Source organism: Mus musculus, chromosome 2, assembly GCF_000001635.26.
Source record: "Mus musculus strain C57BL/6J chromosome 2, GRCm38.p6 C57BL/6J".
Classification (NCBI taxonomy): Eukaryota; Metazoa; Chordata; class Mammalia; order Rodentia; family Muridae; genus Mus; species Mus musculus.
Genome location: NC_000068.7, coordinates 51418243 through 51490331, shown reverse-complemented (window position 1 = coordinate 51490331; position 72089 = coordinate 51418243). Strand labels below are relative to the sequence as shown.

Below are 72089 nucleotides of genomic sequence, written 5' to 3'. Positions count from 1 at the left end.
GAGATCGAGGTAAAATATGTTCCTGGGTATTAGTAGTTTATAATTAGCAATTGGAATGGGCTGCAGGGGTGGCTGAGGGCTTTCAAGGAAAGGAGGAAAACAGGGTTTTCTGCCAAGATCTGCTTAGTTAGTCCCCTGGGAAAGGAGACAAGTCACTTCTGTCTCTGACCAGCAGAAAAGAGCGACGACACTACGTTCTTCTCAAAGCAGTTTATTCAGGAACCTTTCTTTTTTTTTTTTTCTTTCCATTTTTTATTAGGTATTTAGCTCATTTACATTTCCAATGCTATACCAAAAGTCCCCCATACCCACCCACCCCCACTCCCCTACCCGCCCACTCCCCCTTTTTGGCCCTGGCGTTCCCCTGTTCTGGGGCATATAAAGTTTGTGTGTCCAATGGGCCTCTCTTTCCAGTGATGGCCGACTAGGCCATCTTTTGATACATATGCAGCTAGAGTCAAGAGCTCCGGGGTACTGGTTAGTTCATAATGTTGATCCACCTATAGGGTTGCAGATCCCTTTAGCTCCTTGGGTACTTTCTCTAGCTCCTCCATTGGGAGCCCTGTGATCCATCCATTAGCTGACTGTGGGCATCCACTTCTGTGTTTGCTAGGCCCCGGCATAGTCTCACAAGAGACAGCTACATCTGGGTCCTTTCGATAAAATCTTGCTAGTGTATGCAATGGTGTCAGCGTTTGGATGCTGATTATGGGGTGGATCCCTGGATAAGGCAGTCTCTACATGGTCCACCCTTTAATCTCAGCTCCAAACTTTGTCTCTGTAACTCCTTCCAAGGGTGTTTTGTTCCCACTTCTAAGGAGGGGCATAGTGTCCACACTTCAGTCTTCATTTTTCTTGAGTTTCATGTGTTTAGGAAATTGTATCTTATATCTTGGGTATCCTAGGTTTTGGGCTAATATCCACTTATCAGTGAGTACATATTGTGTGAGTTCCTTTGTGAATGTGTTACCTCACTCAGGATGATGCCCTCCAGGTCCATCCATTTGGCTAGGAATTTCATAAATTCATTCTTTTTAATAGCTGAGTAGTACTCCATTGTGTAGATGTACCACATTTTCTGTATCCATTCCTCTGTTGAGGGGCATCTGGGTTCTTTCCAGCTTCTGGCTATTATAAATAATGCTGCTATGAACATAGTGGAGCATGTGTCCTTCTTACCAGTTGGGGCATCTTCTGGATATATGCCCAGGAGAGGTATTGCTGGATCCTCCGGTAGTACTATGTCCAATTTTCTGAGGAACCGCCAGACGGATTTCCAGAGTGGTTGTACAAGCCTGCAATCCCACCAACAATGGAGGAGTGTTCCTCTTTCTCCACATCCTCGCCAGCATCTGCTGTCCCCTGAATTTTTGATCTTAGACATTCTGACTGGTGTGAGGTGGAATCTTAGGGTTGTTTTGATTTGCATTTCCCTGATGATTAAGGATGTTGAACATTTTTTCAGGTGATTCTCTGCCATTCGGTATTCCTCAGGTGAGAATTCTTTGTTCAGTTCTGAGCCCCATTTTTTAATGGGGTTGTTTGATTTTCTGAAGTCCACCTTCTTGAGTTCTTTATATATGTTGGATATTAGTCCCCTATCTGATTTAGGATAGGTAAAGATCCTTTCCCAATCTGTTGGTGGTCTCTTTGTCTTATTGACGGTGTCTTTTGCCTTGCAGAAACTTTGGAGTTTCATTAGGTCCCATTTGTCAATTCTCGATCTTACAGCACAAGCCATTGCTGTTCTGTTCAGGAATTTTTCCCCTGTGCCCATATCTTCAAGGCTTTTCCCCACTTTCTCCTCTATAAGTTTAAGTGTCTCTGGTTTTATGTGAAGTTCTTTGATCCATTTAGATTTGACCTTAGTACAAGGAGATAAGTATGGATCCATTCGCATTCTTCTACATGATAACAACCAGTTGTGCCAGCACCATTTGTTGAAAATGCTGTCTTTCTTCCACTGGATGGTTTTAGCTCCCTTGTCGAAGATCAAGTGACCATAGGTGTGTGGGTTCATTTCTGGGTCTTCAATTCTATTCCATTGGTCTACTTGTCTGTCTCTATACCAGTACCATGCAGTTTTTACCACAATTGCTCTGTAGTAAAGCTTTAGGTCCGGCATGGTGATTCCACCAGAGGTTCTTTTATCCTTGAGAAGAGTTTTTGCTATCCTAGGTTTTTTGTTATTCCAGATGAATTTGCAAATTGCTCCTTCTAATTCATTGAAGAATTGAGTTGGAATTTTGATGGGGATTGCATTGAATCTGTAGATTGCTTTTGGCAAGATAGCCATTTTTACAATATTGATCCTGCCAATCCATGAGCATGGGAGATCTTTCCATCTTCTGAGATCTTCTTTAATTTCTTTCTTCAGAGACTTGAAGTTTTTATCATACAGATCTTTCACTTCCTTAGTTAGAGTCACGCCGAGATATTTTATATTATTTGTGACTATTGAGAAAGGTGTTGTTTCCCTAATTTCTTTCTCAGCCTGTTTATTCTTTGTGTAGAGAAAGGCCATTGACTTGTTTGAGTTAATTTTATATCCAGCTACTTCACCGAAGCTGTTTATCAGGTTTAGGAGTTCTCTGGTGGAATTTTTAGGGTCACTTATATATACTATCATATCATCTGCAAAAAGTGATATTTTGAATTCCTCCTTTCCAATTTGTATCCCCTTGATCTCCTTTTGTTGTCGAATTGCTCTGGCTAATACTTCAAGTACTATGTTGAAAAGGTAGGGTGAAAGTGGGCAGCCTTGTCTAGTCCCTGATTTTAGTGGGATTGCTTCCAGCTTCTCTCCATTTACTTTGATGTTGGCTACTGGTTTGCTGTAGATTGCTTTTATCATGTTTAGGTATGGGCCTTGAATTCCTGATCTTTCCAGAACTTTTATCATGAATGGGTGTTGGATCTTGTCAAATGCTTTTTCTGCATCCAACGAGATGATCATGTGGTTTTTGTCTTTGAGTTTGTTTATATAGTGGATTACATTGATGGATTTTCGTATATTAAACCATCCCTGCATTCCTGGAATAAAACCTACTTGGTCAGGATGGATGATTGCTTTAATGTGATCTTGGATTCGGTTAGCGAGAATTTTATTGAGGATTTTTGCATCGATATTCATAAGAGAAATTGGTCTGAAGTTCTCTATCTTTGTTGGATATTTCTGTGGTTTAGGTATCAGAGTAATAGTGGCTTCATAAAATGAGTTGGGTAGAGTACTTTCTACTTCTATCTTGTGAAAAAGTTTGTGCAGAACTGGAATTAGATCTTCTTTGAAGGTCTGATAGAACTCTGCACTAAACCCGTCTGGTCCTGGGCTTTTTTTGGCTGGGAGACTATTTATAACTGCTTCTATTTCTTTAGGGGATATGGGACTGTTTAGAAGGTCAACTTGATCCTGATTCAACTTTGGTACCTGGTATCTGTCCAGAAATTTGTCCATTTCGTCCAGGTTTTCCAGTTTTGTTGAGTATAGCCTTTTGTAGAAGGATCTGATGGTGTTTTGGATTTCTTCAGGATCTGTTGTTATGTCTCCCTTTTCAGTTCTGATTTTGTTAATTAGGATTTTGTCTCTGTGCCCTCTAGTGAGTCTAGCTAAGGGTTTATCTATCTTGTTGATTTTCTCAAAGAACCAACTCCTCGTTTGGTTAATTCTTTGAATAGTTCTTCTTGTTTCCACTTGGTTGATTTCACCCCTGAGTTTGATTATTTCCTGCCGTCTACTCCTCTTGGGTGAATTTGCTTCCTTTTTTTCTAGAGCTTTTAGATGTGTTGTCAAGCTGCTCGTATGTGCTCTCTCCCGTTTCTTCATGGAGGCACTCAGAGCTATGAGTTTCCCTCTTAGAAATGCTTTCATTGTGTCCCAAAGGTTTGGGTACGTTGTGGCTTCATTTTCATTAAACTCTAAAAAGTCTTTAATTTCTTTCTTTATTCCTTCCTTGACCAAGGTATCATTGAGAAGAGTGTTGTTCAGTTTCCACGTGAGTGTTGGCTTTCTGTTATTTTTTTTGTTATTGAAGATCAGCCTTAGTGCATGGTGATCTGATAGGATACATGGGACAATTTCAATATTTTTGAATCTGTTGAGGCCTGTTTTGTGACCTATTATGTGGTCAATTTTGGAGAAGGTACCATGAGGTGCTGAGAAGAAGGTATATCCTTTTGTTTTAGGATAAAATGTTCTGTAGATATCTGTCAGATCCATTTGTTTCATCACTTCTGTTAGTTTCAGTGTGTCCCTGTTTAGTTTCTGTTTCCATGATCTGTCCATTGGTGAAAGTGGTGTGTTGAAGTCTCCCACTATTATTGTGTGAGGTGCAATGTGTGCTTTGAGCTTTACTAAAGTTTCTTTAATGAATGTGGCTGCCCTTGTATTTGGCGCATAGATATTCAGAATTGAGAGTTCCTCTTGGAGGATTTTACCTTTGATGAGAACAAAGTGCCCCTCCTTGTCTTTTTTGATGACTTTGGGTTGGAAGTCAATCTTATCAGATATTAGGATGGCTACTCCAGCTTGTTTCTTCATACCATTTGCTTGGAAAATTGTTTTCCAGCCTTTTATTCTGAGGTAGTGTCTATCTTTTTCTCTGAGATGTGTCTCCTGTAAACAGCAAAATGTTGGGTCTTGTTTGTGTAGCCAGTTTGTTAGTCTATGTCTTTTTATTGGGGAGTTGAGACCATTGATGTTAAGAGATATTAAGGAAAAGTAATTGTTGCTTCCTGTTATTTTTGTTGTTAAAGTTGGCATTCTGTTCTTGTGGCTGTCTTCTTTTAGGTTTGTTGAGGGATTACCTTCTTGTTTTTTCTAGGGCATTGTTCCCGTTCTTGTATTGGTTTTTTTCTGTTATTACCCTTTGAAGGGCTGGATTCGTGGAGAGATAATGTGAGAATTTGGTTTTGTCGTGGAATACTTTGGTTTCTCCATCTATGGTAATTGAGAGTTTGGCTGGGTATAGTAGCCTGGGCTGGAATTTGTGTTCTTTTAGTGTCTGTATAACATCTGTCCAGGCTCTTCTGGCTTTCATAGTCTCTGGTGAAAAATCTGGTGTAATTCTGATAGGCTTGCCTTTGTATGTTACTTGACCTTTTTCCCTTACCGCTTTTAGTATTCTATCTTTATTTAGTGCATTTGTTGTTCTGATTATTATGTGTCGGGAGGAATTTCTTTTCTGGTCCAGTCTATTTGGAGTTCTGTAGGCTTCTTGTATGTTCATAGGTATCTCTTTCTTTATATTTGGGAAGTTTTCTTCAATAATTTTGTTGAAGATGTTTGCTGGTCCTTTGAGTTGAAAATCTTCATTCTCATCCACTCCTATTATCCGTAGGTTTGGTCTTCTCATTGTGTCCTGGATTTCCTGGATATTTTGAGTTAGGATCTTTTTGCATTTTCCATTTTCTTTGATTGTTGTGCCGATGTTCTCTATGGAATCTTCTGCACCTGAGATTCTCTCTTCCATCTCTTGTATTCTGTTGCTGATGCTCAAATCTATGGTTCCAGATTTCTTTCCTAGGGTTTCTATCTCCAGTGTTGCCTCACTTTGAGTTTTCTTTATTGTTTCTACTTCCCTTTTTAGGTCTAGTATGGTTTTGTTCATTTCCATCACCTGTTTGTATGTTTTTTCCTCTTTTTCTGTAAGGACTTCTACCTGTTTGATTGTGTTTTCCTGTTTTTCTTTAAGGACTTGTAACTCTTTAGCAGTGTTCTCCTGTATTTCTTTAAGTGATTTATTAAAGTCCTTCTTGATGTCCTCTACCATCATCATGAGATATGCTTTTAAATCTAGGTCTAGGTTTTCGGGTGTGTTGGGGTGCCCTGGACTGGGCGAAGTGGGAGTACTGGGTTCTGATGATGGTGAGTGGTCTTGGTTCCTGTTAGTAGGATTCCTACGTTTACCTTTCGCCATCTGGTAATCTCTGGAGTTAGTAGTTATAGTTGACTCTGTTTAGAGATTGTTCTTCTGGTGATTCTGTTACCGTCTCTCAGCAGACCTGGGAGACAGATTCTCTCCTCTGAGTTTCAGTGCTCAGAGCACTCTCTGCTGGCAAGCTCTCTTACAGGGAAGGTGCGCAGATATCTTGTTTTTGGACCTCCTCCTGGTCGAAGAAGAAGGCCCAAAACAGGGCCTCTCTCAGAAGCTGTGTTGCTTTGGCAGTTCCCAGAAGCTGTCAGCTTCTGTGGTGCAGACTCTCACCTGTGCAGACTAAAATCCTAAGTTCCAGGGAGTCCTGGAACCAAGATGGTGACCGCTGCTCCTGAGGCCGAGGCCGTCTCCCGAGCCAGGCGGACACCTGTCCTCTGGTCCGGATGGTGGCCGGTTATCTGCGGCCCGCCCAGGCTGCTGCCTCAGCGGCTCTGTGCTTCTGCCCGTCCCAGAAGCTGTCCGGTTCTCTGGTGCACCCTCTAACCTGTTCAGACTAATTTCCTAGGTCCCGCGGTCCCGGAACCCAGATGGGGTTGCTGCTGCTGAGGCTGAGGTCGCCTCCCTCAGGAACCTTTCAACATGCAAGCAGGTTGCACGAATCTCTCTGCCCCGCCCCCAATCGCAATCCCTTATATAACCCCTCAACTACACCCCATCAGCCCAGTCCATGTAACAGCAGTTCATTGGCCAGAATCATCACTCGTCATATGGTCTGATCTTGCATCATGGTGCACCTGCGCAGTTCACCCAGTGGACGAGCCTTAATTGGGGTATATGAGGGAGTCAGGTGCAAGTCATGAGACTTGGCTGCAGTCCCGGGCACCATCTTGGGACTGCTGCCACACCCGCTCCTCACAGAGACAGAGGAAAGGCCATAGCAGAGAGTCTGCAATATATCTGAGCATGAGACTAGGGGATTAGACTTGGAGTAATGGAGGGAGAGGTAAAGTTCTGTAGTTAGCCTAATTTGGTCAGAGTGGCCTGTGGGTTCCTAGGAAGTGCCTGCTGGAGTTGGGGCTAGGACAATGCTAGGGTAGGGGAAAGGTACTTTGGAGGGGAAGATCTGTGTGACCCACTGGCAAGGAGTGTGGGAAAAGAATAGAGAGGCTACAGCTGGTATTTTGTTGCAGAAGTTGGGGATCAGATTTAGAGGAGAAAAGAAGTTGAGATCTGCTGTTAGCCTCCCTGCTTCCCTGGCCAGAGCTGGCTGTGTGTTTGTAGGGAGTGCCTGCTGGAGGTGGGGATTGGGCTAAAGCACTGATTCGAGGGGGGAGGTTAAGAGACACATCTGCATACTTTACTGGAGGTCACTAAAGTAGGGGAGGGAGGCCTCAGCCCAGACGCTGATCTGCTACAGAGCCAGGGATGAGACTTGGGGATTGGGTTTGGAGTAACTGAGGGAGAAGAGGGATATCTAAAGCTTGCCTGTTTGCCTGGTCAGGGTGGCCGATGGGTTCTCAGAACTGTAAAAACCATTTTTATCTTTGGAAGAATATCTTGTGTTGTAAGACACAAGTCAAGAAATATGGCTTCCTTTGTTGGAATAAGATATCGATCGAGATAAGAAAATGCCTCTACTAATAATCGTGAACCTGCTCTGTAGTTGTTTCCTTTTTGTTTTTGAGGTAGCACATATAGTGGCATTTTCACACATATACATTATTTTAATACTTATGTATTTAACACACACACACACACATATATATGTATATATTATATATATATACATATTTTGTTCTTACTCATGCCCCACCCCATTTTGTTCCCTATCCTCTCTTACTGGTCCCCCTGCTCCTCACAGATCATCCGTTCTGCATTCACCTCACAACTACTCTAACACCTTCTCTTTGTTCCTCCTTTGCTATGTGTTAACTAATGTCTACAGTTTTTTTGGTTGTTTTTCTGGCTGGTTGGATCACTGTCTGTTATTGTCTTTCTCCCCTACAAGAACTGAGTCTTTTCTAGTTTACTGTGTGGATATCAGAGATTCCCTCCTACCTTTCCTTTACTCATTGATGCTGCTCATGAACTGGGCTGTTTGTTTTATTCTTCCTGTGAGGATTGTGTTCTGTGAAGAATATTCTCCAGTGTTAGCTTGGCTGTTCTAAGATGCATAGTGTGAAATGTCATCTTGAATGTCCTTTCATTTCTGTCAATATGTCTCTGGATACAGCTTGCTTGGTTGATGGTTCCTTCCAGGGTTTAATATTGTTCTACACTTCTTGGGCATCAGCGGTTGCTGATCAGTTGGGTGGCATTCTGTGCTTGCCTTGGTGAATTGGCAATTTTTCATTACAGCTTTCAATAGTCTTTGTGTTGCATACTGATATCTTTGTCATGATGTGTCTAGGAAAGGTTGTTCTCCATTGCTTCTTGCCTTGCAGTGCCAGTTGCCTTCTCTAGACTTAGGGATACCCATTATAATTTTACAGGATGAGTTCTTCAAAGTTTGTCTCAGGTCTTTTATCTCCTGTGTAGATTGTTGGAATCTGTCTCCACATGGTATTCCAGAGTTCTTGGACATTGTAGTCATGCTCACCCTCAACACACATGCACGCACACACACTGTAATAATAAATATCATTTTAAAAAAGAAAAGAAGAGCCGGGCGTGGTGGCGCACGCCTTTAATCCCAGCACTTGGGAGGCAGAGGCAGGCGGATTTCTGAGTTCGAGGCCAGCCAGGTCTACAGAGTGAGTTCCAGGACAGCCAGGGCTACAAAGAGAAACCCTGTCTCGAAAAACCAAAAAAAAAAAAAAAAAAAAAAAAAAGATAAAAAAGAAAAGAAGGGTAAAACCAGCAAAAAGGGCTTCCCATCAATGAGAAAGTTTGAAAGTAAGGTTAGGTAAATGTAAGAATAAGAATAAAAATTGAACATTGAACATGTTTTAAGAAGAACAAATATTAGTAACAGTAATTTATGAATTACTAAAGCACTAATTATTAAATATAACTAACAGTACAATAGAGAGCAGCAAAAGGGGAAAGGCAAAAAATGAAAAGAAAAATATATCTGGCCAAAAAAATGCATAAACAAGTTAGATGAATACATGAAGCCAAAAATTTTTTTTTTTCTCCACATGCTGACCCTAAAACACTACTAAGGGTGTGAAAAAGAGAAAAAGGGAGACTCAAGGGACAAGAAAAGAAGCCGGGCCTGGTGGCGCGCACCTGTAATCCCAGCACTTGGGAGGCGAAGGCAGGCAGATTTCTGAGTTTGAGGCCAGCCTGGTCTACAAAGTGAGTTCCAGGACAGCCAGGGCTATACAGAGAAAAGAAAGAAATTTTAAAAGGAGAAGGAATGAAAATTGCAGGAGCAGGTCAGCAGTGCCTGTGGACTTCTGTCTTTTCTGGGGTTTCTGCTGTTAAATCTGTCTTGGACAAGTGTCTACTGGCCATGAAATTGGTTTCACTTCTCTGGTTTTTCCTTCTGCAGGCACCGGGGCTTCTGTTGGCCACACCTCACTTCGCTGTCCCTGGCCTGGGAACGTTATCTCGCACACCTAGCTTGCACCTCCTACCTCCTGGGGTTGGGTTTCAGTTCTCTAGTATGTTGGTGGTATGGAAGGTGGCCACACCACAGAGAGCTGGTCACACAAGAAACTTGTCTTTGTACTTTCAGGGCTTTCTAATTAAAGTATTAATCACCCAGCTAGGGAGATGCAGAAATAGTATCAAATAAGCCACCAGAGCATTAGAGTTTCCGGTTTCCATAGCGACTTATAGTAGCTAGGTAGCTACGGAGACTGATGTTTTGTCTGACTTCATGCTCATGGTTATCAGCCTCTAGTTATTCTTAGTTGACGAGATCTTCTCCTGGCTTGGTAACCGAGGTTCGGCTGCCTTTTCCACGGATTTCCTAGGCTGAACCTTCTTGTACACACGTGTGTTTGGGGAGCATGTCCCTTAGGGTAGAGGGACACCGGCATACCTGCCTGTGGGTGTTGGGGAGCTCAACTCAGGTCTTCAAGTTTGCATGGTGAGTGCTTTATCCCCTGAACCACTTTGCCAGACCCCTGACATAGGCTTGGTGTTGTTATGATGTGGATGTCTCCTCTCACTAGCCTCACAGGGCTCTCTCGCCTTCGGCTGTGGTAGAGCAAACTCGGGCTGCCTGTCCTGAGTGCGTTCCCTGATCTTAGTCCCTGACAGTTACTGAGGCTTACATAATATGTTCTGTATCAAGAACATACCTGTTTCTTGGTCCTAGGAGCCATCCAGCGACAGAATATTCGACACTCCCGAGAAAGGAATTACTACCTTGTGTCTGAATGAAGGCTGATGTAGACTGTGGGAAGAATTCCCAGTCTCTTTCCATCATGGCTACCTGGCCTGTCTTTCGGAGCAGTCTCCAACTTTCCCTTCCCCCATGGGGAGCAGTGTGGCTGGCCACTCTTCTCTTGGTTACCCATCTTTTGTCTCCTCATTTGTCAGGTCTTTTACCATGAGCTTTGAGGAATTCTGACCTACCTTTCTTTTTCTTTCTTTCTTTCTTTCTTTCTTTCTTTCTTTCTTTCTTTCTTTCTTTCTTTCTTTCTTTCAAATACAATCTGACTTTTGTTTTATCCTCATTTTTCTCTTTTACTGATTTACACAAAAGTCATTTCTAATTGACTGCCTCTTCATTTTTTTTAAAAAAAATTTATCCAAATGAGGTATGTTCTTACAAAGTTATCACAAAAGGGTACACACGTTCTCACACATGTGCAACACACTATAAAAGAACTCAAGTACTGACTAGTTTAAAACTTTGCACCAAAGTTTACTTGGATTTTCAGTTTGCGTTTTCTGAGGTAGCAACAAAGTATTCAGATTGAGTGTTTTGACCCTACGATTTCTCTGGGGAATGATCTCTAGACACTAAGATGGAGGCAGGAAATTGGTGACACTGAGGCACACAGAACACCAAACACTCTAGGACTAACCTCAGGCCTCATTCCTCTTCAGAACAGTTGCACAGTGCTTTCCCACCTTGTTCTTATCACAGGGTGTCACCACCTCTTGGGTGACTGAAATGCTAGGTAAGAGCAGTGAGGTACAGAAGGGCCTGGGTTTTGGAAAGGGAAAGGTGTGGAGTGTTTTGTTGTTATCTGTTTCACTTGTCTTCGGTGTCTGAAATGTGTCTTGTGTCATGGTATCTAAGCAGTTGACTATGTATTTCTCATTCTGATTGGTAAAACTCCTCTAGAAGTTACTTATATTTAACATCACCTTATGTCTGGACAGAAGTTTTAAAAAGAAGACCAAGGAAAAGGCAAACAAATGTCTTGTTTCTAGTGACTTTATAACACATACTATGTAAATACCATGTGTGTGAGTGTGCCTGTGTGTATGTTTCTTGCTTTAGCAAATGTGAGCATTTCCATATTACTAAATATAGTTTTATTGTCGTGCCAACACACAATTGTTGAACTACTGTTGTCAATATTCACTCCCCTGGAAAACTGTATCAAGAGCCATTATTTAATTTGCCTGTAAATAGTTGTTCCATCTGTTTGGGAATTACTTTAAAAATTCAGTGTTCCCATTTGAGTCAAAAATTATCTCTATACTTTTGAGGTAAGCAGGCTTTGATTCAGGAGGACGGATATGCAGGAGGAAGGAACACAGGATGCTCTTCATGGGTAAAACCTGAAGATCACTCTGAAGGAGCTTGAGCTCACGAAGATGCTCTGAGAGGGTCTGCACCAAGAAGCCTAGGAGGCTTCATACAGCTTCTTGACTGCATGCAGGCCACCTTCAACACTCCTCAATCAAGACTGCTGAAACCTGCAGCAGCTCTAGGTCTCTCTCAGCTTCCACTGTGTAGTAGTAGATTCTGCCCTGTGTTAATCTGTGGTTTCCAATGAGGATGATCCAGCAGCAAGTACACTGCTTTACAATTTATTTTTACAGAATGGGGCTCTTTAAGAAAAGTTTATGGTAGATCAACTCGTTTTTTAAAATTTCTCTACTTATGCTTATTTCATATTCCTTTGCTTTGTTTTCCTCTTGCCTCTCCTCCTTCCCCTCCTCTCCCGTCTTCTCCCTTCCCCTCCTCTCCCCTCTTCTCCCTTCCCCTCCTCTCCTTTTCTCTTCTCCTTGCCCTCATCTCCCTCTTCTCTCTTTTCTTTCTTAATCACCTAGGTGGGGTTTTTTATTTTAACTTCTGGGGATTATATTACTATATCACTCCCCTTTCCTTTTCCTCCTTCCAAACCCTCCCATATACCTCTCCTTGTACTCTTTCAAATATATGAATTTATTTCAAAATTATAAATATATTCCTAAATATAACTGGCTCCTTCTGTATAATGTTGATTGTACATACATTTTTTTCAGAGTCGACTATTTCCTGGAGAAGACGATTTCTCCTGCTCTCAGTAGCCCTTAATTCTTTGTGTGGGGTTAAGGACTCATGAGTGCCCCCCCCATGTACTTTAGCATAAGTATTGTTATTGTCATTGTTCAGCTACTGTTCAGGCAGTCCCTTTACTGAGACATTACGGGTGTGATTTCTGACATTACTGGTAGACACAATACAATCCCCTTTCCTTCAGTTTTCCCTGGGCCTTAGGTGTGGGACCTGTTTTATAGATGTCTCCATTGGAACTAGGCTCCATAATTCTGTTTTCTGATTGGTTTTGTCTTCTGTATTGATCTCTGTGGTGAAAAGTAGTTTCCTTCTTGAGGAGGAATGAGGACTGAATTTTAAGTGAGCCCAAGGACAAGGACTTAGAAAGTAGTTAGGGACCATGCTGGTTTAGTAAAGTGGTGCTTGTAGATTCTACTGTAAGCTCCATAACTTTACTATCTCTAAGTAGTTGACTAGGCTTTCAGTACCTAGCATTCGTTCCTTCTCGTCGGGTGGGTCTCAAGTCCAATTAGAGAGCTTTGGGTTACCATCTATATATATGTTCACCACTGTACCCCTAAAGTTATATTGCCATGCTGATCCTTGATGTGGTTCAAGGTATCTTAATTGGGTAGGGCTATTGATCATTTCCCTCCTTTGAAAGTTTGCATAGCACCTTCTGGTACCATCCACAGTAGTCCTTAAAGAGGAGGCATTTAGGTTAGTTCCAACGCCATGAGACTTTTGGCCCTGTGTCTGAAGTACATGGTGTCTTCAGCAATAGAGACTTGCCTTCTTCCTCTGGGGTATGACCAAGGGCAATCGCAATAGTCCATAGTGTTTTTTTTTTGGAGGGAGTCTCTTGAACAACCCTGATGCTATGTGGTGGTTTTAATATGCTTGGCTCATTATAAGTGGCACTATTAGAAGGTATGGCCTTGCTGGAATAGGTGTGGCCTTGTGGGAGGAGGTTTGTTGCTCCATAGGCAGGCTTTCAGGTCTCCTAGTTCTCAAGCTCTGCCCAATACAGAAGAGAGCCTTCATACGGCTGCCTGCAGAAGACAGTCTTCTCCTGGCTGCCTTCAGATCAAAGATGCAGAACTCTTGGCTTCTCCAGCACCATGTCTACTCAATGCTATCATGCTTCCTGCCATGATCATAATGGACTGGACCTCTGAAACTGTAAGCCAGCCCCAAAGTTTACCTTTGTAAGAGTTGCCATGAAACCCTAACTAAGATATCTGACCAATAACTCAAAAGAGGTCTTCTCATGCCTGTTGTTGGGGTTTTTGTTAGATGGCCTTTGGCTCTTGTCAGCCCAGATGAGAAATTTTCATTATACACACACAAACACACACATACACACACACACACACACACTTAGATGTACATGTGTTTCATAGATTTTTCAACAAATAATAAATTGTGTTAATTCTTGTTATGTTTTGACATCTTTATTGTACTATTGTATTTATTTCACTTCCTAATTAAAGCCTCTCATGTTTTCATTTCCCCAGTCTGATCATTATGCCTTGCTATTCCCCTCATTATTGCTCCCCCATGACCCCACCCCAGCATGGTCTCTCTTTTACTTTTCTGATCTCTTTAGTTACTTCAGGACATGTTCTCACATCTGAAGATCTGGAGTTAGGAGATGTCAGTGAGAACACTTGATGTTTGCCTTTTTGGCTCTTGTTTACCACACTCAATATGATTTTTTTCCTAGTTCATTTTATTTTTTTCTGAAAATTTCATGATTTTATTTTTCTTTACGGCTGAAGAGAATCTCATAGTGTCATAAGTATCTCGTTTCCATTATCTATTTGCCTGTTGAAGAACATTTAAGTTGTTTTGGTTTCTTAGCTATTGTGAATAGCAAAGTAATGAACACGGCTGAACAGGATTTTGTGGAGTAGGGTATTGAGTCCTTGAGGCATGTGCTAAGGAGTGGAATACCTGGGTCATATGGTAGACCTATTAATTAATTAATTAATTAGAGTTCTCTGAACTGATTTCCAGAACGATTGGACCATTTTGCGATCCCACCAATGATGAATGAAGATTTCCCTTTCTCCATGCCCCTTCAGCACTTGTTATCAGCTGTTCTGTTGATCTTTGCCATTCTCTCTAGGGTAAGAGGAAATCTTAATGAGATGAATTCAGGGAAGATCTCAAAAGTTTGTGTAGTCTCTACTACGCTTGCTGGCTCTGGAATGGCCCGGAGAGGTTAACTGTGTCTCAGATTGCAGGAACCTGACAGAATGCGAGAGGTGGAGTGTGGGATTGAGACTGGTTGACTTGCTTTCCAAAGGCATGCTTGCAGGTGCTTATCATCACTGAGAATTGGCTACCTTGAGGACAGCTTCTTCCTATTCAGTAGCATGGTGACACATACTGGTTATCTCACCTACTCAGAAGGCTGAGGCTGGAGAGTTATAAGTTTGAGTACTACAAGAGACAAACAGCAACTCATCTTCATCCAAATTGTATCAGGACATGGTCTATGGATTCTCTTGAATGGTCCTAATCACTAACAATTACAGATATGTTTTCTGCACTTATCCTGTAATGTACATATTTCCTTGAAATTTCCTGAACTGGACACTCACTTTTGAATTCAACATCACTCAAGTTGTCAGACCTGTGACGAATACTGTCAGATTCTTTGCCAGAGCATATTTTTAATGCTCTCCAACTCAGTTTCCACCAGAATCAATCACTGTTCCACTTTGAAATTTCATGATGCCAGCTTTTACTGTTGGACTTTCTCATAGCCCTATAACTTAGGAGCATCCATGAAGTTCTGCTTGAAGCACACTAAGGCTTCTCTGGTTTCTCAGTTCCAAACTTTTACAGATTCTTCTCACAACATTTTCAAAAGCATCTGAATTACAAAGAGAGACTCATCAATACTGGCTCCACCCTGGTACCAGGTTTTTGTGTTAGTTTGTTTTCTCACTGGAGTTATAAACAGCTGACAAGAAATGGAAGTTTTTCTCAGTATGGTTTGTTAGAATATTGTCGTTTGTGGAAGGAAAGGCCTGGTTGCAGGTGGCACTGTGGCATCAGGAGTGGCAGCTCTTTGCTTATATCTAGAAGGGATGGGAAGCAGTGTAGATGTCACAGGTGGTAAAATGTACACCAGCAACTTATCCCAAGGGATTTCCTTTCTTGTGTCAGCTCTCCCTGTTGTTCTTCCAGTTGACCTTGGCTCAGTTTCCAAAATCAACATGGAGACTCATAACCATCTGTTCCAGAAGATGACACCTTCTGATACACATACAGACATGCAGGCAAATCACTCACATATAGACCAAAATAAAAATCTAGAAAGAAAATTTCTTTTCTAAAAAACGATTCAACAGTCTCGTAAGAGAATGCCACCAACCAATTGGGGACTAAGCATGCAAACATGGAAGGAAAGCTATAGTAGACATTTCACATTTAAGCCATGACAGAATTCAGTAAGAGTTACCTAAGCAATCTGACAGGGTAGTACTTCCTTAACACAAGGTAGTTACTAGAAGGTTTAAAGAAATGATTGGATTCTAAAATAGATTTTGAAGAAAATTAGGAGATGGGAAGGTATTTGAACCTAAAACACTAGAATGCTTATGTCTGAGACGTGGAGGCTGGAGATGATGGAGATGATGAGGGTGGAGATGGAGATGGAGATAAGGTAAGAAATTACTCAGATGTTCCAATCTCAGAGGAGACAAGAACACACACACACACACACACAAAGAGAGAGAGAGAGAGACAGAGAGAGAGAGAGAGACAGAGACAGAGAGAGAGAGACAGATAGATAGACAGACAGAGAGAGACACAGAGACAGAGAGACAAAGAGATAGAGGGAGAGAAAGAGACAGAGAGAGGGGAGAGGGAGGAAGAGAGGGAGAGAGGAGAGAGAGAGAGAGAGAGAGGGAGAGAGAAAGAGAGAGAGAGAGAGAGAGAGAGAGAGAGAGAGAGAGAGAGAGAGAGAGAACACTCTGGAAGGAGAGTAGAGAGTGACGAGGGGTTACCCCAGTGATTAACCCTCAAGGAAAGACCCAGGGAATGGGTGCCTAAGGAGCCATGAAGACTTCTGCTGTATACAGTAACAGAAGTGTTGTCATGGAAACCAGGTGGCAGGAATTAAGATGTGTGCTCTGGAGCCAGCAAAGCAGACCTCTGACTTTGAGAAGCTTAATAAAGGAAGGAAGGAAAAGGATAGTATCCCCAATTACTGGGGATAATTACTGCGCACTTTTAATGCAATTTTTATAGTGTCAGTTCTGTGATTTGTGTGTGTGTGTGTTATAGCTCTAGTGAAGAGAACTGGATTCAGCTCTCTATGTAGCCATTGTGTTTCAGTTGCGGATCTCCTTCATGAAAACATAATCATGAGAACAGGATTGCTGAGTTTCCTGCCTTTACAAGCTCCACGTTGAAAACTGGTCCTAGCACAAAGTGTGTGGTGCAAAAGGATGAATGGATAAGTTTTTGGAAAGTAGTTTCCTTACCCAACTTCTCATAAATTACACATCTTCAACTCTATCGGTCTGTATACATTTTTCTTCTTTACTTCTGTTATTTCAAAAATGTGATTGTCAATTATTTCCTTTAGAAATCTTTTTCTAATTTTCTTAACCTTTGCACATGTGTATATGTGAGTGTATGTGTGCATGTGAATATGATTGTGTACATCCAGGAACATGCTTGTGAAGGCCAGGTGACCTGGCTTTATCATATTCTATCTTAATCCCTTGAGGCAGGGTCTCTCAATAAACTTGAAGCTCACTGTGTTTTTTACTTGTTAGGCTGGCCTGCAAGTCCCAGTGGGATTCCAGGGGTGTGCAGCCACACCTGGCTTTTACATGGCCACAGGGATCTGGACACAGTACCTCCTGTCTAGGAAGCATGCACTCTTACTCCTCTTTGCCATGACCCTAGGCCCATATTTTCTAGTCCCTACTGAATCTAATGTCAGCAAACCAATTATTTTGCCATGAAGTTTGAGAGAGCAAAGCACCCTTCCCACTGGCTTCCTGGCCCTCTTCAGAGCCTGAGAATTCCTGTCGGTGGGGGATCACCTTTAAGAGGCTGGAGACACGCTGCAGGGCTGCCAGTGCCCTGATGTCTGTATAGATCACCGTGTTCTCTGTTTCCACTCAAAGGTACACTGCTGGAAATGTGGGTCAGGAACTTCATACATAAACTATTACTGCCTTCCTCCGGCTCTGAGCCTAGGAGACGTACCTTTGTCTCTGAAACAAAAACAAGAATGAAGTTATGACCTCAGTCCTCTTCTACTTATTCTGTAGGCCCACTATCTGCACCGTGGAGTCCTCTCCAGTTCTGCTCTTATGAACTGGAGAACACTTCCTGTACAGAGAACATGTCCCAGGGGCTGTTAGGACCCCTGCATTCCTTGTCTTTAATACATGGTTTCAGTGCTCACCTAAGTTGATGTGAACAGGGTCAGTGACTGATAGAATAAAAACAACCACAGAAATGAAGAGAGAAAAACAAAACCCAGCCATATCTAAAGAGGGTTTTTCTGACATTCCTGAAAAAGCCATTGTTTGGAGGTTATTCGAAGTGGACAGAGACTAACTAGACAGCGTCATCTCTGGCTTCTCAACAGACTTCTTGCAGGGACTTAGTTTCTGCTTTCCAGACTTGGATATTGAATTTATATGAGGTGATCTCACCTCTCGTGCATGTGGAATGCCATTACCAATGGATCCCTTTTGTAAACTGAGAAAATATTCACCAAACTGGTTCCTATGGGTACCCTGGATCCCCCGAGCAGATTTAGAAAGACTGTGAGTTTGCTACTTGTGCTGAAATTCAAGAGGGGAGACTCTGAAAAGATAGAATAGGAATCTTAGAAAGACTGCCGAGACTCAAACCCCAGCACTGAAGGGTCAAGAAAAGCATTCTCAGGAGTTAGTGTCAGACAATGGTGAGAACTCAGGAGCTCTGGTGTTCTGGGACTGGTTCAGAGGGAAGCTCACCAGTACAGAGTGGCAGCCTTGGACAGAAGGAAAGACATGGGGATTCTTTTGGCATCTAGCGTGCCCACTTGATTGAGTTTTTCCCGAAGACATGAAGACCTCTTGAAATCACATCACAGCAACCTACTAAGCTAATGCTGCTGTCCTGTACCCTGTGCACAGATAGAGTCAGGGTGGACAAGTGTAGGAGTGCAGACCTTGAAGTGAGACCAGCAGCCTAAAATCACTGGCTCCACCTCCAGCATTTCCCTGACTCCAGATACTCAGGGAGTTACTCACTTTCTGCTGCTGGGACAAACATGTGAGGTGGCTGGGATCTAAGGAGCAAAGGCTTAAGGTGGGAGGTAATGTCGTGTCTCGATTTACAGTAACTTGGCCCCTTTGCTTTGGGTCAACAGAAGCATAAGTCATAGTAGAAGAGGCCTGTTCATGTGTGTCAGCAGGAAGCAAAGAGGAGAGAGGTAGGGACGGAAGACTCACTATTTCTTTCAAATGCACCTCCCAAAGTACTAATTCCCTTTCCCGGGCTCCAGCTCCTAAAGGGCTTTTTCCATAGGCTGCCCTTAAAGCACAGGCCACTGGGGTCCAGCCAAGCCCCATGACCTCAGTTCATTCTCTGGAATCCCACCATATATTAGAAGGAAAGAGAACAGAAAGCCCCTTCGATTTATACACTTGTGCCATGGCGTACACTTGCCCACATTAGCACACATGTAACTAAAATTAATAAATGTGCTTTTAAAAATATCTAAACCATAGCACTCACTTTGCTCATCCATAAGAAGAAAGGCTCCTTTCTGCCTTTTATAGTTGTTGGAAGATAGGGGAGAAATAGAGTCAGAGTCCAAGGCGACATATAGAATATAATGAATAAAAAAACGGGAGTTTTACTTCCCCTGGTTTCATCTCAATTGCTTCACATGAGACATCATTTCCCACTATCCCAAGAAATGATGATGATAATGGTGATGGTGATGGTGATAGAAGAAGAAATAAACTATGAGAGTGTTTCTTCTGGCATTCTGAGAATTACTCAGATGACAGGAACTGGTTATTGAAGACAAAAGAGGAAAAGGATGTAACTTGGTGAAGGATGCTTCTCCGGCCCACACAAGGCTCCATTTGCACACCTAGAACTATATGAAAGAATGAAAACAAGCAAACAAGAAAAGGGTGACAGAGTAAAGGTTGGTGCATCTATGACTATCCTGGGATGGGCATATAGCTTTTTTTATGTCACTTCCTCTTTATTTAGTTGTCAACAAATTGTCCTGTTTATATAAGTTGTGAGAAACAACATAAGGAATTTATATATTTTATTGTGGCGTAATTATTTCCTTGTGAGGATGTTCCATGTAAGTATTCCTATTTTTATACACTGCTGATGCTGGTTGATTCAGAATAATTTCAATTTTTAAGAGATTGTTTCCTTTTGGAATTCTTTACCTTTCACAAAGGCAGTGATAAAGAACGATTTAAGTAATGTGCTTTGGTTAGAACATAACAGATGACAAGGTACACTGACTTTGAAATAAACACGTCTGGTATAAAAGAATACATATTTACTAAATATGCATGTCTTCTTTCCCAGAAGTTACAATTTTGAAAATACATTCTGGTTTGAAAAACATTCATGCTTGGGTCTGGCAGTATTATAGCTTATATAATACCAATTAGATGCTGTTTCAGAGCTATGTATTAGTCTTGGAGTTTGGTGAAATTCTCGTTGATCTGAAAAGGTAAATAACAAGGTGATTATGCACTGATTGAAGGTTAGGAGGGAAATATCCATATTGTGTGAGAGTGAATCTACTCCATGATGTGAAGGAGAAATGCCAATAAGATACAGAGAGCTGACCAGATCATAAATAATTCACAAGATCCTGGGATTTTAAACAAAAGCAATAACAAAACAAAGTGCAGAGAGTGTTATTTCATACAGATTTCTGTTTGTTGTCTGTCTTTATGAAAGAAGTAGAGATTCCCCAGGGTAAGACACAATTTTACAGGCATCTAAAGACTACAAAAGTGTCTACCATATAAATATTTTTACTTTAGTATTAATTTCTGGATATAGATGACCTGCTATATTTATTTATTTTTGGTTTATGGTTTTGATAATTCTTTTTTATTGGTTATTTTATTTATTTACATTTCAATGCTATCCCCCTTTCCGGTTTCCCATCTGCAAACTCCCTACCCCATCCCCCTCTCCCCTGATTCTATGAGGGTGCTCCCAGCCTCTGACCCAGTCCCACCTCACCACCCTGGCATTCCCCTACACTGGAGCATTGAGCCTTCACAGAACCAAGGGCCTCTCCTCCCAGTGATGCACAACAAGGCCATTCTCTGCTACATATGCATCTGGAGCCATGGGTCCCTCCATGTGTATTCTTTGGTTAGTGGTTTAGTCCTTGGGAGCTCGGGGGGAAGGGGTCTGGTTAGTTGATATTGTTGTTCTTCTTATGGGGTTACAAATCCCTTCAACTCCTTCAGTCCTTCCCATAACTCCTCCATTGGGGTCCCTGTGCTCAGTCTGATGGTTAGCTGTAAGTATCCACATCTGTATTGGTTAGGATATGGCAGAACCTCTCAGGAGACAGCTATATCTGGCTCCTGTCAGCAAGCGCTTCTTGGTATCAGCAATAGTGTCTGGGTTTGGTGTCTGCATGTGGGATGGATCCCCAGTTGGGACAGTCTCTGGATGGCCTTTCCTTCAGTTTCTGTTCCACTCTTTGTCCCTGTATTTCCTTTAGACAGGAACATTCTGGGTTAATATTTTTGAGATGGCTGGGTGGCCCCATCCCTCAACTGGGGGCCATGACTTTTCTCTGGATATGGTTTGTACAGGTTCTTTCTCCCCTTTGTTGGTTATTTCAGCTTATGTCATCCCCATTGGATCCTGGGAGCTTCTTGCTTTCCTGGCATCTGGGAATTTCTGGTGGCTACCCTCAGTTCCTCATTCCCTACTGCTACATACTCTGTTCAAATTCCCGATCCTCTCTACTTCTCCCCCATCTCCTCCCACACCTAACTCTGCCCCCTTTTCTCCCCCCCCCTCCTGTCTCACTCTCAAGTCCCTCCCTCCCTCTACTTCCCATGATTATTTTGATCCCCCTTCTAAGTAGGATTGAAGCATCCATACTTTGGTCTTCCTTCTTCTTGAGCTTCATATGGTCTGTGAGTTATATCTTGGGTATTCCAAGCTTTTTGCCTAATATCCACTTATCAGTGAGTACACACCATGTGTGTTCTTTTGTGACTGAGTTACTTCACTCAGGATGATATTTTCTAGTTCATTAATTTGCCTGTGAATTTCATGAAGTCATTGTTTTTAATAACTGAGTAGTACTCCATTGTATAAATGAATTGTATGTTGAGGGACATATGGGTTGTTTCCAGGTTCTGGCTATTATTATAAATAAGGCTGCTATGAACATACTGGAGCATGTGTCCTTGTTATATATTAGAGCATCTTTTGGGTATATGCCCAGGAGTGTTATAGCTGGGTCCTCATTGATAATTTTTTAAATTAATTTATTATTTTATTTATTTACATCCATAATCTTGCCCCCTCCTGGTTCCCCCTCACAGAGTTCTTTCCTACACTCTCCCCTTCACTTCTGAGTGAGTGTCCCCCCAGGTATTCCATCCTGGATAAGTCTCTACAGGATTAGGTACATCTTCCACTGAGGCCAGACAAGGTAGCCCTCTGCTACTTAGGTTCTAGTGACTTTGGACAAACCTGTGTATTCTTTTTGGTTAGTTGCTCAGTCTCTGGGAGCTCCCATAGATCCAGGTTAGTTGACATTGTTGGTCTTCCTATGGAGTTGCCACGCTCTTCAGTTCCTTCAGTCCTTCCCCTAACACTCCAAAAGGCATCCCCAAGCTCAGTCCAATGGTTGGGTATAAGTATCTGCATCTGTCTCAGCCAGCTGCCGGCAGAGCCTCTTAGAGAACAGCTATGCTAGGTTCCTGTCTGCAAGCACAACATAGCATTAGTCATAGTGTCAGGTTTTGGTGCCTGCCCATGGGATGGATCCCAAGTTGGACCCGTCACTGGCCAGCCATTCCTTCAGTCTCTGCTCCATTTTTGTCTCAACCTACCTACAAAACTTTCGATCCAAAACTGCTAATGCCTAAAAGAAATTCAGGAATTTGCTATGTTCAACTTATTGAACACGTATTACATATTTAAATAATCCAAATTAATATCTAAAGAGATTATTAAATGTATTTTGACTTAATCTATCAAGAGTTTGAGTGCCCAGCTTATTAGAATCTTTTTGAAAATGTTGATCAACCAAAAGAGCTGCTTGTTTACTTACTCTTTTCTAGGTAGGGATTAAGAGTCCCTACTGACATTGAATTTGCTCTGTAGCTGTGGATGACCTTGGCCCTCAACTCACAAAGTGCACAGAATGTATTACCACACCTAGTTCCGGAGATGTTGAACCACGGAAGTGTGTCCTTGTCTGCCTGCAGGCTTTAGACTGGTGACTTATCTGCAGGCACTGAGAACAAAGAGGCTGGAGTAGTTGATGTTAAAGCACAGCGTGTTTCTATGGTAAGAATCCAGGCCTAAGTGCCTGAACCACCGCTAGCTGCTCTCTGTTCTCCTTGACCTTGTTTGCTCCCTTGCTTTTCCTCTGTGTGGACTCATTCCCTCTTTGGCTCTCAGCCCTGGGGCGATGAGGTAAAATTTCCCTCATTCATGCTATAATAGCTCACATCTCCTTCTCTCTCTGATAACAAAGAGGAAGAATCCAGCTTGCTAGCTGTCCTTGTGCACACAAGGCTAGGAGAGAGCAAGACTGCTCTCTCCTGTGCACAGAAGGCACAGAGAGCAAGACCGCCCTCTCTACAAGTGTGCACACTAGAGACCACAGAGTGCTTCAAGGGAGAGAAGGGAATCTTGATGGTTTTGATCTTGTCATTATTTTCCATAGGTGTACAGCACAGTCTATCACAAAGCAATTTCTTCCTTTATATAATTTTATCTAGAAAAACGAGTGGGTCTGTGTCTGATGGTCCCCTTGACATTTACACGTAAAAGCTTAAATTATAATGACAATTTTCCCTTGTCTTTAGCAAAGTCGCCATTAATTAAGAACCCACAGGGTAAATTGGTAATGTCATTTCTCTAGTTTTCATTAGTGTTGACGTACAGTAATAAAATTTGCTGAAGACATTTATGAATCAGTGCTTTTCCAGCTGCAAGTGCTCCCCCATTGCTGAGGCTTCATTAAAACAGTTTTCATTCACAAGTGAGGAGAGATGAACTACTTCTTGGGGATCTATTTCTATTTGATTGCATAAACAACACTGCACACCTCTGATATGTATGCCTTGCATGTATATCAAATCTATACAAATAAAAAAGTGCATAGCTCTTTGTAAAACACTAAAAAGAACAGAAAGGCAGCTTGGACTTTCATGGTAACCTACAGTGGAACACCACTCAACAGCATGAAAAAGGGTTGGAGAAGTGGCCAAGCTGGTACAGGTACCTTCTGCTAATCTTGAAGACCTGAGCTGGACTTCTGAAACTCATGAAGGAAGCAAAGGATAAATTCTTGAGAATTTTCCTGATTTCCACACATGCACTGCAGCACACAGGCATGCAAATAATGTGATTCTAGAGAACTGGTTGCAAATTCTAATATCCAGACACCATAAACCGCCACGTTACTCTGCCCCTTGTAGGGGAACATTTCCCCCTTAACTCATCTGTAAGGAAAATTAAGTGACTGGCACTTTTTATTTTTGGATGTTCTGAAAAATCCCACCAATCAGGGTGAGAGTTCTTTAGAAAGCAGAGTCTGAGGTACAAGGAAAGAGATAGGCTCCTCTGTTCCATGTGTCCGCCCAGTTGCTTGACTGTGGATTCAGCTGTGTTAGCTGGCTTCAGAATTCCTCTTTGAGCAAATGTCTGATCCTCATGTATTAGTGTGTTAATGTGGATGCGAAAGTTGGCTCTCATGTTAGTCAAACCGTTTTCTTAAATTGCATACGTTCATTTTAGTAGAAGGGCTGATTCACTTTCTTAATGCGTTTGAATTGGAAGCAACCTGAAATGCTGTCCCAAGGTGAGAAGAAGCATAAAAAGGCATTACTTTATGAATCCCCCCGCCCAAATTCCACAGCAGAATGCTTGCCAAGCAATCTGACTCTAAGTAAATCCCCTTGGTGCTAAGAGTTTTAGTGAGCACATGCCTAAACCATTTGCATGAGAAGAGCAAATGCAGAGCACATGTTCTCAAACACGTTCATTTGAGAGCAACATGTATGCCAGAGCCAAGAATCTGAACACTGGCCGGAAACAAGAGAGGGTGTAAAACGTCCCTGTACAGAAATGTAACACTTGTCCATAATGTCTAAGGTCGTCTCTTCCAACAACGGGAAATTGGTTTAACGAATGAGAGGGGTGTGGCTTGCTGCAGGGCTTGGCTGTAGCAATTTGACTGCATGAGACAGATTTTGTAAAGTAGAAACTATTCTTGCACTTTCCACCATACCTAAAGCCACAAGGCAAGATTTCTGTTTTTGTTTATGGTGAAATAATCAGACTGTGGAGCAAATGCTTAAAATAACACCAAGACACAAAACAAAACAAAACAAAACAAAACACCATAGTTACATGACATTTCTAGGCTAATTAATTAATACTAAGATTCATTCAGAAGAAAGTTATTGATCTACTTCAAAGTTAGTAGAAGAGACAATGATACATTCATGGCAGACATGCCCTTTTGTTAAGATTTATGATTGGGAAGTATTATGATCAATAAAAATATTTTTACTTACTTAAGTGTCATCAGGCCAGGGTAGACATGAGGAGGTCAGAGGACTACTTTCAGGAGTTGCTTCCCTCCATCCACTATGGATCTCCAGTATTAAACTCAGGTCATCCAGCTCACACAGCTAGAGTGTTTATCTGCTGAGCCATCTCTCCAGCCCCACAATAAGATTTCTATTGTATATGGTGGAATCTGGAGTCCATTGATAAAACTGCAATTTGGATAAAGGGAATAAAGACCTTGATGGTCTTTATCAGGAAAGCACCATCCTATAGATATAGTGTTGCTGACTAACTTTGCTTAATACTATTCATTTTTGTTCCATTTTATGATAAGACATACTGCCAGTAAGTCTCCAGTGACCACTGTGTTTCCCCTGTGGCCAATTACACTTACTGTGAACAGAAACCCTCATGAGCTCTGATCATCTCAGTTCTAAGTAGGCAGTGGTGATGCAGAAGGCCAGAAAGATCCAGGTGTCAATTCCAGTTGGAGACAAAATATATCCTTGAATTTGGAGTAAGTCCAGAAACCTCAATTTATAAATACTATCTATCTTCAGGGATTGTGGTGGTGAAGCAAATGTGGGAGACAGTGCACCATGCTAGGCACTTGGTAACTATTAACTATTCTCTTTTCTGGTGAGCAGGGTAAGACAGGGTGATTAAAAACAAAGTAATGTGCTTCACATTTGATGGGCAGTGGGCCAAGCCCATTTGGGTGGTTAGGGTGGACAAAGCAGCCCTCTGCCTTCTCCCTGCAACGCATAACAGGTTCTCTGTCAGTTTGGGTTCTGCAAAGTCAGTTCTCACTGGTTCCAATTTTCTGTCCTCCAAAATAGCTCAAATTAAACAAAGCAAAAACAGAACAATCCCGTTCTGAGAAGAGATGAACTTTAGCTCTAACACCCGATGCCAGGGCCAATCTAATTACACTGTGCAGGCTTCGATGGCACTTTCCCTCTCTAATTTAAAGTTAAATTATTATGGGAAGACATATCAACTTATATTAAAATGTTTCACAGCCGTGGAAGCACACGGCTTCTCAATTTACTCTTACATGGTCACACTTCCTATGTAACACAGAAGGAGGGGGTCTTTTCCTTTTTACATGGTATAATGACCAATGGTGACTCAGAAGGTCCCGAGCACATGAATCACAGTCCTTCCAGCAGTGATGCTCACTGGATTAAGTACAGCATTTGACTGGTGTACACAAGTGTGGATTGTAGTAAGAGGAAAAAATCACTTCAACCTCTTTTCGCTGATACGTCTTTTAAAATCACTTCAACCTCTTTTCGCTGATACGACTTTTAAAGGAAAACAATATCAACAACAACAAAACCTCTTTTCCTTCACCAGTTTAGTACTTCCTGATGGTGATTACACAGGTAGTAAGATACATAAATCCCCCCCCCCAAAGTCTATCGTTATCCTGCTCTTTGGAGCTCCAGTTCATTCTCAAATAGACCCTCGGATAAAGGAGAAGCAAAGGTGTCTTAAAACCCATTCCCTAAAGTTTAGATGTGAGAAACCTGGAAATGCCAGAAGGAATGATTATCTTGAAAGGGCTTAATTCCTCTGTGCTTCTGATGAATGAGTTATATTGTGAGCAAATTCTCTTGGAATGTAGTCATTTATGTTACCAGCTGCTCCCAAACACTGCAGAGATGAAAACCCCAGGCTCCAACCATTGGTGTGATCATAAAGACGTCAGGCAAGTCACAAGCATTGGTTGAGCTCTAGGCATGTGGTAGGTGTTAAGGAAATGGTGTTGAGTGTCTCATGACTGTAGGTGACACTAGTCTTCACTGAAAGAATATGTAATGATCAACATTCTAATATAGCAGTTACACCATGACATGGTGTTTACCTAGGAGTAGTTGACAGGTGGTTAATCCTTCTGTGTTGACTGGGACACAGGACTTTTGGGTTACACACAGGGCTTGAGTGAACTGAATACAGTTGCCAGAGAACACCCTCCTGTCTTCCTGTAGCTTCTGTGTTGTTCTGACTAGAGCAGTGTGGCAGAACCCTCATTCACAAGGACATTCTTTTCTGGCTCCCAGTCTAGCTCACGATTTAGTTTGTACAACCATCCTGACCTGTGAAGGGGGTAGTGATATGGTTCTGTGGCCTTGTGAGCCCTATCTGTTTTCTTGATTCCCAAGGGTCTATGGCTTTCCTATTGTGTGCAGCAATGAAGGTCTAGGAGTCTAGTCATTTCTCTGCAAAGCCAACTTGACCAAGCTATGAAGTTTTCCTTTCACATTAACCCTAAACCAAACAACCATTCCTAAGAATCCGAGTTGCGAGGCTTGCTGAAGTTTATCTCAGGCATCTGTTATCTTGTTGAGTTATCTACAGACACAACAGAAGACAAGGACATCCCTAAGGAGATTGTTGGAAGATGAAATACATAAAAGATACTGTAACTAGAACTGTTTATCTGGGCACAATCAGACAAGTTTCACACCAGTTCTTTAAAGCCTTTTTCAATGGAAAAGGAAATCAGTCATCAAAAGGATTCAGAGAAAAGCTGATTTCCTACCTAAAACATAGGTTTTCGACTGCATATTGGACAAGAACTGGGTCTCTGCAGCCCAATATCCTAGAAATGAAGCCCTCTTTTGCTATGGAGCAGTCAAATGACCTTTGGGTAAATTATTTCTTTCTAAACTTGATGTTTGTCAGCACTTAAAATGATCAAACTGTAGTAGCCTCTAAAATAGCAGCATATTTATATGATTGTCTCTTAATGGGTGCAGGTTGCAGTAGTGACTATTTTGGGAACAACAAAAGAGTGAAGAAAAGAGAAGGAGGAACTCAGGATAGATTATAGAAGGATGGAAGCTTCCTTCTTGAGGATCCATTCTCTCATTTGTTTCAAATCCTTTGCCTTCTAAGGAGCAACCTGACTTGCTGGCAGCAGGCATATTAAAATTCACAAGTGGGAAGCAGGTAATTTCTCCAGGCAAGCGCCAGTGAAGGCCTGAGATGGGACCATAGCCAAATGAGTAAGCATGAAGCAGGATCTTGCACGTGCTCAGCCTCTCCCTGAGTGAAACTCCAACCTGAGAGCAGATTGTCCAAATCTTGCTAAGAGAAGACACGAGCCTAAGGCACATGGATAAACTCTGTGGCTTTAATCAACAGACTATGAGATTCTAAGTGTTTATAATTTTGAACTGCCAAATTGGAGTTATTTTATAACAAAGCATTAGGATAGGAATACAAACCAGAATACTACTAGTAACTTTGTTGGGCTGTTGTGATGTTACAGAGCCTGAGCTGAGCAGGAGCACAGCAGAGCCACTGGGGGCGACACTTACCCTTCTTTACATTGAGAGGATTTCAACGGTCCTATGTCTAATATTTTGAAATGAAAGAATTTATTCAAATCATTTAAATGAGAGTGACTTTATTTTTTTCACAACGAATTCCACCTCCTCATAAGCTGTAGCTTCAAGCTCTAGAACTTTCCTAAACCATCCCCTCTATGAGAGGAGAGACCCTGCAGTGACACAGTCCAGACTATTCTGATTTCAGAAACGGCTGTCATTGTCTACCCAACCCACAAAGCTCAACCTGTATACTCTGGCCAGGGTTTTCAGTTAGCTATCTATCAGGCTTTCTGTGTTGGAAACACAACTGTGGAAACAAGCTTCTTATTCATTTCCTAGCCCCTCTGGGTGGGTTTTTTTTTTATGGTAGCCACATCACTTACATGCTGTTGAATTCTGTCTGCAGACTTAAATTAATGCAGGTCCTAGGATCTTCACAGAGTCATCCATTTTTTTTTTCTAGACATCTCCTTCACAACAAAAGTCAAATGTTCAGAAGACTAAAAGCTCTGGCAATGGAGCATTTGAGCATGACTTCCTTCTCTAGATATAGGTCATGTTTCAAGATAGGAATGAAGTATAGACAGAAAGAATTACCCTTATCTTTCTCCATGTTTCATGCACCCGTCCTTGTAGACAGGTGGAAAAAATTCCTTTTATATAAAATGGAAAAAGAATTGGTACGACACCAGAATTTTTTAAACCTCCCCCTTACTCTTTAAAGTGCAACATCATTTTTAAAATGCTATAAAAGTCAGGCCATATGCCTAAGCTGTGATTCAGCTAGAACTGGGCCCAGCCTGAGTATTCTCCAGACATGAATGGCTCAGATGCAACACTATTAAATAGGCCAAGGCCTCTCCCAGTAAGATTTTTATGCTTAGCTGATAAAGAGTGGAAGAAAGCTATTAGTGCACTTGACCTTTCCCAAGGAGGGCTGAGAAACACAAAGGACAGATCCTGGAGATATGTGTCTGCCAAGTCCAAACATATTCAGCAGGTTAGCCGTAACTCATCATGAGAAATTCTGATCTGCTCTCAGCAGAAGCTTAAGCCCCCCATGAGCAATCGTCTTAGAATATTGGCAAGGGAAGTTACTATTTTGTTTCTGTGTGTCTTAGATAAATCAAACCCATGCTCAGAGAGCCAGAGAACAGAGGAAAAATTTCCACCAACACACCAGAGCTGCCTTTGACTCCATCTTTCTGTGCAATCTTGCATGAATTTTAAACCTTTATATTCTGACCTACAGAGTCGAAGCCAAGTAACTAAGTAAAAACAAAGCAAAATACATAGTCTTTGTACTTTTTGCACTTTTTCTCATTTCTGGAATATGTAATTTTATTAATATATACTATTTATATAAAAGAATGTAAAAGAATGGGTCTTATTATGATCTTTTTTAACGGTTTTTCAAGACAGGTTCCACTGTATAGCCCTGGCTGTTTCAGAACTCTGTAGGCCAAGCTGGCTTTGAACTCTACCTGTGTCTACTTCTTGAATGCTGGGATTAAAGGCAGGCACTACAACCATCCAGCTAATATATTTGTTTATATCATAATTTGATTTTTCACATTTTAAAAATATTGAGATCATAATTAAATTATAACATTTTTCTTTTTCCCTTTCCTGCTCTGCTACAAACTGGCAGCCTCTTCTCTCACTAGTTGTTTTTAGATATATATAAGTATAGGTATATACATATATACATACATACATACATGCATACACACATTCCTAAATATAACCCGTTCAGAGAATACAGTATTACTTGTATGTATGTTTTCAGGGCTGATCACTTGGCATTGGACAAACAATTCTTACCTTATGTTCTTCTTTTTTATTACTGTTTCTTTTGCAGAATTTTAGGCCTTTTATGGAAATAGATCAGATTATACATATCAGATTATATAGTGCTGTAGCAATGATGATATCCAGCATTCTAACCCTTTCCTTTTTTCCCTCATGTCTCTTGCTTTTGGCATGGCTTATTCACAAGGTTAAGCACACACACACACACACACACACACACACACACACACAGATTGACACAGACACAGACAGAGAGACAGACACAGAGGGAGAGATGCTAGTAACTCATAGGATTTATTTCCTTCAAAACAAAAACATCATTTAAAGGAACACATTGGCATAAACCGGGTTGGCAGCACAGAAGTCAAAGGCTTAACATGGCTCAGAGGGCTGGCTATTCACCAACAGTCAGGAGGTGAATGGAGACAGTAGCTGAGAAGGGCATGGGGGATGGGCTAGGAGCACATAACCCTGTAGGGCTGTACTCTAAACCTAAGATGCCAAGGGAAGGAAAGGAAACAAAATGGCGGAGTAGGTAAAAGTACTGCCAAATCACTCAAAACACACAGCAGTGTCCAGTCACTGGATCACAGCCAGGGCTGAATAGCTAATTATTTGCAAAGTGTATTTTTGTTGTTATTTTGTTTTATTTTAAAATCATTTTTGTAAAGCGCGTCTTTCATCTCTTGTCAGAATCACTTGGGAACTTGGATATTTGTAGCATGGCAGAGCACCTCGGACCTAGCTTATAAACATATTAAAATAAGAACCCTGGGGCTGGAGAGAAGGCTCGGTGGTTCAGGGTACTTGCTGTTCTTCCAGAGGTCCCTGTTTAATTTCCAGCACCCACACGGTGTGTCACGACAGTCTGTAGCTCCACCCACCGCCAGAGATTCAGCCCCTCTTCTGACCTCTGAAAGTACCAGGCACACATTAGGTACACAGATATACATGCAGACAAAAATCCCATACACTTAAAGATAAAATAATTCTTAAGTTTAAAAACAAGAAAATATGCTCCCCAAGGATGCTTGGCCCCCTGGAGTTGGGAGTGAGACCTGGAACTTGGTGAATTCCAGTTGTGACTTGCAGCCCAGGCATTTCAGCGTAGTCTGGGAACTCAGCACAACAAATTCCCAGTTCAGTCTCAGACTGGCTTTAGACACTTGGAGGTGGGGCCCACCAGCATGGACTCCTCGGGGGCTACCAGTGTCTGTAGGCTTAGTAAAGACTGCAAACTGTTCCAGGCCATCTCATCTTTCTTTCGGGTCATTTTTATGTTTTCCGAATTATATTGCTCCTTGTGTAATTGAATATAAAGAGAACATTTCCAAATGCTTTGCTTTAAAAATGGTCTTGCAACATAAGGGGTGCCCTGACGCCATTTGAAAATGAATTTGTGCTTTGCAAATGGAAACAAGAAAAATAACTTTCGAGTTCGCAGACCTTCTAAAAGGATATTCGGGACTGCAAGGAATTCCTACGTTATTTTTTCAGATGGTGAATTTGGTCAAACGGGAATGGTCAAATTCAGACATTTCCTGTGCCAAGCCTGGCCAAACCTGAACTGGCATGGTATTAAAATCACCTGCTGTGCCAGGAAAATGGGGTCCTACTTGGAGGGGGAGGATGGCTCTAAATGCTCAGAACACGGGCATCTGGTTTCCTAGGCCCTAAAGGTGGTGCAATCTGCTAAGGACTTGATGGACCTTTGACCTCATGAGCTCCATGGTGATGGGACTCATTGCTAAGTGAATTGGGATGAGTGTCAGACAGTTGTTAAGTATACTTAAGATGGTGGGGAACAGAAGATTGGCTGTGAGCTTCAGTGTCACAGAAGATAGGATCTATTTAAAAACATACCAGTGTGCAACCAGTTATAAACACTTTTCTCCAGATCTTTGAAGACTATAGTCATCTTCTTCTTTATAAGCTGGGATATTTCTTGTTCTGTGTTAATCAGCTGGGGTTGGGATTTCTACCAGAAAATATACTTAAGATTGTTAGCAAGGAGAAATGAGGTGCCCACTTTCCTAGTTTTGAGCATTTTTGGAGAAGACCTGAGAGTGAGTGTGTGACTCCCTCCTAATGAGTAGGTGTGAAATACTTTCTTCACCCGGAAATCTTACTCATTTTTGTCTTGCTTTAAAGCCAAGGATCATGTGTGGGAAGTCACTATGCAAGCATACCTCATAGGGTGTTGGCGGAGAGCTAGTCATAGATATATTTGCATCCTGTGAACTAGAGGGAGAGGAGATAGGTATAGATAGGCAAGCAACACCTTAAACTTCCTAACTAGGTCAAGTGGAATTAGAGATTCACAGGGTTGGGAGGAAATTGCAGAAAGCAGAGAGTGCTTTCAAGCCATGATGCATCTCTGATCACAGGAAAAATTTCATTGCCGCAGTTAAATGTGCCTTTGTAGCAGGATGAACATCGAATCAAGAACTTACATTCCTATTAATTATCAATTAAATGGTCTTAAAAATTTTAAAGAAGCATCTAATGGTTGCTGCACATTACTACTGGCCAACAGGATAATACTTATGTATTAGGATTTATGATACTTGGGTAGGCCAGTAGTGATTACCTTTTTAAATATTTAGTACTTTGACATTTTCAATCATGCATATATTTCATTCTTGCTACCCTCTACCCTCTCTTACCTCCCAAACCTACTAGCAAGCCTCACCGCTCTTCCCTACCTGTAATCTTTGCAGGCTTCAGTGTTCCTGAAGTCTGATAAATGTGAAGGAAAACTAGGTATGAGTTTGGTGTAAGACATATTGTTCTAAATGCAGAAGACTCACTTTTCTGTTCTACTGATAGGATTTCTAAAAATCAATTGGGTTGTCTATTGAATACATTGTTCTCTTAGAAGGCCACATGCTAATAAAATTTGACCCTAATTATATATCATATTTTTCTTCTCACAGAACTTAGCAAATATGCTCTTAGTGGTGGGTTCTGACATGCACATATGAACTCATTAATTTCACTTAAAATATAGACACAGAGACAAACTTAAAAATTTTTTCTTATTGATTTTCTGTGAATTTCACACCATGTGCCCCAATCCCACTCATCTCCCCATCTCTTTGTATCTGCCCTCCACCCCTGAGATCTCCTCCCTACCAAAGAAAATAAAGTAAGATAGAATAAAACAAGCAAACAAGCAAGCAAACAAACAGCAACAAATCTTGTTGTGGAATCTGTCATGTGTCATCGTGTGTCCCAAAGTGTACCCCTTTGTCCACACATCTTTACTTACAGATGTTTGCTACAATGAGGCATTGGATTGGTTCCAGGCCTCTGGCATCTGCTACACTCTTAGTACCTGATCCTCACTGGGACTCTTCTCAGATATCCTTTTGTTGTTGCCTGTGTCATGGAGATCCTGCAGCTTTGGATCTGTAGGACTGGCCCTTTTGTAAGCTCCAGCAGTTCATAGATGGGGTAAAAGTGGGCCAACTCAAAACCCTGAATCTGTGTGGTAGCTGGGTTGATCGGCCCATCAACTCTCCTACACCCTCATCACCAAGACAAGCTCTCCAGCACTGCCTCAGATAGCTCACCCTGGTGGCAGGGGCATAGGTGAGCTCGACCTGAGAGAATGAACGTGGGAGAGCTGGCTTTTCCCCTCATCTGCTGTGGGGTGAGTTGGGGTGGGCAAGAAAGAGAGATGCTCTCTGTACTTGGCCTTCGCCATTTGCAGCAAGTGGGAGAGCTGCCTCTAAGGTCATGAGAGTCAGAGAGTTGGCCCTGCTCCTTGCTGAGTGCAGCATTAGAAACAGGCTTTTAAGAATATTTTTATTTATTCTTGAAAATCTTAAGCATTTGGTATGAGGTACATCACAATCTCCTTCCCAACTGTAGTTATTATAACAAGTAGATTATTATAAAAAGTGAAAGGAAAATCTCCCTAGAAGGATGCAAAGTAAAGTCATACCTTTTTTATGATCTTGGACAAATTATATTTTGATTTTAGTTACCTTCTTAGGCTTCTTATTGACTTATTTCTGGTATTTTTATTTAGAGATTAGAACTACAGTCTTAATTTCTGATAACTCTCTTGAGTTACAATATATCTTTTTTTAGAACAATACAAGAAGGGTATAATTTTAAATTTATCCTTTTATATATAGTTTGGTTTTTAATATATCTCTTTATACTATTAACCCCACAATACATTATTAATTTCATCAATTTAAAGAGAAAAATTAATACTTTAAATTTGCACTATTTATTTATTTGTTTATTTATTTATTTGGGTAGGGTGTCCTTCCTTTCCAAAGAAGCAAGGAAACAATTTCCCTTGACCCCAGAGTTTTTCTTATACCAAGGATCTGCTGGTAATGAATTGCTTTGGAATCCATCTGAAAGTATCTTCTTTTCAATTCTTTCATTTAAAAATTGAATAACATTTTGCCAAGTGTAGAATTCTATGTTGGCTTTGTGTAATATAATAGAACTTTAAGACAGGAATCCTTTCCTTTTTTTTTTAACAAGTGATGTTTGTGATGAGAAGTCAGCTTTAATTGGTTGGTCCTCTGACTTTGAGTCACCTTTTCATCTGGTTTAAGGTTTTCTATTTATTTTTTTCCTTTTTCAGGAAAGTATTGTAAAACTTGTTGCCTAAGTAGGATTTTCTTTCTGCTTAATATCCATGGGGTTCTCTGAGTTTGTTTGACTTGTGGCTTCAACTCTTTCATTGATTTTTTGAAAGGAACGACAAAAACAACAAAAAGTTCTGCCTTGTTTCTTCATAGAACTCCACTGGCCAACGTTGTTTCTTCTCTCTACTCGTGACGCTGAGTCCACAGACATGAGATGTTTCCTGTAGGTCTGCTGGTCCTGGGTCTCTCTTGTCTCTCTCTTCCAAACTCATTGGTGGGGATTGTCTGTACTGATCTGTTGATGGTATCTCCGATTCTTTTTCTGGTTTTAGTAATTTACCACCCTCCCCTGAGAAAAAGCTACTTAATTACTTAAAATGTTACAGCTTTTACTTCAGGACTCTCCTTTGGTTATTTTTTAAAGATATATTTATTTATTTTATTTATATGAGTACACTGTAGCTGTCTTCAGACTCACCAGAAGAGGGCATCAGATCCCATTACAGATGGTTGTGAGCCACCACGTGGTTGCTGGGAATTAAACTCAGGATCTCTGGAAGAGCAGTCAGTGCTCTTAACCGCTGAACCATCTCTCCAGTCCCTCCTGTGGTAATTTTTATGTCTTTATTTTTTCTTAATGAAAATGTTCTTGTCTCACTTTTATTTTCTTCGTAAACTATGTTGATGACCTAAATAATTTAGAAAAATACTTCCAGAATTATTCTTCTGTTTTGCTGGAATCAGTCCTAGGGCTCAATTCTCTTCTTTAGAAATAACTTTAAAAGCTGGATTTTAAAGGAGTTTTTTTGTTAGCAGTTTCAGTTCCAAAGTTTTATTCCCTGGATGGTGGGTTGTGACAGTGTCATTATCCATCACTGCCTATCTATGTGACACTTTCCATTTGTTCTGGAGGAATAAAATGAATTTAACCTTGAAGAGCCATAATGATGCATGGTTTCAGTCCCAGAACTTGGTAGCCTATGGTAGAAAAAGAGAGTTTAGGGCTAACCTGGGATACATAAGGAATTCCAGGCACAGAATTTAAACTTGACTCTAAAATTTAAGAACAACTGAAATCTCTATAATTAGCACTGAAGTACTTCAGGGGAAGTAAAATAATATTTGAAGTAGTTACTGAGATGATACCAGCTGATAAGTTTCATTTATAGATACGATATCGGGATCCCAAGGGTGATCCTTCTTAATCTACCAGTAAAATACATAAACCATCCTTGTGCTCCGCGTGACATTGACACTCCCAGACTCTTGAGTTACTGCAACTGAGAGGATATCTGTCTTCTCCCCAGTACCACTAGTTTGGAAGATTTGGAAACTACATCATCGTTCACATCTTTAAAAAACTCTTCTTTTTTAGATTAAAAACTCGCTGTTGTTTCCAGCAAGACTGTACAATGAAACCATTGACTAATATCTGCATTCTCTGCAGAGCCAGAGAATGAGAAATCATAACGGAGCTCGCAAATTCCACTTAGTTCCTTTTGCATTATTTAATTATCTTCTGGGCTTTAGTACTCTGGCCAACAATTGTTGTCCCACTCTGAGTCAAAGTCATTCATAGTCTAAGAGGGAAATGTCTCTGACATTTCTACATCTTGCCAAGTCACGACAAAGCCATCTCTGGACAAGAGCAGCTGAAATTACTGTGAATTCTCAGTAGAAGAGAGGGCTCGCTCCCACTTTGGTTTATCGCGGTAGCAGCTTTATTTTTCCGTGCCCTTTCTTGATTTCTATAAATCAACTCTGAATAAAGACTATAGTTTGGTGTTTCCCATGGGTTTGATGCATAGATAAGTAGAACACACAAAGATGTAAACAGAAAACCTGGGAATGAGACTCAGGGATGGAAGTACCCAACCTCTCCCCTCCAAGTTCTACCACACCTTAAGACCAAGCTGCAGATTACCTGGCCAAGATGGAAGACTAACATTAAGGAAAGGTCAATAAATATACACAGCCTGAACTAACTGAATGTGTTCCTGCACTACAATTCTAGCTTGATTTCTTTTTCTTTTCTTCAGTTTGATCTCTCTCCCTTCCTCTCTTTCTCCCTTTCCCCTCTCCCTCCCTCTCTCCCTTCCCCTCTTCTCTTCTCCCCTCTCCCCTCCTCCTCTTCCTCCCCCTTTCCTCCTTCCCCTCTCCCATCTCCTCTCCTCCTTTCCCTCTCCTCCTTCCTCTCTTCCTCCCCCTCTCCTTTCCCTCTCCCTTTCCCTCTCTCCCTCTCCCTCCCCTTTCCCTTCTCCCCCTTTCCCCTCCCCTTCCCCCCCCCCCCCGTCATAAAAGCTTTATTCAAAACTGGTAGATCTTACAAGCATGCCATTAATCTCCAAATGCCAGTCCCAGGCAGCAAAGCCCAAAGACATTTGCCAAGGCATCAGTCAGCAGCACAGACTGCATATATCCATTTGGATCCCAGCCATCATCACTGGCCTGCGGTAGCAGTGTGGACCACAAACACCAGTATGGCCTCGGCCGGCATGGTGGACAACTGCGGTGCTACAAGGAGGTCCGATCCAGAAAGTGAACCTTTGCCAGGAGGATCCTGCCCAGGCAGCATGTTTGGGACCTAGTCTGTGTCTGCACAAGCTCCAGGCTGCTGCACTTCATTCCAGCGACACTACTGGACAATGATAGCATTTTGACCTCAATCTTCTCTCATCTGTCACCTTCATCATGTCTCCAGTTTCCTTTCTCTCTGCATCACACACACACACACTGCTCTGTTTTTCTATTGTTCCTACCCATCCATCACGTATTTAATTATCATATTGGTGCCTGCTGCCCAGAGCCATGAGGTAGAGGCAGCCCAGGTGCCTTTCTCCTGGCCACACCATGAGATGCTGGGTGGGCCCCTTCCAATCTCATTTCTGCTCAGTGATTATCAACTGCAGTATTGCCCATACTTGAAAATAGGAAAGTTTTCAGACATTAAGCAAAGAAATCTTTGGAGGTGATGCAGTGATATCTGTAACTGTTTAAGAATACATAGACTTGGGCCACGATGACTAAGGAAACTATAGCCATTGTCCTTAGCTTTGTGTTCCAGTGCAGTTTATCATCTTTTTGGGGCTTCTGTGATACTCTAGACATAAGCTTTAAAATAAAGCACAAAGTTCCCCGCCCACAACGAGGGAATCTGAATACATCGTAGTTGTAAGCCATTGCAAACATTTCATGTTTTAAATATTCTGAACTTGGGCAACTAATCACTGTTCCTAACTATTGTAAAATAGTTATATTAAGATCTGAAGAATAACTGTCATTTTCAAATTAATACGTTTGATGTATAAGGCTTAGAGATATCAAGAGGAGCAGAAGAATATAATAAACTTTGAAGTTATCTTTTTGTATTTGTTGCTTAAATAGATTCTAAGGGCTGGATTCATGTACTGCTCTTGCAGCCAACCCCAGTTCACTTCCTATCACCCACATAGGGCAGCTCACAACTGCCTGGGACTCCAACTCTGGAGGTCCATCACCTACTACTGGCCTCTGCCTACTACCAAGCTCACATGCACACACCCATATGCTTACATGCATGTATACACACAATGATAAATAAAATCTTAAAAAGAGATTTGAAGTCTTAAGACATTTTCTCTTTTCTCTTACTGGCTTTTAAAAAAGAAAGCACCTTAGCAAAATGGTACCTCTTGAAAAAGATAGTCTCTTCATTGAGTACTTAGGACGAATGCCCAGATGGGCACACGCTATTTTAAAATTACTCCAGAAATACTATTAATGCCTTCTGATTTGCAGCAGAAGAAACTGAAATTTAGCAATCCTTCCAATAGTCCATGTGCAAGTGGACTGGAAGCTGAGACGTACTTTGGAACTCCCATGCAGGTACATGAGAAACCCAGGGGCAAATGGGGGTGACTTTGCATTTTTCATTGCTCTGGACACTTGCTTCCATCACTGATCCCAGAAGTCATTTAATTAAACATTAAAAGTATTAGACTTCATTAACATTTATTTATTGACTTAAGAAAGGAATTTCCTCTATACAGCACATTGAACTTAAATCCCCAGGGTTCTGCCTAAGCCTCCTGAGTTCTTGTATGGACATATATGTCCCATTCCAGGTTTGGTCCATACTCACTTAGTTCTAAATAACACTACTAGGGTATGGATGGTGAGACTGGGTAAGTTGTTGTGGGTTTCCCTTCTCTCCAGGGTTGTTGGCCACCAGCCCATGAGGTTGAAGGGAGTAGAGCAGACAAACAAGGTTTTAAAAGGCCCAAGTATAAATGGAAATGATGACATTCCAGGATCAGCTTCGAGGAGACAGATCAACTTTATTTGGGATGCATCAAGGGTTATTTAGTTTTGGGGAAGAGAGTATGGGTATCCAGGGTGGGCATAGGCCTTTGGCTGAAGACTAAGGTATAGAACTGCCTCATTAGCATGTAGACTCATTCCAGGAATCTCAGGTGCTTGCTGAATGGGTTCTTATCCAGAGAAAGGAAGCTGAACTTATAAGCTAACCAAGGCTATGTGACATTCCACAGGTAGAGGGTATGGGGGATTCAAACTCTCCTGGCAAGGTCAGACAAGGGACTCTGCCATTTTTCATTGAGCTCAGGGCTTTCTGGTAATGCTAGATTTCTACCTTAAATAGCAAGGATTCTCTACAGGTTGTCTTACTGGGAAGTTGGAGACAGAAACAATTGAAACTACTGAGTCTTGGAAGGGCTTGTATATGTTTTTCAATGGTGACCATTGACATTAGATGGCTAGAATGCTACTCACAGATCATGCTAAGCCAACATTTTCTGAACATGATCCATCTGTTACATCACTGAGTATTTTCAATCAGCTTTCCCTATGTTGTGGACTTATTTCCTCTATCCGTAGACTACTAGCCAATATCCTGAGAAGGCACATTTAAGCTATGCTCTCTCATCTCCAAATATTCAGTCACGACATGGCTATACTTTCTTTTTTGCAACACTCAGTATTTCAGAGATTATACTCTACACTGTGGGAAAATTTGGCCTCATTTGGTAACAAATGCTGCTCTTCATAAAATATAGCCTGTTATTTCTAGAATAATACATAAGACCAGTTTGGAAAAATCTTTTTTCTTCAGGATCTAGTAAGCAGCACAGACAAATTCATGATCATTAAGGCACACAGCTGCCAGAAGAATCCAGTTACTCATGCAACATCCTTTAGATTTAAACAAGGTAACCAGACACTAGCTAGCTTTTCCTCCTACTGATTACTCTGATTGAGTTAAAAAAGACATCTTATTGTTAGTACCAGCCCACAGGCAAATGCCTACTCAGGACTTTAGCAAATAAATAAGACTGTTTATAACAATAGAGTTAAGAACTGCAGATTAGTTATTAACTAGTTCTCTGGACTGGGCAACTTTACTCTAACCCTGGGCTGCCCACTCTTGCATATTTCAAGAATGACTGTGCCATGAACACAATGTTTAACATAAGGAGAAGCAGCGGGTGTAGGTGGGGCCACCTTCTTGTCCCTGTAGAGTATTTTATTCTTTAAGTTAGGGAAGAACTGCCCAGGACCATGCAGACTTCTATTGTCTCACCTGAAAGCAGTAGATTCTCAAAAGCTTTATTTTACTTTTACTTTTCTTCCCTTGAGAAGTTCATATGTGTATAAAATATTTTAGACATTTTCATCCCATTGTTCTCTCTCATCCCCTTCCCATTTCAATTAATTCCCTCCCATCCTCCAATAATACTATTTTACTCTCTCTCTCTCTCTCTCTCTCTCTCTCTCTCTCTCTCTTTCCCTCCCTTCCTCCCTCCCTCCCTCCCTCTCTCCCTCTCTCCCTCTCTCCCTCTCTTGCTCTCCCTCCCTTTCTCCCTTTCTTTTCTCCCTCAATTTTATTAGGGTTTTCTCAGATTTACTAGGGTTGCTTAATGAACACACTGGACCATGGAAAACTTAATATGGTAGAAAAAATAAAATACAACCTCCTAACCAAGAGAATGGACTATGTACCTGGGTAGCCTCCAGTCCTAGGAAGGTGTGTTCACCTTACACAATACTGAAGGGATAGTAATTACTCCTTCAATGAGGCACTGTACTTTTTCTCCACAGAGTCTCTGCCACCTAGTCAAAGATCTTAATGTCCATAGCCATATAGCATCACAAGTCTTCCCTATTTTCCAAATTATTCTATGTCTTTTTTATGCTTGCTTTCTTTATGCCTTGAGCTTTAGTCCCATCATTTAGCAATTTGTCTTTGATTCTCTAGGCTCTTCCTTCACACCATGTGGCTGATTGCCCACTATATGTCTGACATCCATGCTAATTTATTTGCCATGTTTTTTCTTTATCTCCACCATCTGACCTCACCAAGCATTTTGTGTTTCTTAGACGATTTTCTATTAAGCTCTAAGAAAAATTTTGTTGAGCTTCTGCTTGTGTCTATTTTTAAACTTTTATCAATGAGACTAAGACCTCTAAGGGGGATCCTGAGTTTTGTCTGTATCAGAACCAGTAGCTACACTACTGAAGAAAATGGCTTCCTTTCATCAGCAATCTTTTGGAGGCAAAAGTTTCTGAGTGTGGAGATGCCTTATTTTCTTTCCTTCCATTTATTTATTGCTGTAGACAGACCTCCGTAGGGTCCTCAATCCGCAGGAAAACTCGGGGTTCCAGTTACAGGCGAGCAAGGAGTTGGTGCACATAAGTGACAAACAGACACAGAGCGAGTGTGTATCTGAATGTATTTTTTCCAAACAAGCACCAGACTTTTATTACAGAAGAAAAACAAGAAAGCTAGGCGAATACATCCGCCAAGGTAAATCAACACAAAACAAAGAAAATGCATACATAAAAAGCTAGGGTGAGCCAGGCTGTGTTTACAACTGAGAATAGGAACAACCCTTAATTAAGATCAGCTAGAAACAGGAGCCAGGTGAATGCTGTGATGCAATGCTAGTCTATTGTTACACCCACCACCAGGGGTCCTTTAGTAAATACCTGATAATGCTATTCCTCTGGGCCTAGTGAAAAGCATGCATCAGGGGAATTCCATTCTACTAACCCTTTCCTGAATAATACTACAGTTCCTCCTAAAACCACAACCCACCTATTTCCTAGGTCATTGTGTATTCCAGTGTATGGAAGTGACTCTGCTATTGTTCTAAGTACTGTGTAGACTAGCCCTGAGCTTCCTAGGTCCATTCAAGTAAATTGTAATGCCTGATTACTTTCTCTGTCTCTACTAGAGATAAATTTGAATGTTACTGAATAGGTAACCTTCTTACTGAATTCCAAGTTCAGGGTCGGCTCAAGGACTTCCTAGGACATTGGAACTCCGGTGGAGGTTTAGCTATACGTCAAAGTCAATCCTTAAAGGCATTAAGGTTTGGAGCTATGGGAATGCCAAGGTTCCAGGAGGCTAAGTTTCCATGAAACTCTTTGCCTCGGGACTGCTTCCAGGCTTCTAGGCCTGTCACACGAGTCACTACTGGAGTGGATGTAGCGATTTATATTTATTTATTTATTTATTTATTTATTTATTTATTTATTTATTTATTTATTTATTTTATATCCTGATCAAAGCCCCTAACTCTTTTCTTATCCCAGTCCCACCCTCACACCCTCTGCACCAATTTCCCAAACTTCTCCTCTGAGAAGAGAAGTGCCCTCCCACGGGTATCAGGTTACCCTGGGACATCAAATCCCAGCAGGACTCCCACTGAGACCTAACAAGGTAGTTCAGCAAGGGAAAAGGGATCCAAGGGCAGGCAAAAGAGTCAGAGTCAACCTGCTCCAATTGTTAGAGGACCCACATGAAGAACAAGCTGCACATCTGCTCCGCGTGTGCTACATAGGAGTAACCCACGCATGCTCTTTGGTTAGTGGTTCAGTCCCTGTGACATCCCCATTGGCCCAGGTTAGTTCACTCTTTAGGTATTCTTATGGTGTTCTTGACCTCTCTGTCTCCCTTAATACTTCTTCCCACTCTTCCACAAGACTCCCAGAGCTCCTCCTTTTGTTTGGCTGTGGGTCTCTGTATCTGGTTTCATCAGCTGCGGGATGAAGCTTCTGAGAGGACAGCTTTGTTAGACTCCTGTCTGCAAGCATAACAGAATATCATGAATAGTATCAGTGGTTGGCTCTGTCTCATGGGATGCATCTAAACTTGGGTTAGTCAGTCATTGGTTGGCCATCCCCTCAATCTCTGCTCCTTTATTTCTGCATATCTTGTAGGCAGGACAAATTTGGGGTCATAGATTTCTTGGGTAGGTTGGTGTCCTCCTTCTTCCACTGAAAGTTTCACTTGGCTACAGGAGATGGTCACATATACCCTGCTACTAGGAGTCTCAGCTAAGGTTACACCCACAGACTCTCAGAGCCTTCCCTTACCCCAGGATGATGGGTCATTCCAGAGATTCACCTCCACTGATTTACCTTCTCTCTACCAACCCTCTTGCTGCCCCACACCTGATTCCCACCCCCATTCTCCTCCCTACTTCCTCTTCCACCCAGTTCCTTCCGACTACCTCAATGCATATTTTATTTCCCTTTCAGAGTGAGATTCAAGCATCCTCCCTTGGGCCCTCGTTGTTACTTAGCTTCTTTGGGTCTGTGGATTGTAGCATGGTTATTCTGTACTTTATGGCTTGCCTTACAGAAGCTTTTCATTTTCATGAGTTCCCATTTATTATTTGTTCATCTCAGTGTCTGAGCTGTTGGTATTCTGTTCTGGAAGTTGTCTCTAAGGCTATTTTCCCAGTTTCTCTCCTATTAGATTTGGTGTATCTGGCTTTATGTTGAGATCTTTGATTCACTTGTACTTGAGTTTGTTGCAGGGTAATAAATATGGATGTATTTGCATTCTTCTACATGCAAACATCCAGTTAGACCAGCACCATTTGTTGAAGATGTTTTCTTTTTTTCCACTGTATGGTTTTGGCTTCTTTGTCAAAAATCAAATGTTGGTAGATGTAACAGTTAATTTTGGGGTGTTTGATTCTTTCATTCACCAACCTATCTGTTTTTATGTCAATACCATGTAGTTTTTATTACTATTGCTCTGTAGTATAGCTTAAAATCATGGATAGTGAAATATCCAGAAATTCTTTTATTGTACAGGATTTTTAGAAATATTCTGTTTTGTTTAGTTTTGTTTTGCCTTTCCATATAAAGTTGAGAATTTCTCTTTCAAGGTCTGTAAAGAATCGAGTTAAAATTTTGATGGGAATTGCACTGACTTTGTAGATTGCTTTAGGTAAGATAGCCATTTTCACTATGTTAATCCTACTTATCTATGAGCATGGGAGTTCTGTCTTCTGGTATATTCTTCAATTCCTTTCTTTGGAGACTTGATGTTCTTGTCTTTCACTTGCTTAGTTAGAGTTATACCAAGATAATTTATATTGTGAAAGATTTGCTTTCTTAATCTCTTTCTCAGCCCATTTATCATTTTTATAAAGGAGGGCCACTGACTTTTTGAGTTAATTTATATCCAGCCACTTTGCTGAAGATGTTTATCACCTGTAGGAGTTTTCTGGTAGAATTTTTGGGGTCACTCATGTATACTATCATCTATGAATAGCAATACTTTGACTTTTTTCTTTCCAATTTGTACACCCCTGATCTCCTTTAGTTGTCTTATTGAACTGGGTAGAACTTCAAGTACTATATTGAAGAGACAGGGATATTCTTTTGTGTTGGAGTGAAATGTTCTATAAATATCTGTTAGGTCCATTTGATGCATAATGTCTGTTCCTTTCATTATTTCTCTGTTTAATTTCTTTCTGGATGACCTGTCCATTTGGTGAGAGCACAGTGTTGAAGTCTCCAACTATTAACCCATGTGATTTGATATGTGATTTAAGCTTTAGTAATGTTTCTTTATGAATATGGGTGCCCTTGCATCTATGGCACAGATATTCGGAATTGAGATGTCATTTTGGTGGATTTTTTTCCTTTGTTGTTCTTATGCTGGCCTTTAGCCATCCAATTGTTCCTGGTGCTTGCAGCCTTGGTAGCACCTCATGGCAGCACGCCTCCAGTTATGCAGGTAGAGCAGTGGGCTTGTAGTTCCTGATAGAAGCAGGCCAATGGTATCCCTAGTGCCACCAGGCCTCCTGGGGTATAGGCAGAGGTGTTAGCCCTCGATGGCAACAAGCCTCTGGGAGGGAAAGTAGAGTTGTTGGCTGGAAAATGGAGCCCACAGTTGGCAGGGTAGTGCTCACCACTGCTAGGCTTGGACGTGGGAATGGGAATAGCAGGGATGGGATGGACCAGGATGGGACACAGAAGCCAGAGAATTTGGATATAGGGGTCTTACCTGGTTGTCCCTGGCTCCAGTAAGCTTGCAGGGGTACAGGCAGAGCTGTGGGCAGGGAAATCCCCACTGTCATTTTCTTAATTTTATCACTGCATTTTCCATCATCCCTACAGTATATAAAGCAGGGTGGGCTGCTTTTCCAGGTCTCTCAGTTTTGATACAAGTGGAGCATGAGTAATCAGGATTGCCTCTGCCCTAGTATCTTTCCTCACCCTTGGGGAACCAGCTTACAACAGCTGTGGACTTCTTTTGTCCCTTGATGCTTGTGTATGGGTAATGTGGGGGGCCTCCTGTTACTTCAGTCTGTCTCACACAGCCCAGATAAGTGGGCAACTGGGGCGTGGTGAACTTGTTTCACAGTAAGAGACTGAGAACCATGATCAGTTTTTAGGGAAGTCAGCCAAAAGCTGGATTACGTTTTAAAAATCCATATTTGAAGGAAACCTTCAGAAACTAGCTTTAGATAACCAGGCATGCTTTGATGATTGAGGTTTGGGGATTCAATCCACACTGTGGATTCTCACCAGGGGGGAACATATCATACTACTTCGTGGGAGAGAATATTAGAGCTGCGGCTGGGGCTGCCGTGTCGTGTCAGGCTCACTGCTGAATGTCTGTTTCAGAGCTGCAGTCAACTGAGAAGCTGCTCGCTTTAAAATGCCGTATGAGAGTCTTATCCTCTAAGACCTATCTTGCTCTTAAGGTATTTTTTCCCTTCTTAAAAAGATTGACAGAGTTAGAGTAAGTTATGAAGTGTGCCTTGAGAACATTGCATTTTAATTTCATCGAATCAGATTCAATTTGGCAAAACAATGTGGGCTGGAAATCATTCTAGTAAACTCCCCTATTTAGTGAACAGATAACCTCTCTTGTCAAAAACGCAGGTCTTAACTGTAAATCTCACGCTTGTAATAAGAGAATATAGTAAAGTCTTGGGGCTCAGTAGCTATGGCAACTGCAGATTTCAGTCAATGCCCTTTGATCTTCACCATTAGATAATCATGTCTGATTGCCACACATAATCCTTTTCCCCAAGGAGGTCAATACATTCTTGCTGAAATACTTCAAAGTATTCTAGTCCCTAGCAATGCCCAGGGACTCTCTATCAGTTACTCTCTTCATTGGTCTATAGTCCCGTGTGAGAGTCATGTGATGCTTGTATAAGCTCCAACCCTGTCTAACCTAAGAGATAATGTAAATCATACTTATATGTGAGTTTCATTGCTAAGAGGATGGTCACAGCTGGGTGTTTGTGCATATGAATACACACCCAATATATACAAGCAGGTATTCATTGTGTCTGCTATGCATTCAAGCAATGCAGCCACACCTGAGTGCAATAAGCTCAGGGAAAGCTTAGTTGCAGGTAGTTTTAATAATAAAAATTTATTTTAGATAATAATCTAGAAATGATTGGTGGCGGTCCTCACAATATTGTCACCAGTATCAATGTTAGATAACAATGTCACTGTACTGAAATAGGTTGAATTAACCAAAACAATGGGAAGTCAACCAGAACAATTTAAGTTCACGTCTTAATTTGATTGTTACACATTGCATTTCTACCAGTTACCAAATGATCATTTTATGGAATTCTTGTTTTCAGTGAGACACTGATAAGCACTGTGAGAAACCAAATAATAAAATGTGGTTTGTAATATTAAGAAGCATACAGTCTTTAGGAGGCATGGGTCACATAACAACAACAACAACAACAACAACAACAACAACAACAACACACACACACACACACACACACACACCAGAGCAGTGTGTTAAGTATAAACCAGGAACCTGGGGTGTGTGAATGAGAGCTGAGTTTGTGCAGGAGAGATCCAAGAGGACGTGGGGGAAGAGGCACAGCGGCTTCTAGGCCACAGAGCACGAGAAGAACATTGATAGCATCAGCTTTGTGTAGGGGTGGTCCCAGCAGAGAGGCCTCTGAGCAGCCAAGGCAGCTGGGTGAGATTCTGCCTCTGTAGAGAGGGCATCTGACAAGATAACCTGAGGCTGTTTCATCAGCTCAGACATTTAGAAAAGGAGAGAGGAGTGGACTAATTTCCATGCCATCACAAAAGAAAAATTAAATATGCCTCTGGTCTGTGTTGTTAGACTTCTAAAAGTAATCTCTTTCTTATCCGGAAATGCTAAACTATTTCTTTAAAAAATAGTTTTATTAATTTTGCTTGAATGTACTCCTGTGTAGCATCTTTGGAGGCAAGATGAACGTAGCATGTTGTCTGACAATGGAGTCACAGATGTCTGTGAGCTGCCTGCCTTGTAGGTGCTGGGAATTGAATCAAAATCCTCCTGATAAGCAGTTAGTGCTTTTAACCACTGAGCCATTGTTCGAGCCCCATGAAATGCTAAAACATTTTAACTGGTAATTAGAAGGGAAACAACTGGTATTTATTTACCTGCTTATGGGAATAATATTTAGTAATAGCCTGACTTTGCTTTTCTTCTTTTCTAACATGGTGTATTGAAGGCAGTAAGGATGTCTGGTGTGCAGATATGTGCAGGGATAAAATCTCAGGGGAATGAGCCTGAAATATGTCTACTGCACTTCAGAACTCAATGAGACACAAAGGGCCAAAGTTAGAGGTTAGCGAGTTTGGTACCACTATGAAGAAAGGCCTTTTATAAGTCACTGAGTTTTCCAAGGTTTCTGAGAGAGACCCTTGCACGGTTCGTGTTTTAACAGAATTTTCTTGGCTGATGTGTTGACATGCACAGAGACAGTTAGACCCTACTGAAGAGGCAGGCAAGAAAGGGTAGTGATGTGTACTGGACAGTGCTTAAAAAAAGGCATGAGGTGTGCTTACAGAACTTCTGGATGTGTCCTGAAGGAAGAGTTAGTTGGTCAGAGAGTTGAAGAATTAGAAAGAGAGGTCGAGGAAATATGCAAGAATAACCCCGAGGCCTTTAGCCTGAGAAAACCAGAAGGAGGTCATTAACAGAAACCGAGACTGATGAAGAGGGTGTTTGTTTGGGTCAGGATGATGGAATGAATGATGTGGTTTGGGTTTAGGATGTTAAGCTTCAAACAGCTATGAATGGAAGGAATGGTTGGATAGGTAAGTGTAAGATTAGGCATTGCAACATGACAGCTGTTGGTGATGTAACTGAACAAGGTTAAGTAAAGAGATGTCTGACTACAGTAAGCTTGACTCCATTCAAGTGGGAAGTTCATCACACACACACACACATACACACACACACACACACACACACACACACACATATCAGAAGAGACTATGTCAGTCAGATTGAAGGAAAAGACAAAGGTGGCCTCGAGAGAGCTTCAGGCTCACTGACAGAGTCTGCATGTTGGAAGGCAGTGATGGTTCTTGTTTCCTGGTTGTGCCTTATCTCATCTTATTCTGATGCAACCATTCTGCCTGTGCATTTTGTCTTTAGGTAGAAGAAATGAGAATGCGTGTATTGCAAGACCCATCCTGTGTTAACAACTCAGGGCCAGGTGACTTTGCTGCAGGCTCGGGAAGAGACTGTGAGCAACACAGAGGGACTGTTGTCTCCACAGGATTCACAGGATTCCAGTGTGAGACTCCAGGGAAGGCATTCTGTTTCAATGGCAAGAGTGATGGAGCAGGGTTTATGCTCAAGCAGAAATGTCAGGAGTTGCTATGGAAACATCCCAGGTAGGTTGGTTAGTGCGGTGAGCAAGGACCATTGAATATAAGTGTCTCTGAAGATTCTCAGAAATTTTCTATGAAAACTGAACTTTGTACAGCTTAGGGAGAAAATTGGAACCGTTGAGATTCTGCTGTCAATAGCAGGTAGCTGTTTGCTCCTATTGGCCGCCATGACTTCTTATAGAATTCCCAGCACTGATAGAACGAGACCAAGGTTCTAAAATACAAGCCATGTTAAAGGAGAGACTAGGAGCTCTGTTCTGTACGCACAGCCCAGAAAGCCCAAGCCCGAGGGGATTTCACCGTCTTTGCAATGTGTGCTGCGTATTTGTGTGTGGGGAAGTGTCACTGCATAAATGACTAGTGACTTTCAGAGTCTCCATTTCAACACTCTAGAATTTATATAAATTTTCCCAATCGAGCAGCCAGTTTTAATGAGAAAAGATGATGCCATATTGAGGAAAGTATGTGAATTTGGTTACATAATAGGTATAAATTTGGGAAAACTATCATATAGCATGATTATGAAATGTTTGAATTTTCTGAGAAAGAAGAAGTGTTCTTACTACACACACACGCGTGCGCACACAAACACACACAGGTGCCTAAGTGTGATAACAGATGTTTCAATCTACTGGGTTGTGGCAGAAATTTTATATTTATGTAAAAGTATCATATTTTGTACCTTAAGCTTACTCAATTTTTGTTTGTCAATTATACCTCAATAAAAGTGGAGAGAACTCAGGTTCTGCCTCCAACTTGGCCATGATCAGCTGGAGTCGGTGGACTGCTGTGTGTTCTCTTTAAGAACGGAGCTTTTGGCTCTGTTAGACTTGGGGTTGGGTGTAAATGATATTAAGGGGGTTCATAGCAAGGCCAGGAAATGATGAAAACAAATGAGACACAAGGGAAAAGTGGAAGAGGGAGAATTTGTGTATCGCCAGCTTGAGAATGGTATAAATGTCAGCCAAACCCTGCTGCAGTCCAGCCTGAAATCCTGACTTCAATTAAGAGTGTAGTAGAAGTCTAAAAATCTGCCCTAAGTGTCAGCTTTTCCTTTATGCACGTATAGTTGTGTGCACATCTGTACATGTTTTATTGATTTGAGTGTATTCCTCAGTTTTCTTGCTATGAGGTGTGACAGTGTGAGAGGGTTAGGAATAGTAAGAGGTGGTATTTAGCAGAAGGTGGTTAGGTCATGGGGCACTGGCCTCGGTAGTAACTAATGTGGTCCTCAAGGGGCGACATTTGGTCTCTGCAAGACAAGGCTGTCACGAAGTACCCTTGCTTCTCTCTGGCTTCCTGACTTGCCATGCAATCTCTCCCTGCTGCGTGTGTTCTGCCACAAGCCATTTACCAAACTGCGAAGCACTCCATCAGCCTCTGACTACAGGTAGGACATGACTACAGGCAGGACATGACTACAGGCAGGACATGACTACAGGCAGGACATGACTACAGGCAGGACATGACTACAGGCAGGACATGACTACAGGCAGGACATGACTACAGGCAGGACATGACTACAGGCAGGACATGGACTGGTGTTATACTCTCAACTTCCAGAACACTTGGATAATAAAACTTGTTTTCTTTACAAAGTCCCCAGCCTTGGGGAATTTTTTTAATGGTAACAGAAAACATGCATTCATGTATGTGTGTGTAAACATGTTTATGAAGATATGTGTTTATGTATATAAATTTTTGTATTACTCAATGGATAGAAGCTTATATATGAAGAATAATGTTTGCATTAAAATGTGAAAATATACCTTAAAACAGTGGTTCTCAACCTTCCCAATACTGCAACTCTTTAATACAGTTCCCCAAGTTGTGATGACTCTCATACGTAAATTTAGTTTCATTGCTGTTTCATAACTGTAATTTTGCTGCTACTATGAATCATAATATAACTGGCTGTATTTTCTGACCCCTTTTCTTATGCAACCCCTGTGAAAGGGTCATTTGACCCCCAAAGGTTGACTCACAGGTTGAGAACCACTGCCTTAAAGACCATTCTGTTGTTGCATCCTAAGGGAGACCTGAAGCCCAAGCAGCTTTCTCAATTGATGCTGGCTTGACATTTTGCACAGTAAGGAAGGGCAGGGGTATATATCTTTGTGGTTTGGCCAGGTTCATAGTATTTGTCTGTAATTGCTGTGAAACTTTCAGTTGGAGGCTGTTCTCGTTTTCATGCCCATGGCTTAGGTTTGCTGGAGTAATCTCATCTAATAACTGTGAGACCAGGACTTTAGAGAGCTGTTTCTGCAAGCCCTGTGGTTTGCCAGTTAGTCACAGTTCAGGGGTAAGTGAGGTAAGAAAGAGAGGCAGGAAGAAAAGGCAGGGAAACATGTATGTGGGTGGAGAGGGAAGTGTGGTCAAAGTCAAGGGCAAAGGTGAAACTGAGACTCCCTTATCCTGTCTATTCCAGTTGGTTTTAGGACAATCTGTTATTTATATTTTTGTTACTATCTAATAGAGAAGCATATATGAAAGGTTACATGTCATTTTCTTAAAGATAAGATGAAATTCTCACATCATTGTCTTGAGAGGTTAACATGGATTTCATGTTACCCTACCTTAAGACTGCTTTCTGCTTAAGTATCTAGAGGTAAGGGAAGACACATCAGGAGTCAGATTGCCATCCCCTGAGCTGGATTAAATTCTAACTACATAGAGTTTACATTTTTAAAAGTCCAGTTCCTTGGTTCCTAAGATGTCCTGTGATTGTGTGTTCTCTTGCTCAGAGATGCAATCCCTTCCACTATGCCTGAGAACATGGGGTCACACTCAGCAGTCACAACATCTAGAAATGTATTGATCCTACTAAAATAGACGCTTACTGTTGTTTGCTTGGCTGCTGGTCCCGGAGGTAAGAGCAGAGGATGGGCACTCATTGCTAAACAGAAAAAACAGAGTTCAGTGCTGGGAAGGAAGGGGTCACTCAAAGGCACAGGGTGTGCATGGGGTGTATGTGTGGGAGGTGTTTGGGAGGTGGGGGCTGGGGACGGGTCATTTGGGGAATTATTGCTCACTGCCCAGGTTGCCTGTAAATTGATGTTTGTTAGATACTGTGTTGAAATGGAAAACCCACAAATGGTTTCGCCAAGTCTCTGTAGTATTAACAACTCTCATTGGCCACAAGCCACTTGACTTTAATGGATTATCTGTCTTGGACTGTTGGGAAAAATGTCCCACCCTCCCCTCTCCGACTTACCATCACTTGTTCCTTGGAGTTCTTGTTACGGAGTGATCATTTGTTTCTGTTCCAGATTTGTGAACAGTCCTTAATTCACCAGAATCCAATCTAACGCCATTTAAGAAGCAGCATTCCATGTTAGGCAGGTGAAGTGCCAGCTCCTAGAGGCACAGAGATAATAATCTAGGCCATTTTACCACCCAGTGCAATAGCATCTGGGCAACGCAGACTAATCAAAAACCAGCTACAGTAAGCAGCATGACCCACCGGCTTCAGCCCTACGGAGATCCTCCCTGCCCTGCGCTCCTTGTTGTGTTTCATCCTCTCTCTGTCGCACAGCACTTGCCGATCACGTGGGAGTGGGTGTGATGCAGATGTTCTGTGATGTCACATAGCCCAATAAAGAGGCAGGGGTGCTTTGTAGCTTCCAGAAGGATTCCTAGGAGGAACTGACAAGTGGTGCTCTAAAGCCCAACCAACTCCATTTTTTAAAGAAGAAGCTCCAGTTTGTACGAGGCCTGACTCCAATTCCAGGATGAAAGCCATGAAGACCACTTGTGCGAACATCATACGGCAACTGCCCGGACTCCTGGACCCTACCCCTAGCAACGGCCAGTCAGGCTACACTGGCAGGGCCAAGGTACATATAACCTAAGACATCCTGCAGAAAATAGAAAATCTGGCCATCCTGTTTGTCAGGTGGTTTTGCCCCTGTATCTGGTTCCTACAGATTACGTCAGAAATGCAGTTTTAAAAATATTAACTTGCTGACCCGTATGGAAACTCGCCAAGCTTGTTGTAACCACTCATTTCTGAGCCATTGTCATGGTGCAGGTGAGAGTCCTTGCTCGCATTAAAGACCCTGTATGTTTGCATCGGAATTGACTCCTTGGTAGTCTTTGGGGTCCCTGAGACTTGGGCATAACAGTGCTAAGATAACGTAGTACAGACAGAAGCCTTGAGCATGCCATCAAATAAACTTCTTTCTTTACAAAGGAGACACTTTGAAGTGAAGCAGCATTCAGTCCTCCTAGTGAAACAGCAACGTACAATATAGTACGTCCAGAACTCCTTTTGTCATCTCCATTGCCTGTGCTTAGAACTGAAAGGCAGATTCTGTTGTGGTGTTTTGTTTTGTTTTGTTTTTTTCCCCTGCTTCTATTTGCTATCAGTTGAGAATATTATAATGTGGAGGTTGGGGCAGAGGAGAGGTGGGGGCATCTGGGGGTTAGCCTGGCTGAAGAGGAGGGTAGATTTCTGTTTGAAGAGTTTTCCCTTTTGAAAATATCCTAGGATTTCCATGCTGTTGTTTTGTTCTCACTTTGACACTGTTTATTTTTTTTCTTTTTTTGACTTTCCAAATTGTTAACTTTATTTAAATTGAAAAATATTTCTTAAAACTGCATATAGCATCAAGATCATTGATGAAAATCACCAGTATTTGTAAGGCAGAAACATTTATAGTAACAAAACTAGGGCGGGGGTGTTTTGCTGACATTGTCTGGGTACCACGAGCATGCACTGCCTGTGGAGGCCAGCAGAGGGCGCAGAATACCCTGAAACTGGAGCTGCAGAGACTTCTGCTGAGAATCCAACCAAGGTCCTCTAGGAGAGCAGCCAGTGATCTTAACAGCCCAGCCATCTCTCCAGCCCCTACTCCTGTCACTTTTTCAGAGACAATGCTTAAATTATAAAAGGGTGGAAATGATGTAACAAAAATATATGTATTTGTAAGTAAACTGTATTTAGTTTTCCTCTGTTGGCGAGGTGGTTAGAATCGATTTAGAAACAAATCCACAGGGCTACTTTTCTCTGTGGTGACTTGCAAGGGGAGAACAAAAACAACACAGTATTCTTTGGGGTCACCCTCCAAGCATTAAGGTGGAAGAGGGTCAAACCAAGCCACCATGTTCACAGCCAGCTGGTGCCCTCTGGATTTCTGTAAGTGGATCCACGCGGTTCACCTCTGACTCCAGATTCTCCCTGTTGAGTTTGGTTCCCTCAGGCCTCAAGGCTGCTCCTTTGTCTCTACCCTGGCTCCCAGGCACATGCTGAGCTCTTCAGCCTTCATTTTCTCTGCAGTTTTCCTTGCCTTCATTTACAGGAAGCAGCTGGGGGTGGAGGTCGAGGGACATTCTCTGGAACTTGTTATTGAACAACAACAACAAAAAAGGCACATGCCACAAAGATCACTTCAAATCAGCGCACCAGGTATTGTCCCATCCTTAAAATATGCTGTGCTGGGCTTCCCTTTTGCAAACTAAGGCCTCACCTGTTTTCTTCCGTGTTGATTTATCCTCTTTTTACATGAGTTTGAATCCCACATGCCATAAATAACACCTCACTTTAATATTCAGAAAAATGCAACCCCCTTCAATGTAGGAAATTTTCTTTCTTAGCACATGAGCCATGCATAATTGGGGAAAAATGTGTTTCCTGCTAGAGCTGGGTGGAACTTCATAAATGCCAGTTGGATCAAGGTTAAGAGCATTAAATCGTTTTTCTTTTTTTCTTTTTTTCTTTCTGGCTGCTTATTACAGCAGTTGTTTCATTTTTTTTTGTATTCTTTCTCTCTTGCCCCTCTCTTCCCCTCTCTCTTACTCTTCCACCCTTCTCCACAACTCTCTCTTCCCCTCTCCCTGCTCTCTCCCTCTCTCTGTTTCTTCCCCCTTCCCCCTCCCATCTCCTCTCTCCTTCTCTTTCCCTCTCTCCCCTCCCTCTTTGTGTGCTTGAATATAAGTCCACATATGCACAGTCCATGTGTAAAAGTCAGAAGACAACTTTGGTGTCAGTCCTTCATCTTGTTGGAGACAGAGAGCCATGTCTAGTTTTCTTCCTGGTGCTCATGACAGGCTACTGCCCTGCAAGGCTCTTGGGACTCTCCACTCACCATAGCCATGTCTCCCTAGGGGTGCTGGGATTACAGAAACACACACTGCCAGCTGGCTCTATGGGAATTCTGGGGATTCAAACTTGGCCCCTGACGCTGGCACAGCTAGTGTTGTATTGACTGAGTGACATACTCAGCTCATATATCAGTTATTGAAATGTGGGGTGCTGGGCTAAAATTCTGGAGGTATTGTTTTTCAGCCTATGTGTTACAGTTAACTATGCACATTTGAATATAAAATGTCCTGCGCAAGCTCATGCGTTTGAACTCCTGGTCATCAGCTAATGATTGTATTGAGAGCTGGGTGGAGGAAATGGATCACCAGGAAGGGTGGCCCTATGGTTATAGCCTGGCTATAGTTTCCCGCCAGAATGCTTTTATGATCTTTTGACATGTACACATTCCCAGCACTGTGGACCAAGGTGCTTTAGCTATCATTTATCTCCTGCCATGAGACTCACCAACTAGCCCTGCTCAAACCACAGGCCAAGATAAATTATTCTCTCCTCAAGTTGCTTCTGGTCAGAGAGTTGGAAGCAGCAATGAGAGAAGTAACGAACACATATGATTTCCTTCATTTGCTACTATATAATTCATGTGTACAGGCAATTCCCAACTATGTATCACTGATCAGTATGGATAGTTTCTGGCAAATGTATTGTTAGACTATTTTACCACTAAGTGAATATCAGAAATGTGTTTGCAAAAGTTTTCTTGATAGCTCACTACAAATCTAGATTATAATCTTATGAGACCACTATAATTCTGTGGTCCACTGATGACTTGTGGTTCACAAATGTCATTATGTCACATAGAACTGTGTGTCTGTGTGTATTCATTAACCTGTGTAGTTACCAATTTCAGAACTTTTTGGTATTTGGGGTAAATATATATTTCTACATAGTATCATTATTTATAGTCTAAAGAATTTCATTTAACGTCTTTAAACAATTTATTTATATTTCTCTAACAATTTTATTAATTAATCTAGATGGAGATTGATAAAAGGTTTATAAAATGTGAAATTATTGGTTGATAAGCTTTGTTTTAAGCACTTTAAGTATCTTATTTTTGTCTTCTTTCATTGATTTTGATAAGAGTCCAGGAAGATAAGAGTCGATTTTTCCTTTGTTTAGTATTTGAATCCTCTGACTGTTGTTAAGATACTCCCTTCGTTGTCGGCTTCATCAGCTTGGTTATGACATAGGTTGCAGTAAATTTTAGAAGTTTTTTGTTCTTTGAGTGCAATGGGTTCTTGTATACATAAATTTTTTTCCAAACTTAGAAAAATTTTGAGATTTGTGTAGGTTTTAGTATCTCCTTGGAAATTGGTTTAGATTTATTTCTTCACTATGTAAATGGCCAAATACCTTTTGTTTTTAAGGAAGAGATTTTCTGTGTTTATTTACTATTCTTATACAAGATTCCATAATAGACATTTTTAATTTTAAAAAGTATTTGTTTTTGGATTTTTGAACTCTAGAACAATTAATTATAATTAACTTTAATTAGCAATTTTGCTGGGTTTTGTACATTAATGTTATGGAAAGCATTTTCACTTAAAGGTTTCAGGTTTTAATAGAGGCAACGTCTTTAGGTTGTAGGGATGAAATATTAAACTCATATTGTTTCTTTTATTTTAATTTAATTTATTTATTTTTATTCTTTAGTTTATCCCCCTCCCAACTGTTCCAAAATCCCACACTTACCCCCCTGTCTGCAAGAGGATGTCCCCTCCCCCCAACCCCTAGACCTCCCCACTCCATGGGGCCCCAAGTCTCTCAAGAGTTAGGTGCATTATCTCTGACTGAGTCCAGACCTGGCAGTCCTCTACTATATATATGTCAGAGGGCCTCGAATCAGCTGATGTATGCTGCCTGGCTGGTGGATCAGTGTCTGAGAGATCCGGGGGATCCAGGTTAGTTGAGACTGCTGGCCCTTCTATAGGGTCACCCTCCTCCTCAGCTTCTTCCAGCCTTTCCCTAATTCAACCACAGGGTTCACTAGTTTCTGACCATTGGTTGGGTGTAAGTATCTGCATCTGGCTCTTTCAGGTGCTGGTTGGGCTTTGCAGAGGGCCATTATGATAGGCCTCTTTTTTGTAAGCATACCATAACATCAGCAGTAGTAGTGTCAGGGCTTGAGGCCTCCCCCTGAGCTGGATCTCAATTTGGGCCTGTCACTGGACCTCCTTTTCCTAAGGTTCTTCTCCATTTTTGCTCCTGTAGTTCCTTCAGACAGGAACAATTCTGGGTCAGAGTTCTTGACTGTGGGATGGCAACCCCATCCCTCCACTTGATGCCCTGTCTTTTTTACTAGAGGTGGACTCTACAAGTTCCCTCTCCCCATTGTTGGACATTTCATCTAAGATCCCTCCCTTTGAATCCTAAGAGTCTCTCACCTCCCAGGTCTCTGGTACATTCTAGAGGATCCCTGCACCTCCTACCTCTTGAGGTTGCCTGTTTCCACTCTTTCTGCTGGCTTTCAGGGCTTCAGTCCTTTTCTCCCCCCAATACCCTATCATGTTCCCCTCTTCCCCTCCCTGTAGCCTTTCCCATCCAGGTCCCTCCCTCCTTCACCCCTTCCTGTGATTGCTTTCTTCTCTTCCCATTTGGGATTGAGGTATCCTCACTTGGGCCCTTTTGTTTTTTACCCTTCTTGAGTTCTGCGGATGGTATCCCAGAAATTCTGTACATTTTTGGCTAGTAATCACTTATTAGTGAGTACACACCATGCATGTCCTTTTGGGTTTGAGTTAACCTTACTCATCATGATGATTTTTTAGATTTTTTCATGCAATATATTTTAACCAGATTCCTCAGTTTGATGCATCCAACTTCATATTCTTTTTCTCTCTTAAAAAGTGTATGTATGCATGTGCATGCCTCACACACACACACACACACACACACACACACAAACACAAACACAAAACACAAACACTTTGAAGTCTATTTGTAAGAGGATGTTGTTTTAAGAAAGTGCCAACTGTCTTTCAAGCCAGCTGCAGTATTTTATATTCCCACCAGCAGTCAGATAGTCACCATGCCCAGCCATGTGTGTTGATGCCAGAGTTTGGGATTTGTACTATTCCGAAGGAATAATACCTAAATGTAATTTGCATTTCTTAAATGAGATGCTAAAGTGTTCTTTTCAAGTTTTCCGCATCTGTATGCTTTATTGGAAGGAATGCTTGGAAAGATCTTTTGCTCATTTTTAAAAAATTGATCATTTTATTTTAAATTGATCATTTTATTTTCTTTTTCTCACTGTTGAATGTTAAGAGTTCCATATGTTTGTGTGAAGTGTCTTTTGTCAGCCGCTCCTCTGTAAATATTTTCTCCACGTCTCAGTTTGTCTTATTTTTATTGACATTTCCTTTCACAGAGCAGAAGTTTTTAATTTTAATGAAGTTAACTTATCAGTTATTCCTTTCCTGGATAAGAGAACAGTTTTTGAGAGAGGGGCCACACTGCTCTTCTCTGCTTTTTGCTGCTGCTTTCGGAATAGGCTCTTGGTAGGAAAGAAATGAGTTAGTGCCCTCCCCTGGCCAAATAACCTCTCCTCTAAACAGGCTCCCATGTTTTTATACTAATAACAAGAATTGAATGGATTTAATAAGCAGAAGAATGCCAACAAGTGATTGTACTTGCTAATCAAGATGACTCAGTGCTCTGACTCATGGTCCTTGCTGGTTTTCTCCACACTGGGATACTTACCCTTTATCCATCGTCCTTGCATCAGATGTGAATAACCTTTTCTGTTCAGATGGACAATCTACACTCTTCTGGCATGACTGAATTCTCCAGATTTATCTTCGGCAGTTCAGAGATGATCTGATTTGCAGAACCTAGACTAGATAAGGAAACTATAGTGGTATGGCTTTGTCTTATGCATGAGATCTGTTCTTCATCATCTCTCTATAGGATTGATTCTACTGTAAGAGCAAATGCCTGATGAGAGATCAGAAAATGATGAACAATTTTTATAAAAATAACGATGCTCAATTGCTGACTTACATTTGAATAAGTCCGAAGCTCCACTAACTAGCTTATGACTGAGTGCTACATGAATACGACATAGTGATGGTGACAATACTTTTCAATATGAAAATGAGTTCTAGAATTGGTGTTGGGAACACATTTACTTAGATGTTTTCAAAGGTTTAAAAATTGAATTGTGGGGGCTGAAGAAATGACTCAGTGGTTAGGAGCCTTGGTTATTGTTCTAGAGGGCCTGAGTTGATATTAGAGTAATGATTTCAACTTGCCCATTTCAAGAATCCATGAACAGGCAAATTAACTTGCTTATACCATAACACTTTAATTGTATTTGCTCGTTTTTTTTCCTTCATGTATTCATTATATACTGCACTTTTGGAAGAGAATATACAATATAGATGTGGATTTATTTGTATTTTTGTAGTTGATAGAGACTAAGACAATTCTATACAAATAATTGTGAAATTTGTGGAAATTTAGAAGGCCTAAATAAATAACACAGATACAAAAACTAGAGCTTATTTAATAAGCACTCATAACTGAAGTAATGAATAGTATTTTAGACACTTCTTTTTGATGTTTTACTATAAGAGAGAACATCATTACTAAGAATGACCTCACATAAGCAAAATTTACAATGAAAACAGACTTTCCTAGATTTCTTAACCAATGTTACCTTTATTGAAATCTTATTAAAATAATGTTCTTATACTAGGGTAGCCAACCTTTTTTAATATAATTTTTGTTATTGTTAATCATTAAAAACTAATAAAATATAACAAATTAGTTACTTTATCCTAAATGATCAAAGACTAGTCTCCATGTGGCGTTTGGTTTTCTGCTGTTTGAGCCCTTTCCTCCTTTTTTGTCTTGCTTCGGTTTAGCTGCCACCACAGTCTCTGCATTAATGTGCTTGTCTTAACGTGAGATTCTGGCTGCATCAAACGTATTACTTCTAATTTGTTCTTGGAAAGTACAGTAGTTACCAAGCTTGTTAGAAATGTCTAAAATACAAGTTAATGGAATCTGATTAGGACTCTACTCGTGGTAAAATGTATGAGACTTAATGGAGGTATGTTTTGGTAGTCAACACATAATGGATCATTAATAATTTATTTGCTGTTCTTATTATTTCATATTTAGCTTTATATTTGACTATAATTGTAGCTTGGCCACTCAATTTTAACAAAATGACCCATGAATATATCCTTTATGCAACATAATAGTACATTTATATGCCTGTCTCCTGATTTACATTTTTTCCATTTCAAGAAACATGAACAACGAACTCAAACCATTACGTTAGAACATGTCAAAACTGCTATTAATAACTCTAAATGCATTTCTTAACTGTAAAATTAAAATATTATGCCAGGTATGGACTCGCTTAAAATTAGCAGTGACATGGTTGAAAACTTCTTTTCATTTTAAATGTAGGGGCCTAAAAAAATGTCACGTGGAACTCTGCCAATTCCTCCTTAACAATGTGACTGTAGCTGCCATAATTAGTGTCAAGTCTGCAGTGCCTCTCAGTGCATTTTTCCTCTACGTGCAGATAAGATAACTCCTAGCTGAGTGGTCAGCATGGCTGAGGGTTCATTGCAGAGTTCTTCCAACTGTTGCCAGAGCAAAATGTCTCTCAGGTCACCAAAGCTCTCGTTGACATTGATGTTCCAAAAATGGGGAATGCGTTGACTCTAATGGATCATAATTCTCAAGAAATGCTCTCGAGGAGTTGGGTTTTCATAGTAAATCTTTCCATATATTGTAATGACTTCCTGCTCTGTATTGGAATATAGGTCTTAGCTTTTAGATCTTAGTCTAACATTTTGGTGATACAACCACTTAATATCTATGTCAGTTATCATAAGCTTGTTGAGAATCCAAAGTTCTATTTCATCATCTGAATTCCAGATGGTTTAAAAACTACATGTTTGCCTGTTATGTTTGTTTCTACCTCAAACAAATAATGAAAGTAAAATTCATACTGCTATTCTCTTTTTTTTTTTAATTATTTTTTATTTTTTCGAGAGGGGTTTCTGTATATAGCCCTGGTTGTCCTGGAACTCACTTTGTAGACCAGGCTGGCCTCAAACTCAGAAATCAGCCTGCTTCTGCCTCCTGAGTGCTGGGATTAAAGGCATGCGCCACCTGAAACAAGCAGTTATTTGCAACCAGTTTGTAAACCAGAGCAGAAACGTATAATCATTATTACCTTTTCATAACTTGAGCCTTCCAAATTAATTCCAAGCTCTAGCTAGTCAATGTCAGCAACTATATTAAATATACGTTTTTATTTCTACTCCCAAATCTTTAGTAGAGCATATAATTGTTTTTGTATTATATTTGATGTAGTTTCCTGTGCCCCAAGTTGTGAAACTGTTCATAATAAAATTTTTGTCACACAGTATTCTTTTTCCTTGCTTTATGTTTTGAAAGTTGTTATGCAAATAAACATACAACAAAATGTACATGTTTAACATATAAAATTATACAACTATTTTACTGGCAATATATTTGAACAAGTGATGTTTCGTAAAAATATTTCCATTCAAATCTATCATTCCTCTCCTTCCTCTGAGTTGCTTTGGCCAAAATGTTTTATCACAGCAACAGAAAGGAAGAAAACTGCCCAGACTGTACATTTTGTATCTCTGTCTTCCTCAGTTGCTCATTTTTTGGGGGGGACCTGTATAAGGGTTATCAGTAACAGCCATGCCATAGATTCAACATGCCGTTGCTGAAATTTCCTCCATTAAAGAACTTAATCCGTTTCTTTTACACTTTGCCCCAGGTAAATGCTTAGGGCAGAAGGCATGCAGATTCTTTGACAAATAGAACAAGAATGGCTTCTAAATCCACTTGCTCATATCATTACTACTGAAACTTCTTGAACCTGGCTTCCACCATCCACATTGTTCTGAACATGACTTCTTTTCCAGCCTCCTACTAGAATGGCCTTTTAAGCTCTGCTTACACTATTCAACTGTCTTTCTAGTACAAAGTTCCAAAGTCATTCCCTCTAAATATACTTGTTAAGTCCTTCAGAGTAGCAGCCCACCAGAGTACCAGTTTCTATATCAGTCACTATTTTGCTGCTGTAACAAAACACTATAATCAAGAGAACTTAATTGAGTTCAAGTATGAGTTCCTTCAGGCTTACAGTTCCACAAGGATGAGAGCCCATAATTTAGGGGAGGCAAGTATCAGACATGTCAGGGACAACAGCAATATGGAAGCTCTTACCTTTAAATGTAAGCATAGAATAAGGACAACAAACAGGAAGTGGCATAGTTTTCAATTCTCAAAGCACATCCAAAATGATGTTCTTCCAGCAAAGTTATACTTCTTAAACTTCTCCAAACGCACCACCATCTGGGGACCAAGTGTTCAAACACCAGAGCCTGTGGGGAACACTCCCATTCAAAGTGTCACCATGTCCTCCTGGCTTTCAGAATCTCTGTTAGAGAGCATCTTTAAAATGTAATGGTATTGTGATGGGTTTGACTTTAAATTCAATTGGTGCTTCTCCCTTGTAATTATTAATTTTTTTGTTCTGTGTATTTGGTACAGACAATATTTTAATTATATTATGATATATAGGTCTCTTTTATTCTTGAAGTTTGGCATTCTAAATTTTTAATCACTTCTTTTCCTAGATTTGGAAAATGATTTGCATAATTTTACTAAACATATTTACTATATGTTTAAATTGTTCTTTTTCTCCTTCTATGCCCATGATTTGAAGTTTTGTCTTTTTAAAATATCCCCTTGAGATCCAATGCTCTCTTCTGGTGTACATGAAGACAGAACACTCAAATATATAAAATATGTGAATAAATATGTTTTTACAGACGTTCTCTAGATATCAAAAGTTCTGTTAGCATTTCCTTTTTTATGATTGTTATTTTTGTTGTCAAATTAGTGTTCTAATTTATCCATGTAACTCCAACATTTGATGCTCTGTCTTCTACTTGTTTTTCTTTTTTTCCTCTTGGTGAAGCTCCCCACTGATTTTTTTCCCTTAGATTACTGAAATTTCAATTTTCTAAAATTTAATTTTGTTTTTACAATATTTCAATCTCTGAAACTGACACTTCTCTTTGAAATATTAACAAGTGTGTGTGTGTGTGTGTGTGTGTGTGTGTGTGTTTACCATGGCTTGTGTGTGGAGGTCAGGGAACAGCTTTCAGGAATCATTTCTTTCCTTTTACCATGTGGGTTTCAAACATAGGTTATTAGGTTTGGTGGTAAGTCTTTAGTTGCTGAGCCATCTCACTGGCTAAGAATTGATCATTCTTAGAAGATTCATGTTTTTCAGATTTTTCAGGGGACTTGGTTGGTTTGTTCATTTCTACATTAGAACTTACATGTCTGGAATTAAGTTTATGGTAGGGTTTTGCAATACCCCTTGTTATTCAATTGTGCTTTTTGTAATGCTCAAACAGGACTAAATTATAATAGGGTTGAGAATAGTTTTGTATCCATGGCACTGGATACAGTTTTGTAAATCACTCTGAGCATGGAGTACTGACTGCAGAAGCAACCAGAACTGGTGAGCAAGACCAGCATGATAATGCAGCAGTAGCCAATGGAACACAATCACTCCTTCAACTAAAAAGCTTTTTTTGGTGTGTGTGGATAAAGGAACAAGGACATTATGATACATAGTAAGATATTAATTACTAAGGGAAAAAAATAAAATCAAAGCAATGTGAGACCAACATTTGGTGTTAGAAAGAGAGATGTGAGAGGGAAAAGAAACAAGGCTGATGAGGAGGATAAAGAAGAAAGGAGGCAGAAGCAGTGTCAGCTAAAGATAGAATGGGAGGGAAAGAAAAGAATTGATACAATCAAGCAACCCAACCCATATCGTGGAGAGAGCCCCTCCACCTTGGCTTAACAAGTGCACTCTAAGGAAGAGAAACAGCAGGAGCAGAGGGATGTGCAACACAGTTCCCATAGCTAGATTCTTCTTCATGTTTATCTTATGTGTATACGTGTTTGGCCTACATACGTGTCTGTACATCATGTGTGTGTGGTGCCTGTAGTTGTCAGAAGGGGTTGTTGGATTCCTTGGGTCTTGACTTATAAACAGTTACAAGCTGAGGTGTGGGTGCTGGGAATTGAACCTAGGTCCTCTGGAAGAGCAACCAGGAGGCTCAACCACTAAGCCATCTCTCCATCCCCTACAATGTAAGGCACTAAATGAAAGGATTATTTATGTGAAAGAAAGAAAACAGGAAAAAGAAAAATAAAAGTTTATATGTCTGTTTTTAAACTACTCTGTGTCACTGAATTTTCACTTCTAACCTTAACACTAACACACACAAGCAAGCAAACAAACAAACAAACAAATAAACAAATGTGAGGTTGGAGGAACTTAGAGTGGGTCCAGAAAGAGTGGGAGAGGGAAATGGAAAGTTAATATGATCAAAATATGTTGTATGATTACATGAAATTATCAAATAATAAATATAAATATTATATTTAATTTGAAAAGCTTATGATCAGAAAAGGGAAAGAAGTAGGAAGTGATATGGAAATGTATATTAAAATTTTCATTAACATTTAAAAATATCAACAATAATAACACAAAAATAATGTAAAGATGGAGAGGGTGGGTTTTTATCCCCAGGGACTTTACATGTTCAGGCTGTGGAAGAAGACATAGCATAAGGTCATTGAAACTTTATGTCTTTTAAGAGTTACACTTAACTCTATGGTCTACTTTCATTTATTTTTATATCTTGTGCTAGGTAATTGAAGTTTGTTAGTATTTTGACACATGGGGCCAGTTTTCCCAGCAGAAATTGGTGAAAGAATGATCTTTTATTTGCTACTGAATTGCCTTTGCACAGTACTAACAAGTAGTTGCTCATGCATGCTTTCTTGACTTACTGATGAATTCTCTCTTGAATACAACATTGGCTTTACTGTTGTAGCTCTGCAATAATAAGTCTTTAAGTCAGGGAGTATGAAATACTCCAAATTTATACCTTAATTGTTTTAAGTAACTGAATTTATTATGTAAAATTTGGGTTAGTAATTCTGTCTTTTGTAGTTCCACTTGAATTTTAGAGTCAGCTTATTGATTTATACAGAAAGATGAGGCTAGGGTACTGATCAGCATTTAATTGTGTCTGTATGACACTCCCACACTTCTTTATGAGCAAGTGGACTTTAGTTCTCCCTATGTCTCTTAAATATTCTTCTATTGATGTAACACCCTTCAAACATGCTATTCTCTTCCTGTGCTTTCTTTTCCTTCTAAGTCCCAATTAAATACAAACTGTTAAGTAAATTGACTTTAGTTTATATAGCAGAGAGAACTTAACAGATATGTAGTGATGCCATTTTCAAAGGATGCTGTCTGTAGATGCAAAGCTTAAATCATTTTCAGATTTTCTTGAACTCACTTTCTAAATACAGTTGACCCAGCACTAAACATCTTCAGTTAATAATATCTTTACATCTCTCCAAAAGTTTTTTTCCTAAATGTTGAGGTTTTTATTCTTTTTTTTTTTTTTGAGTTTCTTCTTCTCCTCCCCTCTTCTCAAGTTGTTCTGTGTATTCCTGGAACATTATGAATTGCAGCCCAAATAACCTGTTCCAGTTTGAAGATTAACTTTGTAGAACATTTTTTTTGTCCACAGCATAATCTTCCAAAGAATATGGAGCTAAGGAATGCCTTAGTTGGAGAAGAGCGGATGGGTGGAAGTCATGGTGGAAATGCTCAGTAACAACTCTCGAGGGAGAATGAAGCAGTGCTATCAGATGTTTAGCTCGGATTTGATTGCTGAGATAAAACACCGTGACCAGAGAGACTTGGAGAGGAAAGGGTTTATTTCATCACATGCTTCTAAGTAACTGTCTGTCACAGAAGGAAGTCAGGATAAGAGCCCAGAAGCAGGAATGGAAGCAGATACTGTGAATGAATGCTGCTGACTGGTTTGCTCAGCGTGTTTTCTTACACCATCTAGGACCATAGGCCCAGGGTTAGTACCACCACCCACAATATGCTTGGTATTCGTACATCAGTGACTAGATAAGAAAGTACACCTCAGGCTCCCCATGGAGCCTCTGGTATGGATATTTTCTCAGGTGAGGTTCCCTCTTCCCAAGTGACTCTAATTTGTGTCAAGTTCACAGAAACCTACCCAGCATACAGAACAACAAGGACATAAGCAGCTAACCATGCTAGCTTTTAACATCTTGTAGATTTGTTCTCTGCAGTTATTAATACATAAAGCAATCTAAGTCATTATTTGAAAGTCAGTCTTCAATGCCCTTGCATTCTTTTCAGTTGCCCAGAATGGCCAGCATCTATATTGATCTCATATATCAGATTAGTAGAGAAAAGTCAGAGATGCCAGGAATTAGCTCTTTGCCATGGTGGCATAACCAGAAAATATGATTTTAGTGTATAGAGACAGAAGGCATATGAAGCCCCTGATCAGCCCTGGGGCTGCTGGGGGAATGTAGAAGGGTCATTAAATATTGTTATGGCTTGTTTCTTGGTGGTTAGAAATTAGGATACAGTTCAAGAAAAGAGAATGAAAGAATCTCACAAATGAGACAAAATACTGGAGGGAGGGATGGAAGGAGGGAGGGAGAGAGAAAGAGAGGAGAGAGAGGGGAGAGAGGGAGAGAGGGAGACAGAGAGAGACAGAGACAGAGAGACAGAGAGAGAGAGAGCACATGCCTTTAAAACAAGAACCCTGTGGATAGTGTGATAGTGTGGGAGGTCTCCCAAGGACAGACCTGTTCTGCTGCTCTTGACAACCTAAATAATTTCACAGATAATTGCTAACAATCAGAGAATAGCCTTTCACCTTTTTGTGTGTGGAACACCGGGTGTTCAAATGTCCAAGGTAATTAGCATGAACTATTGTTTTTTAGGTAGAGAAGGTGGCTGGTCCTAATTAGCATTGCTTGACTGATGAACAAGTTCAATTATAAAGGTTGCGACTCTTGCTTGAGGATATTCAGGGTTCTTGCTCACTGAACTGAACACATTTTCTGGACAGCCTGTAGTCTACCCCTCTCCTCTCCCCTGCCCTCTCTCTCCCTCCTTCCTTCCCTCCTTCTCTCATTCCCAGCCTCCTTCCATTCATTTTCTTGTTTCTTTTTCACTTAACAAAGAGAGTCAACAGTGTGAGAAAGTTTTAATGTTTAACTGAGCTAGCTTGTCCATCCCTAACACTCACCACCATCCATCAGGAAGGGAGTTGAGCCACTTCCACTCTACCCTTTTTCCAATCAATCAACACAATTAGTTTCAATCAGCATGGCGAGTTTCCTTTGATGTTGCTTTACTGTCCTGGCACATGGAATGAGGATGGGCAAGACAAAATTAATAAAAAAATTTTCTGTTTCTGTTTGCTTTCAGTTATAGGATTATTGTTAGTACAATTGCCTTCTGCTCATTTGGAAAATGCTGCTTCGGACCAAGTTATCACTAAATCCCAGATCTGAGTCTCAGCTCAGACTCACTAGCGTCCAGCCTCTGGCATGCCTTTTGGCTTCTTGTCCTAAGATTTGCCCCAGGTCAACCATCCTCTGTAAAGGTCCTATGCAGATTGCAGTTTCTATCTCTGTGTAGATACATCGCTTCATTCCTTTAAACTTCCACTGAGATTTGCCTTGGGTACAGTACTGCAGAGATTCTCTGGTGCGTTATTACATCACGGTGCTTGTATTCTGTGATTTGTACTATGTTCTGGGCCACATCAAAGACAGAAGAGCCATATGGAGTGTAACAGCGTAAATGAAAGGCAACAGGAATTTGTCAGAAGCAGTTAACCTGAAGGCAGCATTGAAAGACAGGGGTCAGGCAAGGGGCAAGAGGTGGAAGTGCAGCTAAAGGAGGCAGGGATGAGGTGGGCACCGGGTCACGGAACAGTATTCTTTGTAGGAGAGAGGTACTTTTAAGTCTTTGGGAAAAAAGTAATAAATATTTCACAAGCCTGCCAAGAAGAGCCAAAGGTGGAGAGTTATCTATTATCTAAAGACTTCCACATGGCTGCTTTTCTCCCACACCAGAAATGACGGGGGTGGGGGAGAGTCTTAGGTTATCTTGGCCATATGATTTTTTTATTTGGTGGAACTGGGCTTGAAACTAGGAAGAACTGTGCACAGTTGACAGTGCTAATGAATAATGAATGAATGTTTTTCTCACTGCACATTCAACCCTATGAACTTGGAACACAGGTAAATAGCATAAGCATTACCTGGTAGTCACTAATGCAGAAAACAGAAGTATTTATGTATGATCAGTAGAATAGAGAGATGCTTTTGTCTTTGGAAATCCCCAGTAGATCTGGGTATGGGCATTCTCCTTACTTCAGTCTCAGATTTCTTACCTGGTGCCCCTTTCCTAACCACACACAGTGCCTAAAACACTCTCGTCACAGGAATGTCATTCTGTAATGCTAGTGGCAGACAGCTGGGACAAGGTGGCTTGCTTGACAGCAGTTACTTGTATGCCTTAAGAGAGTGAATATGGAATTAGCTCAGAGAGGAACAGAAGGTGTTGATGGAAGAGAAGATGGTCGGGACAAACGTTGCTAAGGTGACAAATTACATCCTGTTGAATATAGGACCTGTATATGGTTTTTTTGTGGCCATCTGGTAATGAGTTAATGCTCTCATCACTGGGGTGACACACAACAGTAGACAGAAAATACTGAAAGTCTGGTCACTTGGCTAAAAACATGACTTTGATGTTTCTGGTTTCATAGCTCTTACAAATGTTTTTTGCCTTAGTTTCCTAATCTGTAGAATGGGGATCATAACAGTATCTCCTGCTATGGCTATGATTAAGTATTGGGTATGGGGTCTGTCTAAGTGTAAGTGATATCAATCCTTACCTCACTGTAATTAATAATTGCCAATATCTGTGCTGACAGTTTGCCTCCACAATGTATTTTGCCTTCAGTGGAGATGGTTGCTAAGTTACTTCATTACTGCAGACCACTCAGACTTAAAGTTTTCATCTGTTGACTTCAGAGATTTGTCTACAGTTCCAATAAGATTGATGTCTGTGTTACATTTGCTGCTTGTGAGCTAATAAAAGGATGTAATACACATTGAACAGGGTTTGCTGAGTGTCTTGCAAAAGGCTTCTGTTAGTGTTTGTTGAGTGGTTTAACTAAGTACCTGGAGAAAGGGCTCACTTCATGACTTGTACCTCTCGTAGATCCTGCTACTGCACTGACCATGCTGGAACAAGGCTGACCCATCCTTCTTAGAAGGAGATACTGAGGAGACCAGGTCTGCACCACAAGAAGATGAAAGGGCGACCCTTGAAAATCATGTCTGTGGAGTTTATTTTAAACAGTTCAAACTTTTCTGGCTCTAAAACATAGAGGTCATATTAAAAATTAAAAAGTAGAAGTTCTATTTACATGGCAATTCTTGCTCCTGTATGGAACTGCAGAGGAAAGCAGTCTTGTGACTTTAGTGGGTGGGCCTATTTCGACCCTGAAAAATTAATGTTATAAAAATTGCTGCTAGTCGTGAGTAGTCTGAGAGAAATATTTCACAGCATAGCACCACCATCATCAGTTCTAGTGAGGACCAGACTAGTAGGTTTTCCTCTGCAAGGTCTTCAGAGAAAATAAATGGTACAACATTTGTAACACGAGTCACATAGTACCAAGAACATGGGAAGCCTCAGTAAGTGGGCACCCGGTTCCCACCTCCGGAAGCAGGGGACAAGTGACAAGGTTTGATGATGAGAGGATGCTTCATACCCAGTGCTAATCACTGAGATCTCAGGAGCAGCAGGCAGTGGCTGGCCTTTCCTCTAATTGGGTTCCTTCAGATCAGCAGTAGACACTCGCTGTTACCCACCCCAAGGAAGGCTCTGAGGAGCCCATGTACATCTGACCCACAGCAAATACTAAACTATAAAAATAAATTATACATGTCAAAAGGCCCAGGATGAATTATATCCTTTGATTTTATATATATATCTGTCTTAATAAAGTAAGTCTTTAATAGTTTATAGATTTGTTAAGTTATTAAAGCAATTTCATTTGTTCCTATAGAATGGTCACGGATTTTATACGACTGCTTTGTGTAATTCCGATGCTAATATTAACCAGCTTTTCTCTAGACATTACTGAATGGTCTTCTGACTTGCTTTTTATATTTTATAAGTTAGGGCTCTATTTTCCCAAGGATGTAGGTCAATAAATATTCATTCCGTCCTTTCTGCGATCACTGGGGTCTCGGCAGTGTTGCGCAAAGCAACCCTGGTTATTTTCAATGTTCATCTTTGTTTAAGCAGTGGAAATGCAGACAGGCTGTAAGTAGGCAAATGGACACAGTCTTTGGAGACGAAGGAACCCTTTCCCTTTCTTGTGATTTGCATTGTTTTGTCTTATTAAGACAGCCAAGGATGTTAACCAGCACCTCAAAAAACTATTTGTTTGGGATGGTTTAGTTAAAGAGGTGCTCGCTGGAAAGTAGTGTGCAAGCTGTAGTGGGAAAGAGAATGAGACCTTCTAGAAGAATATCAAATTAAGGCACAAAGTTGCTTGGCAGTGAGTTTGTAAAAGCACTGAGCATGTATTATAGGCATAATGTCTCAAGGGAGGTGATTCCTTCAAAACAAGTATGCAGACATCAAGTAGTGAAGCTATTTAGCATAACTAAGAAGACAGGCAACGTGGGTCCCTGACATTTGGTCATGAGTGATTTGGATTTCAATTATTTATTCATCTGTGAATATTTATTGAGTGTCTGTTATGTGCCTGTAGGGCTTCGAGATACAGAGAGGAATGAGGAAGACAAGATTCCTGACCTTGTGTTGTTTATAAAGTCTAGTGAGATGAGTTAAGCTATCAATAAACAAGTTGATGGACCAGGGATGAAAGGAAAATAGCTAGGAATTTGGGGAGGCCTCTGTAAGGAGGCTGAGTGAAGCCTGACTCAGGACGCAAAGCCATCCATTCACAAGTAAGTGTAGAATTAGCAACATTTATATGGAAGAGAAAAATGTGAGGAATGAGCTAGAATGCCATTGTGGTGAGAGAGTGAAAAAATGAAACCCCTTAATAGTTAAGCCCAAATTCTGGTGAAGAATGTTGATTCTTGTTCAAGTATCAGAGAAATGAAAGAGGCTTTACACAGAACAATGTCACAGCAGGAAACACATCTTACAATGTTCCTTTTGGTTTCTGGAGGAAGAGATGCAAGATTGGCACCCAGTCTCTGTGGAGAAGTTGGTTCTCACTGAGGGACAGCAATTTCCTGAGTAAGGGGTTATAAGGAGAGGATGTTGTCTCATTCAGGGTGGGACAAAACTCAAGGGCATGGTGATGACGGGATGTGCAGAGTAAGCCTAAGAGAAGAGTCATGGAATTGGTTGCATTTTGCTTGAGCCGTGTGGAGTATATTGAGCATGCACTAGCATGCCCTGAAACAGCATGGATGCCAACAAAGGAAACAACGTTATTTGAAGAGAAAGAGTTCTGTATTAGCCATGTCGAGTTTGAAATGCCACATGTAGATATAAAAGTTGCAATTACATATTTGAATGTAAAGCTTAATGTAGAAGCTAGTCATAAAGGTATAAATTTGAAGGGCAGGTATATGTGGATATTTAACTGATATTTTACAGCCTGGACACTTCCTGAAAGTCTCCTGATCAGTGTCTGCTTTTAGACAGGCAATCTGCAGATGAAAGCAAAAACACCAAATAGAATAACAACAACAAAACCCCCAAACACTTTATATTCATGCAGACTCTCAAGCAGGTATTTCTTTTCAAGGGTACTGCTGTTAAATATGCATTTCCTGGAATGTTTTTATGTTTCCTGTCACTATCATGGATATGTTCTTTCCTTCCTGTCTTGTTCAGATTTCTCTATCTTGAGTTCTGCTCCTGCACCTTCCGACCCTTAGACAAAGGCGGCTGATATCTGCAATTCCCCTAAGCTATAAGAGCCTTAGTGAGGATCCAGAAGCAGCGTCTGAAGACGTAGACAATAATTTATTTGAGCATGAGCAGGAAGATCCATATTTAGATAATTCTCTTCCCACAGAGTCATTATCTCAGAATGCTTCTGCTGACAGCCTTAGAGATAATAGCATTCAAAATGTAAATAATGAAACAATACACATGGTAATGAGGGAGACTGAGAAAATACAGTAGTAATGAAAAAATAACAAGACAGAGATTCTAATATT

At 40.9% G+C, this 72089-nt stretch overlaps 2 long non-coding RNA genes across 3 annotated transcripts; one reads left to right on the top strand and one right to left on the bottom strand.

The window, feature by feature from the left end:
- Positions 1-42613: 42613 nt before the first annotated feature.
- Gm32434 lies at positions 42614-52340 on the bottom strand. Of its 2 annotated transcripts, XR_374359.3 has the most exons (5): positions 52266-52340; positions 52017-52159; positions 51643-51698; positions 45144-45188; positions 42614-42921 (listed from the first exon to the last, which is right to left on the bottom strand). It is a non-coding gene; the product is annotated as a predicted gene, 32434 (long non-coding RNA). The 2 variants fall into 2 exon arrangements; XR_003953828.1 differs by having other exon boundaries at positions 52017-52340.
- A 91-nt stretch (positions 52341-52431) lies between these two features.
- Positions 52432-69282, top strand: 1700057H21Rik (RIKEN cDNA 1700057H21 gene). Its single transcript, NR_130155.1, has 3 exons — positions 52432-52638; positions 54103-54209; positions 69091-69282. It is a non-coding gene; the product is annotated as an RIKEN cDNA 1700057H21 gene (long non-coding RNA).
- The last annotated feature ends 2807 nt before the right edge of the window (positions 69283-72089 follow it).